Source organism: Gigantopelta aegis, chromosome 11, assembly GCF_016097555.1.
Source record: "Gigantopelta aegis isolate Gae_Host chromosome 11, Gae_host_genome, whole genome shotgun sequence".
Classification (NCBI taxonomy): Eukaryota; Metazoa; Mollusca; class Gastropoda; order Neomphalida; family Peltospiridae; genus Gigantopelta; species Gigantopelta aegis.
The window spans coordinates 14,891,052-14,956,987 of record NC_054709.1 but is presented as its reverse complement, the minus strand read 5'-3'; the positions used below and the strand labels follow the sequence as shown (position 1 = coordinate 14,956,987).

General features: G+C 37.3%; 1 protein-coding gene across 1 annotated transcript; it reads left to right on the top strand.

The window, feature by feature from the left end:
• The first annotated feature begins 11,751 nt into the window (after window positions 1–11,751).
• Window positions 11,752–63,468, top strand: LOC121384989 (cell death abnormality protein 1-like). The gene is made up of 9 exons (XM_041515501.1): window positions 11,752–11,803; window positions 30,938–31,048; window positions 33,479–33,589; window positions 48,563–48,670; window positions 52,090–52,233; window positions 55,949–56,080; window positions 57,670–57,804; window positions 58,486–58,617; window positions 61,951–63,468. The coding sequence occupies exons 1-9, from the start codon at window positions 11,761–11,763 to the stop codon at window positions 63,345–63,347; spliced, it is 2,313 nt and encodes a 770-aa protein (XP_041371435.1). The 5' UTR covers window positions 11,752–11,760; the 3' UTR covers window positions 63,348–63,468.
• Window positions 63,469–65,936: the final 2,468 nt, after the last annotated feature.

Genomic DNA, 65,936 nt, shown 5'->3' with positions numbered 1-65,936 from the left:
TCCTCTAAAAATAGACTAAAACTCGACTCCATAAGTGTTACTTCTCAGACGCACGTGTGTTTTTAAAAATATGAGAAATGCATTTTGTGATATTAAAAACACCAGGATGACCAATAATACTTCGAATGTACGGAACTGATAATCTAAACAATAAAATCTAAGTAAAGTATGATTTAAGTTATGAAAAACGGTTATAATAGTCATAAATATGCCTTAGTGTTTAAAAACTAGAGTATGTCCCTTTAAAATAGGCCTACTATTAATTAGCATTTAGCTCAATGTTACATTTTCACATTTATATCAAGTTTTCGCGTTTATGTCAATTTTTTACAGGTTTAAGTTCTAGATTAATGAAACATGATTTATAGTTGTATCTCTGTTCGTTTGAAGACTTGTCACAACCTCAGGATCAGTAGGAAATTTGGTTGTTGCTTTGGATTCTATTTTAATAAAAAGTGATCAATACACGTCATGTTGGGAAAAAAAGTAAAGTTTGTTTTATTTAACGACGCCACTAGAGCACATTGATTTTTTTTATCTTATCATCGGCTATTGGACGTCAAACATATGGTCATTCTGACACTGTTTGTTTTTTCTTTTTAGAGGAAACCCGCTGTCGCCACATATGCTACTCTTTTACAACATGCAGCAAATGATCTTTTATTTGCGCTTCCCACAGGCAGGATAGCACACACCATGGCCTTTGTTGAACCAGTTATGGATCACTGGTCGGTGCAAGTGGTTTACACCTACCCATTAAGCCTTGCTGAGCACTTACTCAGGGTTTGGAGTCGGTATCTAGATTAAAAACCACATGCCTCGACTGGGATCCGAACCCAGTACCTACCAGCCTGTAGACCGATGGCCTAACCACGATGCTATCGAGGCCGGTCCGCCATGTTGAAGGGAACACTTCCAAATCAGGATCACTTCTAAGCTATGTGGGAGCGATCTTCACTAAATTCTATAAATTATCCAGGCTGTTGGTAGAATGATGTCTGGTAGTAAAATGTGTGGCAACGGACTACCAGAAAGTGAACAGCCAAGTTGCTTTACTTTAAAGGAGGGTATGACAAAGTGATTGGAAAGTGGAATAATGAATTTTAATTCCCATATTAATTTTGTCATCAGTTATGTATGACATGGAACGAATTCCCCTGGGATGAAAATTAGCAGTCGCCCGGTCGCCCGTGGCGACCTTTATTGGCTAAGAGCGACTAAGACTTTTTATAAAGGTAGTCCGTTGGGCAACCATCCATTTTAGGGTCTGGCGAGTATGGTGCCAAATAAAAAAGAAATGCACAGAAACTGATTTGAATGTAACAAAACACATCGCGTATGCTGCATTAGTGTTATAATTGTTATGCTTAAGCACAAACCAATAGACCACAAATTATTAAAATATTACAATTTTAATATTATCACAAACTTGTAATTAAGAAAATGGCCACGGCAAACAAATGTCATACAAAAATAGGTTCCACGGCATTTTCTATGGCAGTTTTGCGGAAAATATGTAAGAAAGGAGTTTAATTTATCAGTATTATAAAACGAATTAATTAAGAAAGTGACATTAAAATTTTGAAAATCCCACAGCAAAATATATGTAAATGCCGCGGAAAATGAAAATACCACGGCATTGCCGATTGCCCTAATTAATTGTCAGGATTATCATAGTATTTATTATAATAAGAGAAAACCTATATTGAACAAAGAGGATTAAAAATAACATTAAAATGTGTTTAACGTAAAGACTTAGCATTATTGGAAACTGTCAATGATATAGAAAGAAAGAAAGAAATGTTTTATTTAACGACGCACTCAACACATTTTAATTACGGTTATATGGCGTCAGGCATATGGTTAAGGACCACATAAATATTAAGAGAGGAAACCCGCTGTCGCCACTTCATGGGCTACTCTTTCCGATTAGCAGCAAGGGATTTTTTATATGCACCATCCCACAGACAGGATAGCACATACCACGGCCTTTGATGTACCAGTCGTGGTGCACTGGCTGGAGCGAGAAATAGCCCTAGTAGTAATGGATCTTTTATTATTATGCTGGATGGGACGAGACACAGTCCAGTGGGGAGATTGATCCTAGACCGACCGCACATCAGGCGATCGCTTTACCACTGGACTACGTCTCGCCCCGTTCTATAGTAGCTGACGCTTTGCAATGTTGGGGGGTGGGGGGGGGGGGGGGGGGGGGGCGTAGCCCAGCGGTAAAACGCTCGCTTGAGGCGCGGTCGGTTTGGGATCGATCCACGTAGGCGGGCCCATCGGGCTATTTCTAGTCACAGATAGTGCACCACGACTGGTATATCAAAGGCCGTGATATGTTCTATCCTGTCTGTGGGATGGTGCATATACAAAAATTGTAGCGGGTTTCTTCTCTATGACTGTGTCAAAAATGACTATATGTTTAACATCTAATGGCCGATGATTAATAAATGTTACTTATGGGCCCACCGACGGGGATCGGTCCAAGACCGACCGCGCATCGAGCGAGCGCTTTACCACTGGGCTACGTCCCGCCCTGTCAATGATATAATGCATGCCAAATATAGGAGGGGCGGTGTTGTTATATGACGTCATATGGCCTGTAGGCAGTCTTTCTGCCAGAAAGAAATGTTTGGGTATGGCACTATGAATGCAACCACAGTCAACAGGGAGGCGGGGGGGGGGGGGGGGGGGGGGGTACTACCCCCAGAAAGAAAATGCACTGGCGTAGGAGGCGGGGCACTTTTCAGATATTTTGCTTTATATTTGCTTTATAATAGTGTAAAAGTGTGTAAATATAAAAGTGTGCCCCCCCCACTTTTTGGCACCTTCCTACGCTCGTGAAATGGGTTAAGTTTAGGGTTAGAGTTAAGAAAATCATTCAGTAATGATAAGAGTAATTAATTTTGTCAAAAGGTAAAGTTAAAAAAACCCCATAAAAATAAAATCTGCAAAAACATTTGGGTATGGCGCCATACCCATTTTACCCTCTGGCAAAAACCCTGGTAGGGGTGCTGTTGTGTTGGTCCTTTTGTCACATTTTATTCTATATGAAATAACCTAACTGCATGCAAATCTGCTATAACATGATTTTATAAATTTAATATTTAGGCCTATTGCTAAAAATATACCAGCTGCGCATAATATTTAATTTTTATCATATTTGAAAAATGGCCGCATATGATAGTACACAATATTTTTAAAATTACGTTTAATTTAAAAATGTTCCCTATAATATGTGCTATATGTAAGCTAAGTTTCATCTCAATTTTAAAATATCTAAACAGTGTTTCTGCCAGAAATAATTTTTTGGATGTGGCGCAAAAGAATTTAATGCAACCAGTCAACAGAGTGATACACCCATTTTACCCTCTGGCAGAAACCCTGCTAAAACAAAATTTTAGTTTGAAATGAATCATTATTCTGTTCATTATGTGAACAATCTATGGTCTACATGCCTGGAGTTTGAATACCTTGATATATTTGACAAAAGGTACTTTTTATTTCTTTCTTTTAAAATTTAAAATTGATATTTTGTCCAGAATTATGAAAAATAAAAACATACCGACCTGTAAACAGCGCTGTCTGCTTGTTATAGGATTATGACAGGGGTCAAGGTTAGTAGACCAGTTTTTATTTAAATGTGGCGAAGCATTGTAATATATAGCTAATTTTGAATGACGTTAGTATTCCTGTGACGTCATTTTGCAATGCCTTACAATAACCATAAACTGGGTACATGACGTTTCCGTTTTAAGAATGCTGTAAAAATTCCAATGTAACATAGTTATTAAAATGTTTTTTGTTTGAACATTACTAATGCACCTGAATGTTTGAAGAAAACTTTGTGATTAAAAAATTGCACCTTTTACGAAATAAGGATCTCAAGTGAAATTACGGTAAGATATTATACTATATTTATTGTGTATGACGCCAAAACAAGGGTGCGAAAAGTGACTGTCGTCGACCTTGGTAGTCCAAATTAACTGGTATATCAAATGCCGTGGTATGAGTTATCCTGTATGTGGGATGGTGCATATAACAGATCCCTTGCTACTAATGGTTTTCCACCCATAGTCTGCCGAGGTCCGTCCGTGGATGTGTAAAAAATATATTTGACATATTTCGAGACAAAGAAACATTTCAAATTTACTTTCCAGAATGCAGGAAAATGCATCTCCTGCAATCTAGATTAAAAAAAATTCCCCCCCCCCTCCCCCTTTTGGGCCGTCGATTACGCACCCCCCATATAAATTTCTGCGTACGGGCCTGCTTTAGTGATGTCGTTAAACAAAACAAATAAAATGTAGAAAAGGTTTTGACGCCTGTTGTGGCGCGTTATAAAGTGACAGTCCTCCTGCATACGGAGTTGGAACCATGTTAATCGTTGTGAAGCAGGGGCGGGAAATTATAAATTTTACGTGGACATCAATTTAGATCTACGTGGTGGGGTTGGGGGTTTTAGCGGGGGGGGGGGGGTCCGTGCAACTGGGAAACCCCTCATAATCCGCCCCTGTGAAGATCAACTTTCTTCTGTAGGCAAGCACCTGACAGTGAGTCATGACAGCTCAGTGCATACCTGGAGTCAGTTATAACTATCGTCTTGTACAGAGAAACGGGTGGGGTTGGGGGTACGTAGCCAGTGGTAAAGCGCTCGCCTGATGCGCGATTGGTCTAGGATCGATCCATGTCTGTGGGCCCATTGGACTATTTCTCGTTCCAGCCAGTGCAACACTAGTATATCAAAGGCCGTGGTATGTGTTATCCTGTCTGTGGGATGGTGCATATAAAATATCCCTTGTCACTAACGGAAAAATGTAACGTGCTTTCTCCCTAAGACTGTCGGAATTACCAACTGTTTGACATCCAATAGCCGATGACTAATCAATCAGTCAATCAATGTGCTCTAGTGGTGTCGTTATACAAAACAAACTTTGTGTAGCAATACGGTACTGAATATGCTAATGGAAGATACATACTCAGCATAGATACTGCTGATTCTGTTACACATTTTAAAGATTCGGATGAGGGGGAGATAACTAAGGGACCCGCCGCCCCCCTCCTAAATATAGTCAAGTGCCTCTTTTTTTTCTGATAAAAAAAAAAAAAAAAATGGATTGCCAGTTTCACGAGTTTGTCCATGTGTGCCTTTTTTCCTTTAGTGACCCCCTAAAAAAGACACAACCCCAACTCCCCCTCCCCCCAACAATTTCTGGATCCGTGCCTGTTTAAAAATTGTGTGCTGGTTTAGTGTCTTGCAGGTGTCAGAATAACGCAGGTTACCGTCTGTTTTCTCAGAGAAGTTTATAAAAGGATCGATCCATGTCTGTGGGCCCATTGGACTATTTCTCGAAGAAGAAAAGAAAAATCTTTCCTTTTGAAGACGAAGTACATTAATCAGGCGCCATATCGTTCAAGCGTGGAGGCTCAATAGAGAACAGGTAACGCCTGTTCGACTTTGACCTGCTCTAGATATGATCATGGCAGTTAAGTCTAGACGGTACGTCCCTTGTCCATTTCTATAGCAACAGCATTTACCAGCTGCAGAATAGCAGAATAAACACGGCTTGCAGGTTTGAACATTGTTTATGTAATATATATATATATATATATATATATATATATATATATATATATATATATATATATATATATATATATATATATATATAGATATATATATATATATGTATGTATGTTTATTTATCATTTAACTTAGTTTGCTACATAAACAATGTAGGTAGGTAGGTAGATACATGTAGGTAGGTAAATATATAGGTGGATGGATGGATATATGGATGGATGGATCGATGGATGGAGAGACAGATAGACAGACAGACGGGAAAATCATTTGAATTCACTTCATAAATATTTAATTTATTAAAAAAAAGAATCGCTCGATTTATAATTCTGTAATGCAGTGGCGTACCTAGGGTATGGCAGGTATGGCACGTGCTCTGGACGCCACTTGAAGAGGGCGCCACTGAGCAGTTTCTTTAAAGTTAGACGAGCTGATATTATGGTAAAGCTATCTAAACGATGGGAAGGAAGCAAGGAAATGTTTTATTTAACGACGCACTCAACACATTTTATTTACGGTTATATGGCGTCTGACATATGGTTAAAGACCACACAGATAGGCCTATTGAGGGAGGAAACCCGCTGTCGCCACTTCATGGGCTACTCATTTCGATTAGCAGCAAGGGATCTTTTATATGCACCATCCCATAGACAGGATAGCACATACTACGGCCTTTGATGTACCAGTCGTGGTGCACTAGCTGGAGCGAGATATAACCCAATAGGCCCACTGACTGGGGATCGATCCCAAACCGACCGTGCATCAAGCGAGCGCTTTATCACTGGGCTAGGTATCGCCCCTCTAAACAATAGGTGTAGATACGCCACTGCTGTAACGTCAAAGAAACTTCACACACTTTATAATTAAATAAATAAATATGTGTTTGTTTTTCAACGATTGTTTTGCTATCCTACTATAACTATTTACGATAAGGGAGACAAACCTGTATGGAAAATGTGTTTATTATCTACCATCAAGAATGGCTCCCCTTCAGTTATTTGCATGCCAGAACAAAAATAAAGTACATTTTACATATATATATATATATGTTTGTTTATTTATTTATCATTTAACTTATTTTACTACATAAACGATGTAGGTAGGTAGGTATATAGATGGATGGATGGATGGATGGATGGATGGATGGATGGATGGATGGATGGATGGATGGATGGATGGATGGATGGATGGATGGATGGATGGACGGACGGACGGACGGACGGACGGACGGACGGACGGACGGATGGATGGATAGATAAATAAATATTAATAAAATAAAAAGGAATGACAAAAAAACCTTTAAAAAACCCAAAAAATACACGCCCCCCAAAAAACCCAACAACAAACAAACAAACAAAAAACCAAAAAAACCAACACAAAACCACCCACAAAACAAACAAAAAAACCCAACAAAACAAAACAACAACAAAACACAGTCCCCATCCTCAAAAAAACCTGAAACAAACCCCCCCCCCCCCCCCCCCCCCCCCCCCCGAAACTACAACAACCAAAATCCCCAACAAAACAACAACAGCAACAAAACAAAAGAAAACAAACAATCTAACAACAACAACAAAACAGTACCCACTGAATCATTATACGTTGTATAATAATAGAAGTGGTTTTGAAAAGAATTAGTTAATAAGGTATAGTTCTACAATTACTTGTATTTTGTAAAACAATTGGTCTATTTTGACACACCCACATTTGTGGTTATGGAATTCCCGCAACACCTGGCAATGGAAATGCATAAACTGTGTCGGTTGACATGTATTTATATTCGGGCTGGTGTATTTCGTAAATGTAGGTCACCCGTACAATGCAGCAATTCAAATGATTCAATTCTTAGTTCTAAAAGTATGCTTAATTGCTGACACTGACCTGTTATAACCAGTCAAGACCAGTTTTATTTATCCCCCCTCTCTTACTTTGTCTCTCTCCTTGTCTCTCTGTGTGTGTGTGTGTGTGTGTATTTATATATATACAGAGAGAGAGAGAGAGAGAGAGAGAGAGAGAGAGAGAGAGAGAGAGAGAGAGAGAGAGAGAGAGAGAGAGAGAGACCCACACACGTGTTTGTCTATCCGACTGTCTGTCCGTCCATCCATCCAATTGTGAAAAAAACAACCAACCTAAAAACAACAACCCCTCAAAAACCTAACAAAATCAAACAAAACAAAACAAAACAAAAAACAAAAACAAACACTAAACAAAATATATATATATATATATATATATATATATATATATATATATATATATATATATATATATATATATATATATATATATATATATATATATATATATAGAACAAAAAAACCATGACGGGCAAATCATTTGGATTCATTTCATAAATATTTCATTATTTAAAAAAAATTATTAATTTTTTTTATTAAAAAATCGCTCGATTTATAATTCTGTAAGGCAGTGGCGTACCAAGGGTATGGCAGGTATGGCACGTGCTCTGGGCGCCACTTGACGAGGGCGCCACTGAGCAGTTTCTATTAAAGTCAGACGAGCTGATATTGTGGTAAAGTTATCTAAACGATGGGTGTCAGATGCTCGGACAGGGGCGCAATTTCAGTGCTTTCCATAGGCGCTATTTTCCGTAGATACGCCACTGCTGTAACGTCAAAGAAACTTCACACACTTTATAATTAAAATAAATAAATATGTGTTTGTTTTTTAACGATTGTCTTGCTATCCTACTAGGGGGCGGGACGTAACTCAGTGATACAGTCCTCGCTCGATGCGCGGTCGGTGTGGGATCGATCCCCGTCGGTGTGCCCATTGGGCTATTTCTCGTTCCAGCCAGTGCTCCACAACTGGTTTAACAAAGGCCGTGGTATGTACTACCATGTCTGTGGGATAGTGCATATAAAAGATCCCTTGCTGCTAATCGAAAATAGTAGCCACAGTGGCGACAGCGAGTTTCCTCTCTCAATTTCTGTGTGGTCCTTAACCATATGTCTAACGCCATATAACCGTAAATAAAATGTGATGAGTGCGTTCATTAAATAAAACATTTCTTTCCTACTATAACTATTTTCGACAAGAGAGACAAACCCGTATTGAAAATGTGTTTATTATCTACCATCAAGAATTGTTCCCCTTTAGTTATTTGCGTGGCAGAACAAAAAGAAAGAAAGAAAGAAAGAAATGGTTTATTTAACGACGCACTCAACACATTTTATTTACGGTTATATGGCGTCAGACATATGGTTAAGGACCACACAGATTTTGAGAGGAAACCCGCTGTCGCCACTGCATGGGCTACTCTTTCCGATTAGCAGCAAGGGATCTTTTATTTGCGCTTCCCACAGGCAGGATAGCACAAACTATGGCCTTTGTTGAACCAGTTATGGATCACTGGTCGGTGCAAGTGGTTTACACCTACCCATTGAGCCTCGAGGAGCACTCACTCAGGGTTTGGAGTCGGTATCTGGATTAAAAATCCCATGCCTCGACTGGGATCTGAACCCAGTACCTACCAGCCTGTAGACCGATGGCCTAACCACGACGCCACCGAGGACGGTGAACAAAAATAAAGTACATTTTATGATAACTATACGCACGTAATAATTAGTTCCCGTTTATTACACCATGACAACAACCCATATCAGCTCCTATCTTACTTGAAATTCAGTTCAGTCTAAAACAGAGAGAGAGAGAGAGAGAGAGAGAGAGAGAGAGAGAGAGAGAGAGAGAGAGAGAGAGAGAGAGAGAGAGAGAGAGAGAGAGAGAGAGAGAGAGAGAGAGAGAGAGGGAGAGAGAGAGAGAATAATGGTTTGCACGCTGTTTAGAAAAAACAATGCAGCGGGATTCTTTTGATGAAGGAAGGAAATGTTTTATTTAACGACACACTCAACACATTTTATTTACGGTTATATGGCGTCGGACATATGGTTATGGACCACACATATATTGAGAGAGGAAACCCGCTGTCGCCACTTCATGGGCTACTCTTTTCGATTAGCAGCAATGGATCTTTTATATGCATCATCCCACACACAAGATAATACATACCACGGCCTTTGATATACCAGTCGTGGTGCACTGGCTGGAGCGAAAAATAGCCCAATGAGCCCACCGATGGGGATCGATCAAAATCCTCTGATGACTACGTGTCAGAATTAACAAATTGACACTAAATACGGTCCTAACAGCTCAAAAGAACCAGTATTATATATGACGTAATTCTAGCGACCACTCCCCTCCCCTCCCCCCATTAAGTACTGTATTGAACCAGTATTAAATATGACGTAATTAACAGCATGTTGTTGGTAGCGACCACTGCCATACCTTCCCCGCCCGCACTAAGTACGGCCCTGAAATCTCAAGCCAGTATTAAAGATGATGTAATTCTAGCGACTACTCCCCTCCCTACCCCCACTAAATACGGCCCTGAAATACCATGGGAACCAGTAATATGTGATTCTAGGGACCACTCCCCTCCTCTCACCACTAAACACGGCCCTGAAATCACAAGATGACCAATATTAAAGATGATGTAATTGTTGGTACTGGACATTCTCTTCCCTACGGCTAAAAGCTCAAGATAATCAGTATTAAAGATGATGTAATTCTAGCGACCACTCCCTTCCCCTCCCTCACTGGCATAGCCACGATTTTATATTGGAGGGGCAACCATAATGGGGGTGGGGGTGAGGGCAGCAACCCACAGTGTGTGTCTGAGTGTGTGTGTGTGTGTGTGTGTGTGTGTGTATTGATGTATGAATATCTATATATTGTATGTATGTCGAGGTTGACTGTTACATACGTAGATATTAACGCACTGGCGCAGGGGATAATTAAGTCCTTTCTGGCCTCACAAATTGTTCCATGCCGTTGCTGGGACTCGAACCTATGGCACCGAATCGCCCGCAAATTGCAGACTAACCACGATGCGTTCTGACCTATCCAAACATCCATGTATGTATGTATGTATGTATGTATGATTTTATAAAATTTAATAGTTTTAAAAACAAGTTTTCATTTTTTTTTTTGGGGGGGGGGGCGTGCCTCCCCTCCCTACACCACTGTCCCGCACTAAATACGGCCCTGAAATCCCAAGAGAGCCAGTATTAAAGATGGTGTGATTAACGGCATGTTGTTGGTAGCAACCCTTCCCCTCCCCAATAAAGTTCGACCCAGAAATCTCAAGAGACCCAGTATTAAAGAAAAAAAAGAAATGTTTTATTTAAATACGCACTCAACACATTTTATTGACGGTTATATGGCGTCAGACATTATGGTTAAGGACCAAACAGATATTGAGAGAGGAAACCCGCTGTCGCCAGTTCATGGGCTACTCTTTTCGATTAGCAGCAAGGGATCTTACGTACCACGGCCTTTGATATATCAGTCGTGGTGCACTGACTGGAACGAGAAATAACATCCCGCCGCTATTAAAGATGATGTAATTAACGGTATGTTGTTGGTAGCAACCCCTCTCCTTTCCTCCCCCACTAATTACGGCCCTAGCATCCCAAGACAGCCAGTATTAAAGATGATGTAATTAACGGCATGTTTGTTGGTAGCGCCTCGACTCGGCACATTTACTTCTCGGTGCGCCCCTGAACGCGATAAAGCGTGTTTATCTCATCTTGTACTCCGCCATACCTACACTCTCTTGTTCTGGCCGGCCGTTTATTACGTCCTGAAAATCTGCCAACTTGCCAGGCTTTCACACTAGTCACCCACCGTTCAAATAGTGCATTATTGTTGTTGTTGTTCTTCTTCTGCAAAAGCCCGTCGTGTTACAAATAAGCCATGAAAAACAGTCCTAGTTTTTCAATAACATTGAACTGTTGTGTGTCATAGTTTTTCACAACATTATAACTTCTGTGTGTATGTGTCTACATGTATACTTAACCATGGCAGTTATGTGTGTATATTTTTATGTGCGTATTTATACTTACGTACCTACCATGATGTTGATATAAAGGACCTCAGTCAGTAATGCAGTGGTGCTGCTAATGAAAGCAATTACTGTTAAAAACAACAGCAACAGAATTCCACCTTGTTCCAGACGACAGAGAAGGGTTTCTTCTTTTGTAGACATACACACTCTTGTCAGGGTCAGACTTCAGAAGATTTTTCAAAACAAGATTCTTTGTTCTCTTGTGGAAATGTTGAGTGTTAAAAAGCTTGTTTCTGTTAACGGATGCATCATGTGTTTGTTTATTCTTGGAATTCTGTGGAATCTAGATGAAGGTGAGTAAAAAGAAAAAAAAAGAACAACAAGAAGTATATTTATTTTCTTCAAATGCATCCGACCCCATATAACCGTAAATAAAAATGTGTCGAGTGCGTCGTTAAATAAACCATTTCCTTCCTTCTTCAAATGCAAGTAATTATGTGAAAGGAACTGTCCTGTCATTATTAAAAGCTTAGACGATTCATGAACGGGATTTCGCTCACCTGATGTTCGTTGGTCCGTAGGATCGAAACTCCCCCAGTCCCAAATAGTTTCCCACGCGTGATATATCACATGGAAAAGTGTAGCGGATTTCCATTAAAGTTTGTTTTGTTTAACGACACCACTAGAGAACATTGATTTATTAATCATCGGCTATTGGATGTCAAAGATTTGGTAATTTTGACATATAGTCTTAGAGAGGAAACCCACTACATTTTTTTAATTAGTAGCAAGGGATCTTTTATATGCATCATTCCACAGACAGGTTAGTACATACTAGTCGTGGTGTGCACTGGCTAGAATGAGAAATAGCCATCGGCCCACCGACGGGGATCGATCCTAAACCGACCGCGCACCAAGCGAGCGCTTTACTACTGGATTACGTCCCGCCCGGTTTCCGTTGAAGACTACGTGTCAGAATTACCAAAAATGTCCGACATCCGGTAGCCGATGATTAATGAGGAAATGTACTCTAGTGGTTTCGTTAGTTAGTGGTTTTTGACGTTTAATGACTACATCTATATGTTTTATACACACACGCGCGCGCACGTACGTACGCATGCATGCACGGACGCTCATACGCACACACACTTTCTTGTTTAGAATTAAAGTTTGGCCTCCAAACTAGTGTACCACAATTTCACCACAAGGTCAGCTCGGCCATTGCCCCTCTCCTAAAGAAATTTCATTTCACCTCCGTACAATATCAAGTCGCCCCTGGAAATGTCCTGTCTAAAAATATCTAGAATGAATTAGCACGTTGGTGGTTCACGGCAAGGTGAAGGGCAGAAAGAAGAATATTTTATTGTACCAGTCGTGGTACACTGGCTGGAGCGAGAAATAGCCCAATGGGCCCACTGACGGGGATAGATCCCAAACCGACCGCGCATCAAGGGAGCGCTGTACCACTGGGCTACGCCCCGCCCCCATTTCAGTGGCTTCAACATGAAATATTTTGAGGTCATCATGAAACGATGATGTTTGTACTTAATTTCGGCGTGATTTCTTTGGGCATATGTATTTTGGGCACAGCGTATGTCGCTTCGACATTTATGCAATCTAAAGCCTTGTACTATGAAATGTATTGCATTGGTATTGTCTTATTCTTTTTACGTGCCCCTATACCACGCAGTCGGTCTGGGATCCATCCCCGTCGATTGGGCTATTTCTCGTTCCAGCCACGAATGGTATATCAAAGGCCGTGGTATGTGCTATCCTGTCTGTGGGATGGTGCAAATAAAAGATCCCTTGCTGCTAATCGAAAAGAGTAGCCCATGAAGTGGCGACAGCGGTTTTCCTCTCTCAATATATGTGTGGCCCTTAACCATGTGTCCGACGCCATATAACCGTAAATACAATGTGTTGAGTGCGTTACGAGCACGTCCCTCCAGGGTCACACCTCATTCAAGGCAAGTAATGTGGCTCTACACGTAAGAAATTGCATTGGCGTAGTCAAGATTTTAATTTATACTGAGGCCAACCACACAGTCTATGAATAGTGTTACAAATAGATGTGATTGACATGGCATGTCATCCATTCCCCCCTCTGGCTACGCTAGTGTATACAAGTAAAATGTTATCTAGCCATATTTTAAAACTAATTTAGTTTACTTATAGTTAATATTTTTGCTATATATTTGTTGTCAATGTTCAAGTGACGTTGTATTGTTTTTGTCAGGCGCATGCGTTCTGTCTCAGATTTAGGAGTCTTTCTAGTGCGTCAAAGGGACGGGAAGTAGCCCAGTGGTAAAGCGCTCGCTTGATGCGCGGTCGGTTTGAGATCGATCCCCATCGGTAAGCCCGTTAGGCTATGTTTCGTTCCAGCCAGTGCACCACAACTGGTATATCAAAGGCCATGGTATATGCTATCCTGTCTGTGGGATGGTGCATATAAAAGATCCATTGCTACTAACTGAAAAATGTAGCGGGTTTCCTCTCTAAGACTATATGTCAAAATTACCAAATGTTTGACATCTTAATAGCTGATGATTAATAAAGCAATGTGCTCTAGTTAAAGAAAACAAACTTTACTTTGTAGTGCGTCAAACGCTTCGAACACAGGCGCGGATCCAACAGAATGTTGGGGGTATGTCCTTTTAAATCGTCGCATCCTCTCGCTAATGCTGAAGGTGCCTTTAAAAAAACAAACAAAAAACAACAACCCCCCCCCCCCCCCCCCCCCAAAAAACAAAAAAAACAACCCCGCATCCAGCCCTGAAACATGATAATTAGAAGTAAGATTGGCGTCTTTCACCAATAATTATGTAAAGAGAAAACATTTGTGTGTTGTTGGTTTTTAGTGGGGCTTTTTTTCTGCGAATAACATCGCTTTTCGTTATTGTTCCTTGTTCTTTATTATTATCTACCGCGTTGGAATGTTACTTAATGTCTTAAACATTATGCGGGGCGGAAGGAAGAGGGGTGGGGGGGGGGGTGGGGGGGAGGTTGTCTAGACAATGGCGGGCGAATATTTTAGGAGAGATCCGGAAAGAAATTTCGCTTTGAGCAGAGGAGTGGAGGATTCGACCCCCTGCTCCCCTTGCATTATCTTGACGAACATACAAACCGCACACGTGATGCAGAAGAGAATTAAAGTTTGTTTTGATTAACGACACCACTAGAGCACATTTATTTATTAATCATAGGTTATTGGATGTCAAGCGTTTAGAGATTTTGAGTCTGAGAAACAGCCCGCTACTTGTTTCCATTAGTAGTAATGGAAGGAAGGAAATGTTTTATGTTTTATTTAACGACGCACTCAACACATTTTATTTACGGTTATATGGCGGCGGACATATGGTTAAGGACCACACAGATATCGAGGGAGAAAACCCGCTGTCGCCACTTCATGGGCTACTCTTTTCGATCAGCAGCAAGGGATCTTTTATATGCACCATCTCATAGACTGGATAGCACATACCACGGCCTTTGATGTACCAGTCGTGGTGCACTGGCTGGAGCGAGAAATAGCCCTAGTAGTAATGGATATTTTATTATTATGCTGGATGGAACGAGACGCAGCCCAGTGGGTCCACCGATGGAGATTGATCCTAGACCGACCGCACATCAAGCGATCGCTTTACCACTGGGCTACGTCTCGCCCCGTTCTTATAGTAGCTGACGCTTGCAATGTGTCGGGGGGGGGGGGGGGGGGCAGTGGTAAAACGCTCGCTTGAGGCGCGGTCGGTTTCGGATCGATCCCCGTCGGCGGGCCCATTGAGCTATTTCTCGTCACAGCCAGTGCACCACGACTGGTATATCAAAGGCCGTGGTATGTGCTATCCTGTCTGTGGGATGGTGCATATAAAAAAAATGTAGCGGGTTTCTTCTCTATGACTGTGTCAAAAATGACTATATGTTTAACATCCAATAGTCGATGTTTAATAAATGTTACTTACGGCGCGTTCTAGATTCGTGTGTAAGAAATTATGCGAACTGCTAAAACAACGATAGATATGGTTCAGTGGTCTTACTGACATGCATGTTGTTACCTCAGTCATTATAATGAACTGTTCCAGATTATTTGGAAACCGATTATTATTGTATAGATGTATAGATATCGCTTAACGCATAAAGTACGGTATGCAAATATGACAAATATCGAAATAATCCATATATTGAATATAGTGAATGTCTGTAAATAATTAAAAAAGTTAATAAGTTAACAGATACAGAAGCACAGGAACTAGAAGGAGAAATAACATATTCAGAAGCATTAACGTTCCTTAAAACTATGAAAAACGATAAAAGCCCAGGGTCTGATGGATTTTCTGCGGAGTTTTTAAAAATGTTTTGGAAGGTTCTCGGGCATTTTATTGTTAGATCCATTAATTACAGCTACAATATAAACGAAATGTCCAACACACAAAAATGAGGGATTATTACATGCATACCAAAACCTAATAAACCTAAACACTTTTTAAAAAACTGGCGACCAATTACACTATTAAATTGTATATACAAAATTGCCTCTGGCTGCATTGCTAACAGAATTTAAAAAGTGCTAGATAAAATAATTTCAAAAGATCAAACTGGGTTCATTAAAGTTCGATTTTTAGCTGAAAATATAAGACTAATATACGATATAATGCAATATACAGAAGTTAATAAAATTCCAGGCTTATTGTTCCTGGTAGATTTTGAAAAGGCTTTTGACTCTGTCTCTTGGTCATTCGTTTAACAAGCACTTGAGTTTTTCAATTTTAAAATGTCAATTAAATCATGGATTAAAACATTTTATAATAACTCAGAATCAAGGATTTTACAAAATGGATTTCTGTCTGAAAGTTTTAAACTAGAAAGAGGTTGTAGACAAGGCGATCCACTTTCCCCCTATATTTTCATAATTTGCGCCGAAATACTAGTTATATTAATAAGAAATTCAAAGGATATCAAAGGTATAACTGTAAACGGGCAAAAATATTTAATATCGCAGTACGCTGATGACACCTCCTTCATTTTAGATGGAACCCACAAATCCCTGGATAGCACTCTAAAAATATTAGACCTGTATGCCAACGTATCTGGATTAAACATAAACTACTCGAAATCAAAATCATCTGGATAGGCAGTAAAAAATATTCAAAAGATGTTTTTCATCATCCAAAATGGAAGTTAGAATGGGGAGCAGAAACCTTTTCCTTACTAGGAGTATATTTTTCAGTTAATATTGAAGAAATGATTCAAACTAACTTTGAACCGAAGTTAATGGAGATGAAAAGACTGTTAAAACAATGGTCCACTAGAAAATTAACTCCACTGGGTCGCGTCGTTGTTATCAAGACCTTAATAATTTCAAAAATAACACATTTATTAATTGCATTACCAAATGTACCAGATCAAGTAACAAAACAATAACTAAAATATTTTTTAATTTTATTTGGCAAAACAAACCAGAAAAAGTCAAAAGAGAAGTACTAATGCAAGACTATGTAAATGGAGGCATCAAAATGCTAAACATTAGAAAGTTTACAACTGCGTTAAAAGCTACTTGGTTAAGAAGACTTCCAATATCAAACTCGAAATGGACACATCTTTTCCAAGCTGTAACAGGTTTAACGACAGCAAATATGATTAAATATGGAGATTATTATATTCAGCTAAAAATAACAACAATTAAAAATAATTTTTGGAAAGATGTGTTACAAAGCTGGCTTACCATTCAACAGAAAGAAACGCCTGATAATAATGAAGATGTAATGAGCCAAAACATTTGGTACAATAGCTAAATTAAAAAACACCCCGGCAAACCTTTTATTTATATAAAGTATTTGCAAAAAGGCATAATATTTATTCAAGATCTAATAGACGAAAATGGGACATTAATGAATTACAATACTTTATTAACAAAATATCAAGTACAGTCCAATTTTTTAGAATATGCTTCTTTAATCAGAGCCATTAAATTATATATTTGTAAAACAACAAAATCAAACAACCAAAGTTTTAACACTGTTTGCAACCCGATTTTTCCGTTTAAAATAAAACTATTTTTAAAAGATACAAACCTAAGTAAGCAAATATACGCAATATTAAATCGCACTACAATAGTTCCTACGTCCCCAAAAAGATATTCAGTTTTGGGGTTTGACTTCACTTCACAAGTATGGGGAAAGTATTATGCTCTACCATTCAAAACTATTAAAGACCCATCTTTATTGTGGTTTCAGTATAAAATTTTACACAGGATAATAGCTAAAAATATATTTTTAAATAAAATAAAATATGTTGATTCTAATATTTGCGATTTTTGCCATCTTATGCCAGAAACACTGGAACACTTATTTTATGAGTGCTCTAAAGTTACTGTCCTATGGAAAGCAGTAGAAGAATGGGCATTAACAAAAGGTGAACAATTTCAGTTGGATAAAAACATGGTTTTATTTGGTATCATAACTAAAGAGCATTGTTTTATTAATTGGTTCATTATTAATATTAAGTATTATATATATAGAACGAAATTACAAAAGATCAGATTAAATAAAAACGCAATGCTAAGATTCATTATTGATAAAATACAGATTGAAAAATATATATTTTATAAAAATTGCCTGTATAAAGACTTTGATGATCAGTGGGAACCTTGGCAGCAGTTCCTCAAACAAATTGTATAAATTCATGTATAAACTTATTAATAACAAAATATACGAATAAGCTAATAAACATACTTTTATGCAAAATATCGCCAGTTCGGAAAACGTATCTCGACTTTCTATAATTTCTTTTTTTTAAAGATCGCATTGATCTTATTTATCTTTCAAGAAAATTTTTGTTTTCTTCTTCTTCTTCTTCTTCTTTTTCTCTCACTCTTTGTTTCTATTTCTAGTACTCTTCTTCCTAGTCTCCAGAATATTTCCTCTTCAGTTATGTAAGGTTTTTGCATTGCTAATATCCTGTTTTACAATATCATGTTAAGCCTATCTGTTTTATCTTAATATTGAATACTATGTATGTGTGCATACGGCTCGCGCCGTTTGTGTTCCCTTTCGTCTATCTTCGGCTTCATCCCTGTTACTCCACACGTCCATGTCTGTCTGTCTGTCTGCCCCCCCCCTCTCTCTCTCTCTCTCTCTCTCTCTCTCTCTCTCTCTCTCACACACACACACACACGCACATGCATATGTATACACATATTGTTTAATAAGTGCTTTATATACGAGTGTATAGCTTTAATTATGTATCGTTTATGTATATACAATAATACCATGTACAGCAATTATTCAAGGCCCCAACCTTGACCTTGCTTATGTTTCTGGGGACAACAGAAAAAAAGAGAGAAAAAAAAAGAGGCAGAAACTGTGTACGTCCCGTTGCAGCAATGTCGGACGAGTTATGGCGCAGTTTGGACTGACAGTAAATTAGTTCGGTATGGCGCGTGTCAACACACTTTTACTCCATCTTGTTTTACCACTTGTTGCTTTTCAATTACCAGCAGCACTAGAAGACATGTGGATGTGATTTAAAATTCCTCCCATACCCTCCTTCAGAGGAATTGACTTGGCCGAGAGACAAAAGCTGTGTTTACACTTACACAAGTTAAACTGGTTTAGCTAAAATACTTTTGTCAAAATCAGAATATGTATGTTCCACTTACGCCATTGCATAACGGCCTGAGTGTAATACAGTCTGTTCTGTTGGAAACGACGGGCGTTAACACGTGTATTAGCTATACCCATATAAGGCGGAAGTGTGGTTATTCGCACTTGCGCAATACATCAAAACAACAATGGACTACGAGTCTGGCCTCAGATCGCAGTTATCTTCCCATTTGTCCGCGCAAGTAGTCTGCTGTTTGACTGTAATTATTTCATGGCAGGCAGCTTTCAAGTGGCAACTATTAGACTGAAGTTGACAGGGGAGAGCATGTAGTTTGTAAACATGTGTAACTTGTTGACACTGAAGACTTGTTTGTGGTAATTCCGACTCATGCAAAAGTAGAGCTTTTTGTGTAAAATGGGTGTACTCCAGCCAGGTTTAGAGAGTGTGTTTGTTTAAACCAATATCCTGGGAGAAAGAGCTGGACAATAGGGGTTGTCCTTTTCAGGGTATGTTTCCCCCCAGGCAGGCAAAGGTACATACTAAAATCCACGGGCCTGCTGATATTAATTAAAATGTTATAGCCACTAAGGCTATATAGAAACATATAGCGAAATTAATTGTGGTCTGTGGCCTGATATGTATAAAATGGGTGTACTCCGGCCAGGTTTAGTTTGTGTGTTTGTTTAAACCAATATGCTGGGAGAAAGCTGTACAGGCAAAGGTACATACAAAAGTCCATGGGCCTGCTGATATTAATAAAAAAATGTTATAGCCACTAAGGCTATATAGAAACATATAGCGTAATTAATTATTGTTGTCTGTGGCTAGTCTGTTAAACCGTTGCTAACCTACTTCTTACTACTTATTCTGTCACTCACACCTAATAATAATTTTAACTGAAATAGTTTGCGTTCACACTTTCATTTTAAATTGTTTTAGTTATACCAGGTTAACTAAACCACATAGAGAGGTGTTCTAGCTGTGCCGGTATATAGTGAATAAATCACGTTCACACTTCCATTTTAAATTGTTTTAGTTATACCAGGTTAACTAAACCACATAGAGAGGTGTTTTAACTATACCGGTATATAGTGAATAAATCACGTTCACACTTCCATTTTAAATTGTTTTAGTTATACCAGGTTAACTAAACCACATAGAGAGGTGTTTTAACTATACCGGTATATAGTGAATAGATCACGTTCACACTTCCATTTTAAATTGTTTTAGTTATACCAGGTTAACTAAACCACATGGAGAGGTGTTTTAACTATACCGGTATATAGTGAATAGATCACGTTCACACTTCCATTTTAAATTGTTTTAGTTATACCAGGTTAACTAAACCACATAGAGAGGTGTTTTAACTATACCGGTATATAGTGAATATCACGTTCACACTTCCATTTTAAATTGTTTTAGTTATACCAGGTTAACTAAACAACATGGAGAGGTGTTTTAACTATACCGGTATATAGTGAATAGATCACGTTCACACTTCCATTTTAAATTGTTTTAGTTATACCAGGTTAACTAAACCACATGGAGAAGTGTTTTAACTATACCGGTATATAGTGAATAGATCACGTTCACACTTCCATTTTAAATTGTTTTAGTTATACCATGTCAACTAAACCACATAGAGAGGTGTTTTAACTATACCGGTATATAGTGAATATCACGTTCACACTTCCATTTTAAATTGTTTTAGTTATACCAGGTTAACTAAACAACATGGAGAGGTGTTTTAACTATACCGGTATATAGTGAATAGATCACGTTCACACATCCATTTTAAATTGTTTTAGTTATACCAGGTTAACTAAACCACATGGAGAAGTGTTTTAACTATACCGGTATATAGTGAATAGATCACGTTCACACTTCCATTTTAAATTGTTTTAGTTATGCCAGGTCAACTAAACCACATGGAGAAGTGTTTTAACTATACCGGTATATAGTGAATAGATCACGTTCACACTTCCATTTTAAATTGTTTTAGTTATACCAGGTCAACTAAACCACATGGAGAAGTGTTTTAACTATACCTGTATATCGTGAATAGATCGCGTTCACACATCCATTTTAAATTGTTTTAGTTATGCCAGGTCAACTAAACCACATGGAGAAGTGTTTTAACTATACCGGTATATAGTGAGTAGATCGCGTTCACACTTCCATTTTAAATTGTTTTAGTTATACCAGGTTAACTAAACCACATAGGTGTTCTAGCTATACCGGTATATAGTGAATAAATCGCGTTCACACTTCCATTTTCAACGGGTTTAGTTACACCAGTTTAATTAAACCAGTTTAATAAAGGAAGAGTAAACTAACTTTTGGCGAAGTGACATCAGCTCCTGACCAACCTTTAACTCTCCGATCTGCAAAGTGGCGAGATGTAACTCAGTGGTAGAGTGCTAGTCTGAGGTGCGATTGGTCGCAGGTTCAATCGGACGCGATGGACACACGTTTATTTCTCGTTCCAGCCAGTGCCCTATGACTGGTATATAAAAAGCCGTTCACCGTTGGCTCCTAGCCAAGTTATTTGCGCAAAGACAACAAACTTGTTGGCAACATCCGCCCGGCACAACGTTACAAAATGTATTTACTCCCCCAATCAACCCCCCCAAAAAAAAACAAAAAAAACAACAAAAAAACAAAAACAAACCCACACAAAAACCCACACAAAAAACCCCACACAAAAACCACACACAGACACACCACAAAATAAACAAGAAACCCAACAAAACAAACAACAAACACAACACAACAAACACACACACACACACACACACACACACACACACACACACACACAAAAAAAAAATAATAATAATAATAATAATAATAAAAAAATAAAAATAATAAAATAAATAAATAAATAAATAATAAAAATAAAAGTTCGAGGTCCACCGAACATATTTTTATAGGCCAGTTAAAATCGCAAGTCCAACCGTTATAAATGTTACAGTGTTTGTATACAATTTTATGTCATCTAGTACCACTGTGTCAAGTGGCCTTGTGCTTGAAACATGTATAGGGTACTGTAAAACTCAATTTTAAACGAAACTATTGGTGTTGTAAAAACAGCCGGTTATACCGACAATTAGCCATGATAGGTTTCACTTTCTTCAGTTAATATTTTGAGGTAGGGGTCCAATTGTAGTATTGATATTTATGGGTCATAGTTTGGTTGATATATTTTGCTTTTAACCACGTACATACAACCTACTTCTTTCATTCTTTCTATACGGTTTGTTTTGTTTTCTTCGTATTTATTTTTTCCTATTTCTCCGACGTATTAATAGATAATAAATGCGTTCTGCATGAACTGTAAACACTGGTAGCGCTAGCTGAACGAGGAATGGGCCGTGGAACCAGCTGTGAGTGTTCATTTCAATATAATCTTCCAGCGAGACAGATTTATATTCTTTGAGCAAACATCATCTCAAGAACGTCTTCGAGATAACGCATGCTATGAGCAGGGCCCGCGGATCGTATTTGAAAGTGCATGGGAGGGGGTAAAGGGTACTGTTAGTTCTATAGTCTGATATATTTCATTGCCCGATACCTGTTTTTTTTTTTTTTTTTTTTTTTTTGTTGTTTGTTTGTTTGGGTTTTTTTGTTTTGTTTGTTTGTTGTTGTTGTTGGGGGTGTTTTGGGTGGGGGGGGGGGGTTGTGTTTTTTTTTTGTGGGTTTTTTTTTGGGGGGGCAGGGGTTTGTCGAGTGCATACTCCTTGAAACGTTTGAATTTCAGGTGTTACAATACGAATACGAATGTATGCACATACATACATTACAAAGCATATACATTAAATACACATCTAATTAAATAACATTAATGTTAAAAGTGAATATAAAATTAAAATTGAAATCGCAAATGTCAAATTAAGTATGTATACTATTTTGTTTGACCTTTTGAGCCTTAATTATAAACTTACTTATACTTCGTCCAACAGGGAACAGTGGCGTAGGAAGGTGACATAAAGGGGGGGGGGGGGGGGGGAGCACACGTTTATATTTACACACTTTTACACTACTATAAAGCAAATACAAAGCAAACTATCTGAAAAATGGGGGGGGGGGGGGTGGGGGCATGCCCCCCTTGCCCCCCGCTTCCTACGCCAGTGGAGAACGCCTTTTTTCATGCTATGGAATTTATTACAGTTTATTTATTTCTGAACCGACTGCTGGACACAAACATATTATTGTGTTTTTGGTTATTTCTAACACACTTTTTACTTTTCTCTTACGTCAAACAAAATTGAAATTATTTACAAAACAAATTCTTGTAGGAGGATGGGACGGACTATAAGTTTAGCATTAATAAACATAATTTGTTGATGGTTATTTTTAATGATTAAGTCTTTTTAAATATAAGTTAATTTGTTACAATGTAGTTTGAAAGTGGATTTCTTTCTCAGTCATGTTTGGTCAAACGAGGGGCATAAACGTACGAGACAGGGGGCGAGGGAAGGGGGAAGGGGGTAAACAGCCACCCTAGTGTTGGAGCAAAAACCTCCAATACGGGTAAAGATGACACAAATATTAGTGCAAGATGTGCTAACCTGAGACCTTTTTACCATGTATTTTCATCATTCTACCCTAAAAAGTAGTTGTAATCCGCGTAACAAAGCGTGATGGAAGGAAGAAAAGGAAGAAAATGTTTTATTTAACGACGCACTCAACACATTTTATTTACGGTTATATGGCGTCAGACATATGGTTAAGGACCATAAAGATATTGAGGGAGGAAACCCGCTGTCGCCACTTCATTGGCTACTCTTTTCGGTTAGCAGCAAGGGATCTTTTATACGCACCATCCCATAGACATGTTAGCACATACCACGGCCTTTGATATACCAGTCGTGGTGCACTGGCTGGAGCGAGAAATAGCCCAATGGGCCAGCTGACGGGGATCGATCCCAAACCGACCACGCATTAAGCAAGCGCTTTACCACTGGGCTACGTCTCGCCCCTTAAAGCGTAATGATTTGTTTGCAGCCCTGTATAGCTATTTGATAGTAATACTAATATGAATACATGTTGTTATCCAGATTCAGACATTTTCTTTTAATTTGGGCAAAAGCTAGCCTGCTCCCTCCCCCCCCCCCTCCCCTTACAAAAATGGGAGCTCGTACGCCTATGACAAGGGGCGCAATATTTAGCAGCCCTCGGATTAAATTCAGGGGCTGTGGCGCCCCCTTCCAAACGAAAATCTTTATTGTATTTACAAGTACCTGTTGCGTTTTCCCAGGCAACAATAAGACCTCCAACGTAGGTGAATAAGTTGTCAAAACACACCAAGCTGAGCACGCGTGTTTGTAAAACTATCCTATATTTTACCTCTGTATGTATCTTCGCCGTATTCTCCAGCCTACTAACAACAAAAGGCAGACGGCCGTGAAGTATTTATGAAGTATTTCTTTTTCTCATTAACTGACTACCAGACATCGGCGGTGAACTGTTTAGAAATACCATCAGTTTGAATTTCCGGCTCTTATACAAACCAAGCATAGCACGCGGGAACATCATTAAAGGGGCATACCCTAGTTTTTAAACACTAAGACATATTTTTTACTATTAGAGCTGTTTTTTTATAAGTAAAATCGTACTTTACTTAAATTTTATTGTTTAGATTATCCATTTCCGTACAGTCGAAATGTTTTTGGTCATCCTGGTGTTTTTAATATCACAAAATGCATTTCTCATATTTTTTTAAAACGTACGTGCGTCTGAGAAGTAACATTTATGGAGTCGTACTTTATTCTATTTATAGAGTGTGTACGACCGTTTCAAAGTCACAAACTCATGTTTCACTCAATTGTAACGTTATCCAAATGTGTTACAGGTTTGTATATTAACTAAACTTAGAGTGCTTTTTCATGAACTGAAACTAGGCTCTGTCCCTTTAAGAACCACAAAATAATACATTGCTACTGAATAGCGTTGGGTATTGACAGTAATTTTCGTATTGCGATATGTCCATGTGTATTGCAATATATTGCGGAATATGTGAATGTTGGTACCCCCCACCCCACCCCAAGTTATATTAAAGATATATGATCATTTAATACACAATTAGTAAAGGTAAACTGGCCGACCTGAGCATTTTTTTCACATTATTATAATTATAATATTTATTATTATAATTGTTATTATTTTTTTTGCTTTCCCCTTCATTTCAACTTATTTTTCGTGCTTATATCCAATTAAGGTTCAAGTACATTGTCCTGGGCACACACACCTCAACTATCTGGGCAGAAAAGTAGGTTAGTTGTTAGTAGTTAGTGAGAGAGAAGATGGTGTAGTGGTGTTACACCTACCCATAGACACCTTAAGAACTCGCTCTGGGTTGGAGCCGGTACCGGGCTGCGAACCCTGTACATACACGCCTGTAGTCCGATGGCTTAACCACTGCGCCACAGAGGCCGGTTGTTTTGTTGTTGTTTTTTAAAAGAAAGTTTTAACAAATATTGAATTTCAGAAGGATCATTGGTTGATATACATGTGTATATTGTTTACCATTTCGTAGAACTGAGCGTCTGTAAAAACAAAATAATAACAACTGTATGATCAACAGAATGAAAAATATTGACAGAAATAATGTTTCATGGTGATTGATGGACCTTCCTGGAAATTGTCAAACTCGAGAATGACACCCCACGCACGTGTACGGTGCAACTGCGTGATGCATGTGCAAACTATGGAATGTGTTTTGGTGTGTTGATAAACAGACCTGAACGTTCTTTACTAGGATGTCTGTGGTCAAAACGTATAACATTAATATTTCAGCTTCCCTTTGAAGAGTATATATAAAAAATATAGCTTATTGTCTGTCCCATCCTCCTACAAAAATGTTTTTGTAAAAAAAATTCTGGTTGGTTTGACGTAAAAAGAAAGGTAAAAGTGTTTTGGATATAACATAAATATACTGTTTTTGTCTGCGGTTTAGAAAACATTCAGCTCAGAAATAAATAATTTGTAGTAAATTCTATAGCCTTAAAAAAAGGCTCTCCCTATGGGACAGGCTATAAGTCATATAGTTTTAAAAATGCATTGCTTTTAAAGTTCGCAACACCACAGCCTCTAAAATAAAAATTAAAAAACCCTATACAAAATCTTCACCACTCCAGATAAATTAACGCAATTACAATAATACACATTTTTTGCTCTTGTAAAATTCAAGCTTACCAAACAAAAATATTAAAAAAGTACATATAAAAAAATATTTTCCCACTGAAACCACCTTAAAATTTTAAATTACATAAAACTATTTAAAATATTCGACGTTTCATTAGTCTAAAAACCAACATCCTCAAGAGAATATAAAATATACGTTAAAGGGACATTCCTAAGTTTGCTGCATTGTAAGATGTTTCCGATTAATAAAATATTTCTACGATTAAACTTACATATTATTAAATATATTTTCTTGTTTAGAATATCAGTGTCTGTATATTCAATGTGTTTCAGGTCGTCTTAATATTTGTATGAAGCCCAAATTGGATTTTGTCTTCAAATATAACAACTTATTTTAGGAAATAAAATGAAAGTTAACCTAGTACAAATATTAGAACGATCAGAAACACGTTTAATATACAGCCACTAATATTTTATGCAGAAAAATATATTTGATATGTAATTACAATCGTTAAAAAGTATCTGTCAGTCGATAACATCTTAAACACTGCAGCAAACTCAGAAATGTCCCTTTAAATCTCACGGTTTGGAAAATCCATAGCTATTAAGGCAACCTCGATACTCCAACAAAAAACCCATAACACAACCCCTCCACCCTAAAAAAAACCCCCAAACAAACAAAACAACAAAAACAACAAAAAAACAAAACAAAACAAAAACAAACAAAAACACCAAAAAAACCCACCCTAGTTCTTACGGACTTGATATGGGGTGGCGTCTGCCTCAAGCCATTAAAATAGTTTTGAAGCAGGTACTCTCCACTCCATCTATAGCCCTCCCCCCCCCCCCCCCCCCCCCCCCCCACGTGTTTTTGTTTTTCGTTCCCCTGAAGTACACGAGTTCGTATATAAACCTGAGAAGCGTTATTTAGCCACTGGATACAGAAACAGCTGTGCTAGTCGTTAGACGCACAGCCAATCTGTCTACCTTAATAAACGTTGATAGAGGAGGTAAATGGGGATACACGTGAGGGAAACGTGCTGTAATAAATTATGACCAGCTACTTTTATCATCACTGGTTCTTGGGAGGCGGGCGTTGCTCAGTGGTTGAGCGGTCGCTAGAATATTCGAGGTGCGTTGCTCAGTGGTAGAGCACTCGATATAATGTTTGAGGTGCGTTGCTCAGTGGTAGAGTGTTCGATATAGGCTAATGTTTGAGGTGCGTTGGTCAGTGGTAGAGTGTTCGATATAATGTTTGAGGTGCGTTGGTCAGTGGTAGAGCACTCGATATAATGTTTGAGGTGCGTTGGTCAGTGGTAGCGTGTTCGATATAATGTTTGAGGTGCGTTGCTCAGTGGTAGAGTGTTCGATATAGGCTAATGTTTGAGGTGCGTTGGTCAGTGGTAGAGTGTTCGATATAATGTTTGAGGTGCGTTGCTCAGTGGTAGAGTGTTCGATATAATGTTTGAGGTGCGTTGCTCAGTGGTAGTGTTCGATATAATGTTTGAGGTGCGTTGGTCAGTGGTAGAGCACTCGATATAATGTTTGAGGTGCGTTGGTCAGTGGTAGCGTGTTCGATATAATGTTTGAGGTGCGTTGCTCAGTGGTAGAGTGTTCGATATAGGCTAATGTTTGAGGTGCGTTGGTCAGTGGTAGAGTGTTCGATATAATGTTTGAGGTGCGTTGCTCAGTGGTAGAGTGTTCGATATAATGTTTGAGGTGCGTTGCTCAGTGGTAGTGTTCGATATAATGTTTGAGGTGCGTTGGTCAGTGGTAGAGCACTCGATATAATGTTTGAGGTACGTTGGTCAGTGGTAGAGTGTTCGATATAATGTTTGAGTTTGTTTTGTTTAACGACACCACTGGTGCACATTGATTAATTAATCATCATCATTTATTGGATGTGTATACATTTGGTAATTCTGACTCGTAGTCATCAGAGAAACCCGCTACATTTTTCTTCCATGAAGTGGCGACATTGTGTTTCTCTCACTATGTCTGTGTGGTCCTTAACCATATGTCTGACGCCATATAACCGTAAATAAAATGTTTTGAGTGCGTCGTTAAATAAAACATTTCCTTCCTTCCTTCCTTCGTTAACCGAGCAGAGAAAGTACATTACCTATACTGAGAGAAAGAAAATAGGGACACACCTGATATCGTAGACCACATTTCAGTCACTATCAGCATTGTAATGTCTGCATAAAACAAAACTATGTAATTGAATGTTAGCAATGTGGACTTCACTGCCAGTAACACGGTTAACGTATTGACACTATGGGTGAGATTATTTTTTAAATATAAATAATCGTATTCATGTACTTACTTTTGACGTCCAATGTCCGATGTGTATTTCTGTACTGGGGTATCATAAAACATTAATTAAATAATTAATTAATTAATTAATTAATTTATTCATTCATTCATTCACTCATTCATTTTATGGATGAGGGCTTTGGAAAGAAAGAAGGAAATGTTTTATTTAACGACGCACTGAGCACATTTTATTTACGGCGATATGACGTCAGACATATGGTTAAGGACCACACAGGTATTGAGGGAGTGAAACCGCTGTCGTCACTTCATGGGCTACTCTTTTCGATTAGCAGCAAAGGATCTTTTATATGCACCATCCCACAGACAGGATAGTACATACCACGGCGTTTGTTACACCAGCTGTGGAGCACTGGCTGGAACGAGAAATAGCCACTATGGATGATATTATTTTTTAAATGTAAATAATCGTATTCATGTAGGCCCTACTTACCTTGGACGCCCAATGTCAGATGTGTATTTTTGTACTGAGGTATCATAAAACATTAATTAATTAATTAATTTATTTATTTATTCATTAATCCATTCATTCATTCATTCATTCATTCATTCATTCATTTTATGGATGAGGGTTTTGGATGCGTTCACTCTTTACTGTTTGATTTCTCGTTCCAGCCAGTGCACCACGACTGGTATATCAAAGGCCGTGGTATGTACTACCCTGTCTGTGGGATGGTGCATATCAAAGATCCTTTGCTGCTAATCGAAAAGAGTAGCCCATGACGTGGCGACAGCGGGTTTCTTCTCTCAATATATGTGTGGTCCTTAACCATATCTCCGACACCATATAACCGTAAATAAAATGTGTTGAGTGTGTCGTTAAATAAAACATTTCTTTCTTTCTTTACTGTTTGTATTGATGTGATCCCTTATTTTATTCGCATCAGTATACTGTATGACATGCACTAAACCAATTTTTAGGAGTGGCAGTATGTTTCAATAAAACACACAGAAACATGCTATTAATAAATGGCCTGGGGTTTAGCATTTAACAGGAACAGACCTATACATCTTTTTGAGGTTGGGTCGCAGCATGTTTATGTATGATGTTATTTTATGTTTGCTTGCTGATGAATGAAATGTTGCGTATATTTCCAGTCTGTGCTAGTGTACATTTAGACTATTACATTCCCGATCCAAGAAGCGCTTCGCCAATTAACACTGCATGAAAGCTCGTTTCACGAGAAATGCACTATTTAGAGCAGTGGCACTATATTCAGTAACGTTCCGAACTGATGCAGAGCAACTGAAACCCATTGATATGAATATATATTACACTACTAGTATGATAAGTTATGAATTCTTGCTTGTAACCGTTATTAGATGTCACAATATTTGCCAACATTACGTTAAAGGGACATTCCCGAGTTTGCTGCATTGTAAGATGTTTCCGACTAATAAAATATTTCTACGATTAAACTTGTTTTGTTTTGATGTTTAGAATATCAGTGTCTGTATATTCAATGTGTTTCTGGTCGTCTTAATATTTGTATGAAGCCCAAACTGGATTTTGTCTTCAAATAATTTCGTACGTACGAAAAAATATTGTTTAGGAAATATAATGAAATTTAACCTAGTACAAATATTAGAACGATCAGAAACACGTTTAATATATAGCCACCAATATTTTATGCAGAAGAATATATTTGATATTGAATTATAAACGTTAGAAAGTCTCTGTTAGTCGAAACATCTTAAAAATTGCAGCAAACTCAGGAATGTCCCTTTGAACATGTTATTTTAGATATGAGGTCAAAACTCATTTGAATGTGTGTTTTGTAGCACTTATGCAACTGTCTAATCGTAATTAATAGGTGAAAAATGATTATAATAATTGCCCTCGTGGTTTCTTGGTACTTAGGTTAAAAAAAAAGAGAAAAAAAAAAGAAGACGTAAAATGTATAGCATTTGAACAGTCAACTTCGCCGTAGTAATTGTGAGGTAGATAAGTAGTTTTACGACGAAAATATTTTGTGAGATTAAGATTTTTGAACGTTTTACTTTAAATTTTTATTTAAAAAGTATTTTTGACTTTATACCGTTAGTGGGTTATTAACTGACATATAAAAGGCTGTGGTATGTGATATTCTGCTGTTGGATGGTGTATATAAAAGATTCTTTGCTACTAATGTAAAAATGTAGCAAGTTTCCCCTCTAATACAATGTCAGAATTATTGACATATAGTCAAAGAGTGGAAACCCGCTACATTTTTTCATTAGTAGCAAGGAATCTTTTTATATGCACCATCCCAAACAGTATAACACATACCACGACCTTTGGAATACCAGTTGTTGTGCACTGGCTGTGACGAGAAACAACCGCGCATCAAGCGAGTACTTTACCACTGGACTACGTCCAGCCTTTTGTTGTTAAACAAAAACTGTTTAACTTTGTTTTGTTGTTGTTGCAGTGGTCGGCATGTGTGAAGTTGGCGAACTCCGCTGTCCCAATGGGACGTGTTTCCCGGCGTCCAGCGTGCAAGATGGCGTCGACGACTGTTTGGACGGCACCTACGACGAAAGTACGTTTACATTATATTTATTATGTTTAGCACAAACCTACTTTTTAACAGCGAATCGTCGATCGAGTCAGCAATAGTCTGAAAATATGCTTGAGGGACTGAACTGAACTGAACTGAACTTTATTTACGCTCTGGCCGTATAATTCAACGGCATATGAGGTACCTTGTGAAACATTAAGTAAATAAATAAATGACAAGATGGCACATTTATCATAATAATGATGTACATCTTGGCGTTACGGGATAAAACTGCTGATTATATTTAGACTAGACGCTCTTTATAACACGGGCAAAACTGAAGAAAAAAAACTTTTTTATTTTGTTTTGTTTAACGACACCACTAGAGCACATTGATTTATTAATCATCGGCTATTGGATGTCAAACATTTGGTAATTTTGACATTTAGTCTTAGAAAGGAAACCCGCACCATCCCACAGACAGGATAGCATATACAACGGCATTTGAAATACCAGTCGCCGTGCACTGGCTGGAACGAGAAATAGACCCTAGACCGACCGCGCATCAAGCGACAGCTTTACCACTGAGGTAAAAATAATCGCTCGCGTCGATCGCGGCCGGTTAGGATACAACTTAAACGGGGCAAACCTGAAGATTACTCTCAGCATACGTCGACCGACTAACGCCGACTAAAAGACGGTCGAGGCGGCAGTCGTCTGAAATGTACGCCAGCACAGACCAGCTGATACAACAGCCCGCCTATCGGCGTTACGCAAGTTCACAGATGGACGAACTTGTACAACCACCCACCTATCGAGGGATTAGTTAAGAGTCGGTGGATTTGTGCTCAACGCACAAGGGCGATCAGGGGCGAATCCAGAGAATCAGCTGCTGGTGGGGATGTGGGGAGAGAAGGGCTCTGAAAAGATCAAAATGAACCCTTTGAAAAATACACGTTTTACGACCCCATCCCAGAAAAAAACCCCCATCAACAACATAAAAAACTAACTAAAAAACCCAACAAAACAAAACCCCCAACAACCAAAAAACTAAACAAAAAACATGCAAATAAAATAACAACAACAACGGAGACAAACAAAAACAAAAGCCAAAACAAAACAACAAAAAACAGCAACAAAGAATGAAAGAAAAGCCCCCCCCCCCACCCCACCCTCCCCAAATTAAAACCCCCACAAAAGCAACTCCATTCTTGTAGCCTGACTAATTAGTAAGAAGTTTTATTAAAGGGAAATGCCCTAGTTTTTTAAACACTGACGCATAAGGTTTGACTATTATAACCGTTTTTGATAACTTAAATCATACTTTACTTAGATTTTATTGTTTAGATATCAATTTCCTGACATTCGAAGTGTTTTTGATCATCCTGGTGTTTTTAATATAAAAAAAATGCATTTCTCATATTTTAAAAAACGCACGTGCTTCTGAGAAGAAACAGTTATGGAGTCGAGTTTTATCTGTTTTTAGAGGGTATTTCACCATTTCAGTCACAGACTCATGTTTCACTCAATTGTATCTTTATCCAACTGTGTTACATGTTTGCAGATTAACTAAACTTAAAGGGACACACCCTAGTTACGGCTATTTGTTAACCATTACGGCGTTGGTTTTCGCTATTAAACCCCATTTTTCACAAATAAAATTGCACTTTACTTACATTTTATTATTTAGAATACACATTTCCATTCACCTGAAGTGCTTTTTGGTAATCCTGATGTTTGTAAAACCACGAAATGCATTTTTTGCATTTTTTCACAAGACGTGGTGTCGAGAAAAAACCGTTAAGCAAGCGAGGTCCAATCTATTTTTAGAGGGAATCTTCCTGTGTAAACGTCACATATGTTGGTATACCACGTGACCGTTATCATTTTGGTTCGGTTTGTTTTCTCGTGCATGGTTCGCGCAATCAACATCCGATTTGTTGTTGTTCATTTGTGAGATTTTTCTTCACAGTTCGTGAACATTTTCAGTAACAATAAAGTTCAGACAAGTAAGTGTCTCAATACAAAACGTTACAAACCCTTAAAACCAATAATTTTGCTAAGTCTAACGATATCTGGAGAGGGGATACAACCAGGACAGAACAGTTGGAACATGTCCAGGAGAGGTGAAAAAAACGCACCCCAAGTCTGTGCAAACTCTGTGAAATTTGTCGTGACGTAGGCATTGGTGTGCTTCGAGCGACATCTACCGGTTACATCAGAATACTAACTTTCAAAATTATTTCAAGCAATTGGGACATGGGGATTCCCAGGGTATTTATCGATATAAAACCTGCTTTTTCACTCCATTTGATAAAAACGTGATCTAAGTGTGTTACAGGTTTGTAGATTAACCACATTATAATTTATTTTCGCTGGATGGAACTAAGGTGTGCGGCTTTAAGTGTTAATTTTCACGGGTTGAAACTAGGGTCTGTCCCTTTAATAATGGTATATTATTTTATTTTTCAGCTGGACCATTCTGCAATCTCACCGATCAACTCCAGTGTGCGAACGGCATCTGTGTGTCTGGAGACAAGTTCAATAACTCCGTCAACGACTGCGGGGATAACTCTGATGAAGGTTAGTCCTAGGGTCCGTTGAAGCAAGACAATTCCCATTCCCATTTTCATCAAAACAAGTATAAGTAATTTTGTATTCGTATAAACAGTGTGGAATGATCAATAACATCAACTTTTGTACAGGAATTGTATCACTATTGGGTGTTTACTACCAAATCAAATTCCATAGACGACAATAGTAACGTGTGGCTAAAGCCCCTACCTGCAGCGTATCAATCGACATAAATACCACGTATATAAATACTACCACCCCTCACCATTAAAGTGAATCGGAAGAAAATTGGGGGTCAAGCTGCTCGTATCAGAGATAACAGGTAGCGTCTATGACTACCCTGGTTCCTCACAAAAAGTGATTACTTTTTTTAAAGGTACCCTATACACGTGCCAAGCACAAGACTACTTGACACAGTGGTACTAGATAAAATAAAATGGCATATATTGTTTTTGCCCAGTTGAAACTAAGTTTTGTTATAACCAGTTATGGATCACTGGTCGGTGCAAGTGGTTTACACCTACCCATTGAGCCTTGCGGAGCACTCACTCAGGGTTTGGAGTCGGTATCTGGATTAAAAATCCCATGCCTCGACTGGGATCCGAACCTAGTACCTACCAGCCTGTAGACCGATGGCCTACCACGACGCCACCGAGGCCGGTCGGGGCCACGATAAGGTCTTCTAACATAAAGACCAAAACGTCGTAATTCTGTGCACTGATTCGACGTCTAGGCATATTGACAGCAGTAACATTGGCTGAACTTGGCAAGAACCGATTGCGCAAATGCAACAGTCTGATATACCGGTTTTCCCCTCGAGTGGTAACCCTTGGGCGTCCTGAGCTGGGTGCATCCCCAGTTGTACCAGTTTGCATAAATCTTCTTCGTAAGGCATAAATAGTGGCTCTTGTAGGGTGTATACTACCAAATCAAATCCCATAGACGACAATAGTAATATATGTGGCTAAAACTCCTATCTGCAGCGTATCAATCGACATAAACGCCACGGATATAAATACTACCGCCCCTCACACTTAAAGTGAATCAGAAAAAATTGGGGGTCAAGCTGCTCGTTTTTGAGATAACGGTTAGCGTCTATGACTACCCTAGTTCCGCATAAAATTCAAGTACTTTTTTTTTACAGGTACCCCATACATGTTTCAAGCACAAGGCTACTTGACACATTGGTACTAGATGAAATAAAATTGCATTTTTTTTTTTACCCAGATGAAACAATTTTTTTTTTTACAACCAACACACTCACATTTATAACCAATCACAGGACTTGTGGTGTTCACTTCTCTATCAAAAGTTCGGTGCACCTCCAACTTTGAACCAGCCGGAAGTTATTTGCGTGCCACATCTTCAACGGTTCGATTGGATCGAAGCATGCCTATTGCGCGTTCGCGCTGAATTTGATTGAGCCTAGCCATTTATCAGTTCCCAATATGTTCCCAATTGGTCACGTGCATATTTCAAATTAACTGTGCACGTGCATTTTATGCATAACCGGTTTTCCGGATCTGGTCGTTTTACGCCTGATTGTTTGCAACTTTTGCAGGGTGGTCTGAGTGAAATATTGTTGTTGGAAACCATGTACAAAATTTGTGGAAATTGGTACACGTCTACAGGCTGGTAGATACTGGGTTCGGATCCCAGTCGAGGCATGGGATTTTTAATCCAGATACCGACTCGAAACCTTGAGTGCGTGCTCCGCAAGGCTCAATGGGTAGGTGTAAACCACTTGCACTGACCAGTGATCCATAACTGGTTCAACAAAGGCCATGGTTTGTGCTATCCTGCCTGTGGGAAGCGCAAATAAACGATCCCTTGCTGCCTGTCGTAAAAGAGTAGCCTAGGGTTCGAACTTTACGGTTGCCCGATCGCCCCTAGCGATTAAAAACGACGACGGGCGACTGAAAACCCACAGTAAGGTTGCCCGCCTGGCGACCGTTTTTTTTTTTTTTTTAAATCAATAATTAATAAATAAATAAAAGTACAGCTATGTAGCCTACTTTGCACCATGAAAAAGTGTAGGTCTGCTTTTACATATAAATATAAATATTATTCGGGCAAGTGAAAATAGAACCGGGCAAGTGAAAATAGAACCGGGCAAGTGAAAGTGCTGTCACCACTTGCCCGGATGGCAACTTAAAAAAACAGTTAAGCGCAGACACTGGTAGCCTATGTGGCGACAGCGGGTTTCCTCTTAAAAACAATGTCAGAATGACCATATGTTTGACGTCCAATAGCCGATGATCAGATGAAAAATCAATGTGCTCTAGTGGCGTCGTCATTTCAAAACTGTGGCATTTTATAAAATGTATAGTTTCTTTTGACGTTCAGTGTATAATCATGCATTTTAATTCAGATCAGTGATTCATAGAACATACGTAATTAGACATCATCTATATCTTATATCAGTGTTATATCAGACAAAATATTTTCATTGCATACGCAGGTCTCTGAAAACTGCGTGAACGAACATTTTTGTTCCACCATCGCCCGCAAATGTCTAGTTTTGCATGACCTACGTTTTGTTCGTGCATAAAAGACAGACAGACAAACATTAAATATAAGACATCATTTACATAGTCATAGCAGGTTACAAAACTAAGTTGAGTTCTTGCATGGTTTTGTTTTTGTGGGATTTGGGAGCGTTGGAGGTCAAAATGATAAAATAGAAATTTGCTTTTCAAGTATGAACTAAATTCTATGTTTCAAAATAAGATAACTGTAAACATGTGATGTTGGTATTCGTGTTTAAATGGAACAAATCTGGACGTGATCAATTACGGCATATTTTATTTTAAGGCTTATAACAGTATTTGGTTACAGGAATTAAATGTTAAAAAAGCACCACTATTTTTTTAAAATACGTATTACCAAGAACATAATCCCTTCAAAACTTCCAGATTTGTTGTAGAACAACAAGAATGGCCATTCTACATTTGCAAGTAGTTATTCTGATTTGAAATTTAGCATTCCTTTTATAATTGAACTGCAAACCTGTATTTTGTCATCTGTAAGTATTTAACTTTATGGTCGATTATCCCTCAGCATTAAAAGATGTTCATTCTATAACTCTGATATAATATACATTAAAGGTACTTTTTGTTTCTTTTACAATATTGTAAGAAGGTTTTGTGTATTACCTTTGTTTTCGTGCTTGAAATAGTACTTTTTCATATCTGTTCATGTGAAATTTATTTCTACAAATGAGTCTGGCCCTCTGGAACCCAAACGAGTGAAACCTCTCAAGACCGGACCCTCTGTAAACCGGAATTCCCTCAAAACCGGACATTTTTCGCAGCTCTTTTTAAAATATCTGTATAGAAGAGAAACTCTCTAAACCGGATACCTCTTAAAACCGGACTTTTTTCTTGGACCCAAGGGTGTCCGGTTTAGAGGAGTTTCACTGTATTATTCTTCGTATTATTATTCTTATTATTATTATTCTTATTATTATTTTAAATCACACTGTTCCCTTTTCTTTCTGTCTGTTGAATTCCTTCTTATTTCTTCCCACTTCTTTCACTGTCCAACTCCACATTTCAGTCTTTGTATTTCCAACTGTAACAAGTGCTTGTCTCTTGTGGCTATTCGTTTCACACACATGCTATTTCCCATCAGCTTTAGCAGTGGATTTAGTCTGACCACTTCCGAGTGCTTTCAGTGGTGACTTCTGACACTATTAACAGGTATTTGTAACCAGTTACGTATATACTATACTCTCATGACACATCCCTGCAACCGACTGTCGTTAGATAGTGCCATGGGTCAGACAAAATGTCACAACCACATCAGATATAGAGATATACATTTTTATTTCAGTGCATTTTTGTATTCGATTTTTGTTTTTAATACAAATGTATGTAGGTGAAAAGAGTATACACGTAACATATACATTTGGACACGTGTGTGCGAAGGTGGTTTAAATAAATAAATAAATAATAAATAAAAGAAGAAACAAAAAGACGAAAGAGCCAACCTACTCTACCTAAATAGACTCCCTGTAAAAGTAAATATCAAGCGTAGTTAAATAAATAAATAAATAAAAAGAAGAAACAAAAAATGAAAAACATGCCAACATAATTTACCTAATTATAGTTCGTCCCATCCTCCTTCAAAAAATAATTTCAGTTTCATTTGACGTAAGAAGAAAAGTAAAAGTGTTTTGGAAATAATATAAAATTACTAGTTTTTGTGTGCAATTATAAAAACAATCGGCTCACAAATAAATAACTTGTAGTAAATTCCATAGTATGAAAAAAGCGTTCCCCGTGGGACGGACTATAGACTTCTCGTAAAAGTATTTATCAAGAGTAGTTGTGAAGGTAGTTAAAATAAATAAATATATACATAAATACATAAATAAATAAATGAAAAGAAGAAACAAAAAAGAAAAAGCCTAAATAGACTCCTCGTAAAAGTAATTATCAAGAGTCGGGGTGAAGGTAGTTAAAATAAATAAATTAATTAAAAAAGACGAAAAAGAAAAGAAAAAACAAACTCAGAAAAAGCCAACCTAATCAGACTCCTCGTCAAAGTAATTACCAAGCGTTAAATGAAATTCTAGAATTATCCTCCCAAATCCAACTGACTTTATAACTTTTTAAAAATACTTTCTTCTTCCTCTTCTTCTTCTTCTTTTCTCTCAAATGAACGTATTATGAAATCAAATAGTCCTGTTTATCTCTGTTCTTTCAAGAGAAACATATAACAGACGCTGTTCTGTAATGTAGGCTATGTTTTGAGATACTGTGTTTTTTTACCACTGCCGTATGTAACATTAAAGCTCAATTCACATGTGTAGTCGCGAAGCATGAAAAGAAAACAAAGAAGGCGCGAATTCAGGCGGGGGCCAATGTGCTGTACCAACCCTCCACCTCCGTGTTTGGTCAAATACTTAATTTTGCGTTTGTATAAGATGAGGAGGTCTTGCTTATTTATTAACACCACCAAACTACATTGCACTAATGTCACATCCCTTGAAAACTGAGGCGCACCCAGGATATATTTTGCAGGGGTGGGGGAGGGGAGGGACAAATAGATAAAGGACACATATAATCCTTTATAATAAATAACTATAGCAATGATAAGGAAGGTGTTAATAAAGCAGAAGCTGATATGAAGGTAGTTCTTTCCACCATAAGCCTAAAGTCTATGGCATTTGTTAAATCTTCAAATAAACCAAAACGTAAGCGGAAATAGTTTCATCAGGCATGCAAAGAATACACATTTTCTGCACTTACTGCTTGTAAAAAACATGCATGAATATCCCAATAACAGAATATTTCTTGAAAGGTTTTACTCCGCAAAAAAAGCATATAAACGCCTATGTAAATATAAAGCTCGTCAATATAAACAAAATATAATATCACAAACTGAAAATCATATAAATGGTGATCAACAAAAATGTTGGTATCTAATAAAACAACTGCAATTATCAGATAATAATATAGACATTCTACCTGATCCAGGTAGTTGTTACGAACTTTTTAAGAAACTCACTTCAGATTATTCAAATGAAGGCCACATTAAAATGTCACCTAAATGGAACATTCGTAACGCGTTTCTAAATATGCCTATATCAGCTACAGAGATTATGGCAAGCACTAAATTATTAAAGAATGGCAAGTCCAGTGGAAAAGATTATATTGCCAATGAATTACTAAAATCAATTATGTGGCCTATGATAGACTACTTTGTTAAATTATTTAACTTGGTATTACAAAATTCTTCATTCCCAGAAAAGTGGAATGAATCAATGTTAAAAATGCTACATAAAAAGGTAACCAAAACAGACCCTAACAATTACAGAGGAATCGTAATAAGTTCATGTGTTGGAAAACTATTTACAAAAATATTGGCAAGAAGACTAAAACAATATTTGGAACAAAACAATATACTTAGTATAAATCAAAGTGGTTTTCCTGAAAACCAAAGAACTACTGACAATTTGTTCATTCTGCAATCCATAGTACAAAAATATGACTTTAAAAAAGTCAATAGAGAAAAATTATTAATGAAATTAGTGAAAAGTAGCATCACTGGTAACTTTGTAAAATTAATTCACTCTGTGTATATCAAATTAAAACGTCAGCAGGTACATCACCCATGTTCCATCCTAGTCGTGGTGTACGACAGGGTTGTAATATATCCCCTTTGCTTTTTAATATCTTTATAGATGACATTGTTAAGTATTTTGATACACGATGTGAACCTATTGATGTGAATAATTTGAAAATCAACCACCTCTTATTCGCAGTTGATTTGGTACTTCTGTCCACATAAGCGCGAGGGCTTCAAAGAATGCTGAATGCTGTCAACCAATATCCTATATGTAATGATCTTCCCATTAATGTTGAAAAATCTAACATTATTGTCTTCAATAAGCGTAAAATTAACACAGATCACCTTAACTTTACCATAGGGTCCTCCAAAATTAACATCTCTAATGGCTACACATATTTGGGTATCACTATAGACAGCCATGGTAAATTCAACATTGGAGTAAAATGTTTAAAAATAAAGGACTTAAATCTTTAAATCACTTATTAAAATCCATTCTCAAACACAATCCACCTATCAATATTTGCACTAAACTATTCAATACATTAATTAAACCAGTGCTGTTATATGGGAGTGAAATTTGGGGACCACAAGTTTGTAACACAAATTATTTTACTCTTGATGTTGAAAAAGTCCACATAAAATTCTGTAAATGGATTTTGGGGGTCAATAAATATCCCAGTAATGCTGTAGCATTAGCAGAATTAGAAAGACTGCCACTGGCGTATGATATAATTATTAATGCCTTTAAATATGTATTACATATCCAGACTTCAAACAACCCACTGTTAACTGCTGCGTTTATTGATAGTTCAAAGTCAGCTCAGAACAACAAACCGTCGTGGGTAGCTAAACTTATTAATGCTGCAAAGCTAATTGGAATTCCTACGCATCTATCTTCTTCAACTCCAGAGTTACCGACTGCTTGCACTTTAGGTGAAATCGTAATTAAATGCGATCAGTACTGTTTGCAGTATATTACGACACAGCTAACATCCAACAAAAAGTCTAACAAATATGGTAATAAAATGCGCACATATATGTCATTCAAACAACGTTCGAGTTCAGTTGAGACCTATTTATTACATACCAAAGACTATGACAGCAGAAAAGCTTTTAGTAGGCTTCGTTTGAGTGAACATTCACTTATGACTGAAAAGGGAAGACACAAGAAACCACCTGTCTCTGCGAATGAGAAATATTGTCCCAACTGTCCCCTAGAAGTTGAAGACGAATATCATTTCATTATCAAATGCCCTATATATAATGCTTTTAGAAATGATTTACATCATAAAATAATAAAACAAGAATAACATTTTTCTTTTCTGACTAATAATGGAAAAATTCTTATTTCTTACATGCAACAATATTCCGGAATTATGCCCTATAATTTGCAATTTTGTAAAGAGATGCTTTAAGTTGCGTGAAAGCATATGAGTTGGAAGTAATTTCAAATTGCTTGCATTTCTCATCTGTATAAACTAATGGAGAATGTACGAGGGTGTGTGGATTCGTTAAAAATAATTCACGCCAAAGCTTATAATTTTCCGCAATGTGTTAAAACTGATGGGATTTAGTGACGTCACGTAATCCTATGACGTTGTTTGACAACAGAGGAATGCTGAAATAAACAGTTGAAACAAATTCGAGACATTATAACCAGCAAGTGTCTGAATCATATTAACCCTTATCCTGCCGTTGACGTGTATACACGTCAAGCGTCATCACAATGACGTCACTTTGCATTGTTTTCATTTAAAAATCGTTTTCTAAATTAATTGTTGACATTTTTGTCAAAAACAAAGTAAGAAAAAAATATCAATAAATAGTCTTAGAATGACATATGCAAATATTTGCTAAATTGTTGTTGTACATCTTATGTTTAAAAAAAAAAAAAAAAATACCCGTCAAATGGCGCGTGCTATTGTTTGTTATGGTTTCTTGTTTTTTGGTAGCGGTTTCTTTTATCTCTACAAAGTTGTCATAATATACCATTATATATGAACTACATTATGACAGTTGTATTAAAATAGAACAAGTATCACTTTTAATGCCTAAAAAAAGGTACAAACACAATCAAATAGTTGTAATCCGACGGCATAAACAGTCATCGAAAAGCGCCATTTCCCTATTTCTATTTATAAACAACAGGTCATGTGACAGCACATTTCCCACCATACAATTTGACAGCAGTAGTATACATTGTTTGCATGTGCTGCTAACTGTTTTCATTAATAATTACAACGTGGTTATTTATACTACAGCAGACGATATTCTAACTAGCTACATGTATGTTTGCTTGAACAGTTACGTCGACTATATGATCGAATACGTACATGTGCTCGGTGTTCGTTGTTGTGTTGTTGTGTGTTGTTTTTCTGCCAGTTTTTCCTTTTTCCTTTTCATTCACATTGGTATTAATCACTACTGAGTGGATATATATTTGTTTTCATTTTTTTTAAATGAATTACAAACGATAGGTTAAGAATATCTTCTGAACTAGTCTGGGGAATACCTTGACCTACATTATTTTCAATAACCAATCACAAAACATTCTCGTTGCGTGTCACACACAATTATGTGGCGCCACCGGTTTTTTGTTTTATTATTGAAATAGATTAAAGCATGTACTATACTGTACCAGTCGCGGATCAAACGATTGTGTGTGTGTGTGTGGGGGGGGGGGGGGAGGCGCCGTACATGGCTTTTTTTTATGAATAAGTTAGCGTATACAAGCAGTGAATGTTTTGTAATTATGTTTGTATGGTGGATAACAATTTTTAAAAAATCAGGCATGTGTGCTGGGATTTTAGGTAGGGGCGTCTGGAGAGCGAAGTTTATAGGGGATATGTATTGAATTTGGTTTTGTTTTTTAATCTGCTCGAGCAGGAACCGGAAAGGGGGTGGGGGGTGGGGGGCAGGCGACCCATTCCCTGCACACATCTGCAAATGTTATAGAGATAAATTAATCATCATGAGGTAAACTGTAGTTGTGTTGGATCTATTGTATTTTGATAAATTTATTAGTACCAAAATCTAAATTTCGGGCGAATACGGCAGAGACATTCTGGCAAATTGAGCTGGCCTGAAACCTTTTCATCATGTACTAGTAGTTCCAACATTTCTCTCACAATACTAGTGTGCAGTGCTTCGTTTGAAACCCTATACTATTATTATATATAGCTGGTTGGCAGTAACGCTAAAACTAATAAATGTAGTTTTTTAGTTGGTGGTATTTTCGTTTAATTTGGGCACAAATTAGCCTGCCTTTCTCCCTCTCCCACCGCTACAAAACAAAACGGGATCTCGTACGCTTATGATTAGTACATCATGCCTGTACGGTACCAATTGGTGTGGATGCGTCGGGGGTATACACACCCTCGCCGCGAGGTCCAATTTTTTTCCCCTTGCAACAGTTATCGACCGTTTTTTAGAATAGCGACACGGTCCTTTTTTCGTGTTACGCAACACCCCAAAAAAATCGTGCGGTAACTATATGGACCTATATAAAATGTGAAAATTACAGTAGGATAATGGTTTGCAATAGATTCAGAGTAAGTAATCATGTTTTTTATTTTAAAAATATGGTGATAATTGTTTTTTGTTTTTTTAATTAATACTGTTGTGTAGGCCACGACCCGAAACATTGTTTTTGTCTCAAAAATAGTTAAACAAATTATTTAATGCAAATAAAATGTTGTATTCAGGATGTAATAATCACAAATCATAAAACGATCCTATATTGTTTGTAAAAATATCAAAGAAAAATCGCAAAAACATCGAAGTTTAGTTGACCTATATTATCGACGCTTGACCCAGATACAATACTTCGCGGGACCAACTGCCAGTGATTTCTTCTTCTTTCACTCCCTCAATAAACATGTCAGAAGAAGTTGCACAAATATAAATTCATGATTCCGATAATAATGTTTTCAAGATTTACTAGTACTTGTGTGACATCTCAAGTGACCTATTGCGGTAGGGAGCACATTTTCTACGTCCGCTCGGACTACTGTGCGTCACGCATAAACGTTTCATGTTTTTGACTTCTCAAAAAGTTCTTAATCAGTTCCAGCTACATTTTGTGCCACACCTAAACACATTCTAACCTCCCTCTCCAAGGGCCTAAGCGACAGGGCCCAAAATGAAAAAAAAAAAAGCGGCATCAGGGCCGTAGCTAGCGGGGGGGGGGGGGGGGGGGGGCGGGGCGCAAAAAAAAAAATCCGGAAAGCATTATAGAAAATTCTCTTCTTAACCGTTTAAGGAGTTTTAGACTATTAACTACTCAGTTGCCCCCCCTTCGCCCCCCCCCCCCCCAAAAAAAAAAAAAAAATCCTAGCTACGGCCCTGGGCATAGGCCTAAGCGTACGGGCTCTCATTTTTGTTGGGGTTGCAGGCAGATTTCTGCCAGAGTTGAACGAAAATCCCTGAATCTGGATAACACCAATTATTCATATTAGCTTTACTGCCAAACAGCAGGGCCTCAGCTAACGGCTAGAGGCAATGGTGTATGTGTTTTATTTTTTATTTAACGACACCACTAGAGCACACTGATTTATTAATCATCGGCTATTGGATGTCAAACATTTGGTAATTTTGACATACTAGTAGTCTTAGAGAGAAAACCCACTACATTTTTCCATTAGTAGCAAGGCATCTTTTATATACACCATCCCAAAGACAGGATAGTACATACCATGGCCTTTGATATACCAGTCATGGAGCACTGGCTGGAACGAGAAATAGCCCAGTGAGCCCACCAATGGGAATCAATCCCAAACCAACTGCGCTTTACCACTGGGCTGCGTCCCGCCCTGGCGTGGGAGGAATGCATTAGGGGGGGGGGGGGGTGTTGTTAAAATAATAGAAAAATAGTTTATTGATACTGATGTTTTAAGTATGTAACCTCCCAGAAATGACTGCAAAATGGTGTCTTGCACCTTCCATGCTCATTGGTTCATTATTTTAAATCCTAGTTACAGCCCTGAACAGCTATATATATATATAGGGTTGCAAATGAATCACTACATATTTTTACATGGATTACAACTAATATTGTGTCAGAGTAAAATGATGGAAATACATCGTGAAAAGGTTTTAGGCCAGCTCATTTGCCCGAAATGCTATACCTGGATAGTATTCAAATAATATATAAAGGCAAATAGATGACCAGTGTATATAACTTGTGAATGTCCCCTAGGTGTGGATGGAGTTCACAATAGTTATATAGAAATTGCATATCCGTGACCCATTTCCTTGTGAATTTGGTCATTCTACCCCTCTCCTAAGGGTGGGGCACAGATAGGGGGAAATTAAGCCAATTGTCGTGTCCAGAAATACCATAAAAATATACATTTTGCGAATTTCCTTAATGTTGTGTCCCCTGTCCCCCCTCCCCTCAGGTAGGAGACAAATTCATTAAACCATCTATCATATAGACAAATGCATTTAAACTATTATGTCTTCAGAAATACTAGACCATTTCCAAGCAAATTTATTTGGAAAACCCAAAACCATAAATTTGGTCATTTTAATCCCCCAAGGTAGTTGTGGTCAGCAATTTACTCAGGTGACCATTTAGATCTATTTTGTATCATGCATAAGTGTTCAACATTTGATACACATTATGTATACGGTACATATTTAATTAGGGCTCACATGTTGATGTTTGTTTCTTTGGGTTTAAAATATTTTTTAGGTGAATGGACATTTTACTCTTTTTTGTTTACAATTGTGACCGTGTGAAGCACTATTGCAAGTATCTTGTGTCACAATAAATTACTGAAATGCATAAAATACTTTTTACTATTTCTATTATTCTAATATCAGTGTTCAGGGTTTCTGCCAGAGGGTATGAAGGGTAAAATTATGTACCCTAAAATCTTGGGAATGAATGGATACGTTTTAATAATTTTTAGAACGATTATAGTAAGATAGCTGCTGCTTAAAGTTTGTACATGAAATGCAGTGTCCAATTTCAAAAGATTCCAAACCCCATAGCCACCTAGTAGCGGCAGTTATGATCTGGAGTTTTCAAGTACCCTCAAATTATTGATTACTGGTGTCCTTTACTTTTGACCTTATGACCCAAAAGTTGTATGCACACAGCAAATAGTTTCCAGTTTTATATACCTTACCATGGTAACATAGTTTGCATTGGTTACCATGGTAACAGTTTGGGTACCATGGTAACATATAGTTTGAACTGGTTACTATGGTAATAGAATTAATAAGCTTCATATATCTTTTCTACAGGCATAGTACAATTATGTCACTATACATTGTTGTTTTTTCTGTCCTTGAAAATTATATGTTTTTAGAAATTTGTTTTCTGTTATGCATTGGTTACCTTGGTAACATAATTCACAATTTTCACACTTCTCTTATAAACAGCTGGGAGCTTATTATTACATCATTATACAGTGATTTGTATTCAAATAAATTCATTTAAAACATTTCATATGGGAAATGGTTCCTCTTTTTGCATTGGTACCATGGTAACAGAATTAATAATGTTCATTTGAAAATGACAGGAAGTGAAAGGGCATATACCTTTTTTAAAATCTTGTGTCATTTGACAAAGCTATATAAAGTAATAGAGATAGTATACATATTTTTAGTGTCTATGTAATGTTGGACACAATTTCCACAAGTTACAAAAATGCGTTGATGGTAGTATGTGCATTTGACCCTATTATTCAAAAACAAAATTGGCTGTCTACTTAATTCTTTTTCTAAATCGAGTAGTATGGTTAATAGATCACACCACAGACTTAAATTAAAAGCAAAATATTAATTTTAAATTAACGTTTTTATAATTATTAATAAAATGGTATATTGAAAGTTGCAGCTGTTGCCATGGTAACATAAATAATATAACTGACTATAAAATGTTAGTGTTATGTAGGTGGATATTCTTAGTATATATGTGTATAATTTCATGCTGAAATGTCAACTGATTTAAATAATATTACCAGATATGTATAATAGTTAATGTTGAAAATTATGTTCATAATTTAAAAAAAATGCGTTGATAGCCGAATGCGCATCTGAGCCAGTTTTTCAGAAAAACGCGGTTGTCGACTTAATTTTTTCTTTACATCAAGCAGTATGGTTAATAAATCACAGCATAGACTTAAAAAAAAAAAAAAAAAGTTTTTAATTAAAGTTTTCATAATTATTAATGAAAATATGGCATATTGAAATTTGCAGGTGTTGCCATGGTAACATAAATAATATAACTGACTATAAAATGTTAGCGTTACGTAGGTGGATATTCTTAGTATATATATGTGTAATTTCATGCTGAAATGTCAACTGATTTTAATAATATTACCAGAAATGTATAATAGTTAATGTTGGAAATTATGTTCATAATTTACAAACATGTGTTCATAGCCGAATACGCATCTGACCCTATTTTTCAGAACAAACGCGGTTGTCAACTTAATTTTTTCTTTACATCAAGCAGTATGGTTAATAAATCACAGCATAGACTTAAATTAAAAGAAAAATATTAGTTTTTAATTAAAGTTTTCATAATTATTAATGAAAATATGGTATATTGAAATTTGCAGCTGTTGCCATGGTAACATAAATAATATAACTGACTATAAAATGTTAGCGTTACGTAGATGGATATTCTTAGTATATATGTGTGTAATTTCATGCTGAAATGTCAACTGATTTTAATAATATTACTAAAAATGTATAATAGTTAATGTTGGACATTATGTTCATAATTTACAAAAAAGCGTTGATGACAGTATGTGCATTGCACCCTATTATTCGGAAAAAATGGCAGTCTGCTTAACTTGTTCTTTAAATCAATCACTATGCTTAATAAATCACAGCATACACTTAAATTAAAAGAAAAATAGTAGTGTTTTATTCATGTTTTCTTAATTATTAATGAAAAAATTGTATATTGAAATTTGCAGCTGTTGCCATGGTAACATAAATAAAATAACCATCTACAGAATGCTATCATTACGTAGGTGGATCATTATAGTATATATGGGTGTAATTTCATGTTAAAATGCCCATGAATTTTAATGAAATTACTAGAAATGTAGAACAGGAGAAAATTCTTTAAATTTAGCAAAAAGAATGCGGCAGGATAAGGGTTAATAGCAAAATAAAACACAATATGTGATAAATCTGAACATACATTTATACTGAACAGTTACCAGAACAGAACAGAACAGAACAGAACTTTATTTACTCTCAGGCCGTAAACCACAGCATATGAGGTACATAATACAATTATACATATATTTTGACAAGATGGCAAACGTATAAGTATTTCATATAAATAAATAAATAAATAAACAAATATATATATGTATATATACATACATACATACATACATAAAATACATATCCATATAGGTATTTTAGCCGGGGGACTTAAAGGTATTCATAATAAATTTACAGAAAATTGACAGTTTACGAAGGACACCGATTACCTCGAAATGCATTTTTTTAATTTGTAAAATAAAATCCCGAGAGTGCCGATTCCAACTGCATTTTGATGTATCATATACGTTTCTAAATCTACGAGATATTCCATACACAATTTGACGATTACCAACCTTGTTTTTGTTGTATTTGCGAAATTAAACTCGGTATGACTAAAGATGTTATCTTTTTGCTGAAGGACAGCAAAGCGTTTTGTTACAAGTTTGTGCTTGTTTACATTAGAATTAGCAGTTGACGTTGCATTACGTTACCTACTCATTAATTGGATATAATTTTGTCTCATCTTTATTTTCATTGGTCAGGGCAATATCACTTTTGATGGACCGGTGAGACCGTCGCAGGGCAATATCACTATTTAGATAGGAAAATGCGTAAATTTTATGAATGTGGGGAAAGTGTGTTAACAATTAAATGTTTAAATTTCAGTTGACGCCCCGTGTAAGGTTGGGGCATTCAGCTGTACAAACGGCAAGTGTGTGAGCATCGCCTGGGTTCTGGATGGACAGGACGACTGCGGGGACGGGTCAGACGAAGGTAAGTTTACCCGTACAGTTACAAACAGGTTACCACAGTATAGTTACAAACAGGCTGCCACAGTATAGTTACAAACAGGCTGCCACAACACAGTTACAAACAGGCTACCACAACACAGTTACAAACAGGTTACCACAGTATAGTTACAAACAGGCTGCCACAATACAGTTACAAACCGGCTACCACAACACAGTTACAAACAGGCTACAACAATACAGTTACAAAAAGACTACCACAATAGAGTTAGAAACACATAAAACAGGCTACCACAATATAGTTACAAACAGGCTACCACAATACAGTTAAAAACACATAAACAGGCTACCACAATACAGTTACAGACAGGCTACCACAATACAGTTAGAAACACATAAAACAGGCTACCACAATACAGTTACAAACAGGCTACCACAAGACAGTCACAAACAGGCTACTACAATAAGTTACAAACAGGCTACCACAATACAGTTAGAAACATATAAACATGCTACCACGATACAGTTACAAACAGGTTAACACGCTACCACAATCGCTATAAACAGGTAAACATACTACCATAATACAGTTACAAACACGTGAACAGGCTACCGCAATATATTACAGTTGTAAATACATAATAGGCTACCATAATACAGATGCAAACACGTAAACCCGCTATGATATTAGTTACAAACGCATGAACAGGTTACCATAATATAGTTACTAACACATGACAGGCTAGAAACAGACAGTTACAAACACGTAAACAGTCTACCATAATACAGTTATAAACACGTAAACAGGCTACATATTACAGTTACAAACACGTACACTGGCTACCATAATACAGTTACAAACACGTAAACAGGCTACCATAATACAGTTACAAACACGTATACAATAATATAGTTAAAAGCACGTAATAGGCTACCATAATATAGTGACAAACACGGAAATACGCTATCACAATAGTTGGAAACACGTAAACAGCCTACCATAATACAGTTAAAAACACGTAAACCGGCTATCTCATTACAGTTGCAAACACGTCAATATGCTACCATAATACAGATACAAACTCGTAAGCATGCTACCATAATATAGTTACAAACACGTAAACCGACTACCATAATACAGTTACAAACAGGTAAACAGGCTACCATAATACAGTTACAAACACGTAAATAGGCTACGACAATACATTACAAACACACAAAACAAGCTACCATGATACCCATACAAACACGTATACCATAATATAGTTAAAACACGTAATAGTCTACCACAATATCATATTACAGTTGTAAATACATAACAGGCTACCATAATACAGATTTAAACACGCATTAATATTAGTTACAAACGTATGAACAGGTTACCATAATACAGTTACTAACACGTAATAAGCTAGAAAAAGAGTTACAAACATGTAAAGCGGCTACCATAAAACAGTTACAAACAGGTAAATATGCTATCATAATACAGATACAGATACAAACACGTAAATAGGCTACCACAATCATTACACACAGGGAAACAGGCTACCACCATAGTTACAAACACGTAAAACAAGCTACCATGATACAGATAGAAACACGTATACCATAATATAGTTAGGAACACGCAATAGGATGACATAATTCAGTTACAAACATGTAAACAGGCTACCATAATAGTTACAAATAAATAAGCAGGCTACCATAATACAGTTGCAAACACGAAAACAGGCTATCATAATAGAGTTACAAACATGTAGACAGACTACCATAATATAGTTATAAACACGTAAGTAGGTTACCATAATACAGTTACAAACACGTGAACAGGCTATCCTAATACAGTTAAAACATGAAAACAGACTACCATAATACTGTTATAAAGACGTGAACAGGCTACCATAATACAATTACAAACACGTGAACAGAGTAACATGATACAGTTACAAACAGGTAAACAGGCTACCATAATACAGTTACAAACACGTGAACAGAGTAACATGATACCGTTACAAACACGTAAACGGGCACCACAATACAGTTGATAACACTTAAATAGGCTATCATAATACAGTTACAAACACTTAACCCACCATAATACAGATTAAACACGTACACAGGCCACCATAATATGTATAAAGCCGTGATCAGGCTACCATAATACATTTACAAAAAACGTGAACAGGCTACCACAATAGTTACAAACACGTAAACAAGATACAATAATCCAATTACAAGCACGTAATAAGCTACCATAATACAATTACAAACATGTAAACTTGATACCATAATACAGATACAAACACATACACGGGGTATCATATTACATTTACAAACACGTAAATAGGCTATCATAATGAAACTACAAACACTTAAATAAGCTACCATAATATAGTTATACACATATAACAGGTTACCATAATACTGATGTAAACAGGCTACCATAATACAGTTACAAACACGTAAACAGGCTTTCATGATACAGTTACAAACACGTAAATGGGTTATAATACATTTACAATCACATAAACAGCACACTATAATAAAGTTACCAACACGAAAACAGGCTTCCATAATAGTTACAAACTCGTGAACAGGCTATCAAATTACAGCTACACACACGTGAAAAGACTACCATAATACAGTTACAAACACTTAAACAACCCACTATAATAACGTTTAGACACATAAGCTGTCTACCATAATAATTACAAACATGTAAAAAGGCTAGCAAAATACAGTTGCAAACATGTAAATAGGCTATCATAATACAGTTACAAAGACGTAAACAGACTATCATATTACAGTTACAAACACGTAAACAGGCTACACTATTACAGTTACAAACGTATGAACAGGCTACTATAATACAACTACAAACACGTAAGCAGGCTACCATAATACAGCTAAAAACAAGTGAACATGCTATCACATTAGAGTTGCAAACACGTCAACTGACTACCATAATACAAGTTGCTGCCACATTATAGTTACAAACACGTAAACAGGCTATCATATTACAGTTACAAACATGCAAACAGACTATCAGTTACAAACACGTAAACAGGCTATCTCTCTCTTTGTCCCTCGTTCTTGCAGTATCTGTCTCTGTGTCGCTCTCTCATTTTCTGCCTCTGTCAATCTGCATCATTATTTTGTTCTCCCCTCCCTATATCTCCTCTTCTATCTCCACAACTGGTATATCAAAGTCCGTGGTATGTGCTGTCCTGTCTGTGGGGGAAACTGGACACAAACGACCTCTTGCTGCTAATGGAAAACTGTAGCGAGTTTCCTCTAAGAGTATATGTTAAACAGCACCAAATGTTTGGCATCCGATAGCCAATGATTAATATATCAATGTGCTCGATTGGTGTCGTTAAACTAAACAAATTTAACTCTCTAAAATGTAAGATAATTTAGTATATATATATATATTTCGTTTAGCCAAAACCCTTGGATCTGCGTGCAGCATAGAAGATTTATGCTGCTACTGTAACCAGTATGTAGCAGATTCTGAATGCCGCCAGGGGTCATGCCAGTGTGTATCCGGAAGAGCCGGAAATGACGTTGGGACACAATGCTCTCGACGTAAGTCCAGTTAAATCACATAGAATGTTTCTGTAGATGTATGTTTCATCAAACGTATAATCTTGTACCACCATATTACAATATCGTTTACTAATGAAATATTACACAACTGCAGCTTTAATAAACTTTAAATATCACCTCACCACGTTATAATATAATTGACTCTTACAAAATACAAACACAACTACTGTTTAATAAACTCACGATGTTGTTTCGCCATGTTACAACATTAACATTATTACTAATGGAAGATACAAAAACTACAGGTTTAATAAACGTACAATCTAACCTCCCCATATTATAACATATCATTGACTCGTGTAAAATAGAAACACAACTAAAGTTGAATAAACTCACAATCTCGTTCCACCATATCATAACATCATTAACTCGCAAAATACAAACACAACTATACTACGGTTTTAATAAACTCACAATCTCACCTCGAAATATCATAACATCATTCAATGCAAACTACAAAGACCACTATAGTTTAAAGGGACAGACGCAAATTTTTAAACACTAAGGCATATTTTTCACTATTAGAACCGTTTATAATCACTGAAATCACACATTCATTTGAACCGCCTAACCCCCGTTTCGTACGCTATAAAATAATGTTCTCTGTGATGATACAACTAATGTACTCTACGCCGTCACGGTAATATTTTTAACTTTGCTGCCTCCAGCAGACATTGTGCTGGAGAAAAGGGACTGTAACGAGAATTAAGCGAATTATGATTACAGGGGTATCTGTTAGCTGTAATATTCCCTGCCTGATTGCAACAGACAGCTGAAACTACAGGACTGTTCTTGTTTGCTCTTAGTCAGGGTGAAAAAAGCTTTCTTGTTTTCCTTTAGGTTAGTACCTACATTAATAAACATATTTCCTAGAGGCGAAACTACGAAACGGTGGCTTTAAGCCAAACGATTGTTACTGAGCATGTCCGAGTAAATATATGATGGTACCAAGCTCAGTATATTTACACGTTACAGATATCCAGCATCACGTGTTTAAAAAAGTAAGCAGGCTATGTTGTCTGAACAAAAAGAGAGGGAACCAATTCACTGCCGGAGATACATTTATTCTTTTTGTGACATTAATTGTGTGTTTGTGTGAGACATTAGTAACATTACTATTGCCGTCCGCACAGTAGGTTTATTTTGTGTGATCAATAAACCAGTCATTGTATTCCAAATCGCATCTTTGTACATGATAGCGTCGAAGGGATATTCTGACAAGTTCGTGAGTGCAGAGCCACGGATGACTGTGATTGTGATGGTGACATTCTTACTAAATGTGAAGGAAAGAAAGAAAGAAATGTTTTATTTAACAACGCAATCAACGCATTTTATTTATGGTTATATGGCGTCAGACACATGGTTGAGGACCACGCGGATATTGAGAGAGGAAACCCGCTATCGCCACATCATGGTCTACTCTTTTCGATTAGCAGCAAGGAATCTTTTATATGCACCATCCCACAGACAGGGTTGTACATACCACGGCCTTTGATATACCAGTCGTGGTGCACTGGTTGGAACGAGAAATAGCCGAATGGGCCCACCTACGGGGATCGATCCCAGACCGACCGCGCATCGAGCGAACGCTTTACCACTGGGCTACGTCTCGCCCCATAAATGTGAAGGAGAATACAGTAACCGTACTCCAAATTACATCTCTGCACAATGCAGTGAAGTTCATGAGTGCTGTATCATGAATGTCTGTCAGATGCTTTGACTATAGGAGGACTGCCGTTTCCCAGTGACTGTGATATTCCAAATCACATCTCTGCACAATGCAGTGTCGAAGAGATGTCTTGATAAGTTCATGAGTGCTGTATCATGAACGTGTGTCAGATGCGTTGACTATTGGAGGACTGCCGTTTCCCAGTGACTGTGATATTCCAACTCGCATCTCTGCACAAGCCAGAGTCGAAGTCTGTGAGTGCTGTATCAAGAATGACAGTCAGGTTCCTTATCTATAGGACGACTGCCATTTCTAGTGACTACGATATTCATACTAAATGTGAAGGACAAAACAGTAACCGTATTGCAAATCGTATCTTTCTACAAGGCAGAGTTAAGTGGACGTTTTGACAAGTTAGTGAGTGATGCACAAGGTGCTTTGTTTATAGGAAGACTGACATTGCCAGTTACCACGATATTCCTACTAATTGTGAACGACAAAAAGTAACCGTATTCCGAATCGCATCTTTTTTTTTCCTTTTCTTTTTTGTCAAAAGACAAAATCGAGGAGAAGCTTAGACAAGTTTGCTACTACTACATCATGCGCTTTACCTACAAGAGGACTACCACTTCTCATAACGATTCGTCTTACTTTTTTTGTCGTAGAAGAGGACTTTTACTTCTAAACAAGATATTATGTAGACCACTGATGTGGCATGCAATCACGAATCACCGTTACAACTGTGATGGTATTAGCAAGTGTTTTGTGAAACACTAACAATCGACCTTTGAGAGTAAACATTGTTTTAATTCACGGAGTTTTGAGAAAAAGCAGCAATGGAATGGAAACAAACAAGAAAGCTATTAAAGAGGAAGGAAATGTTTTATTTAACGACGCACTCAACACATTTTATTTACAGTTATATGGCGTCAGACATATGGTTAAAGACCATACAGATAGGGAGAAGAAACCCGCTGTCGCCACTTCATGGGCTACTCTTTTCGATTAGCAGCAAGGGATCTTTTATATGCACCATCCCACAGGCAGGATAGTACATACCACGGCCTTTGTTACACCAGTTGTGGAGCACTGGTTGGAACGAGAAATAGCCCAATGGGGCCACCGACGGGGATCTATCCTAAACCGACCGCGCAACATCAAGCGAGCGCTTTAACACTGGGCTACGTCCCGTCCCGCTATTAAAGAGAAGTCACGGTTATGTGGTCATCGGCGATAAAGAAAGCTGATGTTTCTGAAGTTGTTTGTAACAACGGGGATTATACGCTGTGTTTGAAACTGTTATTGGACTTCGAATTAAAGATCCCCGCCCCCCCCCCCCCCCCCCCCAAAAAAAAGAAGAAAAAAAAAAAAAAAAGAAGTTATGTTAAATAACCATAATATCGTACTGTTATCGTTGTATTCGATTAAACTATTCCTAAACTCGAACCTTCCGTGTGACCGTAAAGGATTTAGTTTGTGAAAACTAAGCATGTTTGTTTTATATCTAGATTCAGGTTTTTGAAAATCAATTGTGGATCAATTAAAGGAGAAAAGTATGATTTAAAAAACAACAAGAAATCTCGAAATGTTTAATGTGAGAAATCTCGATATTGCGAACTAGAAAAACTATGTTTAGAGAAAACATATTTACTGACCGTGTTACTGAATTCAGATATACGAAAGCGTTTTCTTAAAACAGAGAAAATAAATAACAAAATCCGTTTATTTATTTATTTATTTATTTTTTATTAATTTGTTTTTATTGTGAAGAATAAAAAATATTCTAGAAAAACCCCTAATATTTTCAAAATGAACTTTAATGTATAAATGCTGATTGCTTTATTCATATGACCATTGCATAGTCCCTTTTTGGGTCCATTATTGATCTTAAAACTCGTTACTAACTTTTAAAAGTACTCGCTGTAAAATAAACTCTATAAAACCGCCACACATGCAGTATACTGAAATTGTCCTCATGACTGTCCCTAATGTACACGCTGCGTATATATAATAATAATATTACAGGTAAGTTTGGCGACAACTGCACGACTGACGTCGACTGTTCCCACGCCTACGACAACGGCATCTGCTCGACTGGTCGTTGTTCCTGTCGGGCGGGCTATTATAGATTTGACAATTTCACTGGATGCCAGTTACGTAAGTATTAATGGAAGTTTGTATTTTAAAGGATATAATATTATTAACTCTATTTTCATTCTCTCTTATGCCTTAAAACTGTCCTCTTAACCATTGTAAATATAATCATACAATGGTTGCAGTAAAGATTGTATTGTATTGTATTGCACATAGAGCATATTTCATGGTTTTTGTTTTTTTAAGTTTCTTTTATAATTTATTATTTTTAATTTCTTTTATAAAATGAAACATGATTTGTATCATATCGATTGAAGTCTTAAGTTTCAAGCACGATTTGTGTCATAGGAAATTGCAGACTTCACAAAACATTTGTTTGTTTTTGTTTTTTGTTGGGTTTTTTTGTGCTTTGTTTTTATCAACTATGATTTATATTTCATGTTAAGTCTGCAAATCCATTTGACACTAATGGCATATCAGTCACAGACACCCCCCCCCCCCAAAAAAAAAAAACCCCACAAAAAAACCCCAAAAAAACCCACAAAAAAAACAAACAAACAAACAAACAAACAAACAAACAAACAAAAAACCCCACCTCCCGACGACTTGAAACATTGTATTGCTTTAATTAGAATAATGGTAAATTGATGACAGCTATATAATAAACAGAAAACTTCATATTTCTATTTAGTGAAATATGATTTCTCTCTCATCTTGTAACATCCGCAATTTAATCTCACACTCTTCACACATGAATTGACTTGACGAGACGGGGGATAATAAAAATATATAATAATAAAGATCCTCAAAACAACATTCACAAAAAATAAATAATCATGAAATGTTCTTTATTTATTCTTCTGATTAGTTTGTACACTATTTGGTTTGGAAAACAATATAAATCAATTATCATATTAATAGTATAGTGCAATTCATGCTATGTATATTATTATTATTATTATTATTATTATTATGTTATTATTATTATTATTATTATTATTATTATTATTATTATTATTATTATTATTATGTTATTATTATTATTATTATTATTATTATTATTATTATTATTATTATTATTATTATTATTATAATATTATAGTATTATTATGTTGTTGTTGCTGCTGTTATCATTATTGTTGTTATTATTGGTAATAATAATATTATTATTACTACTACTATAATAATAACAATTAATATTATTATTGTTGTTGTTATTATTGTTAGTGTTAGTGTTATTGTAGTTGTTATTATAATATTGTTGTTATTTTATGATATAAACACGCCTTACGTTTGCAAGAGACCACGTTTGTATGTTTATATATTATGCTCATATCTTGGTTGTAATGAACGTTTTTTTTCAGCGGGGACAAGTGTGTTTAAACTAATAATTAGGCCTATGCAGTTAATAATGTACATAATATATTACCTCGCCGTCGAACCAAGTATTTGACTGCTGATTTTAACTACGATTAACTGGACATTAATCTTTATAGATATTCCAGTTAACCGTGTGGTTAACGTCATGGAACGTCACGTAATACCATGTGAATTGCTGCAGCTGGTTCGAATCCCGTTAATGTACACCTTGTGTTTTTAATATGTAATAAATTGTGGTACAAGCTATTATGTGTTATATTTGTTTATTCCAGGAAAGATCGGCGACAACACCTGCCAGACTGACGGGGACTGCAGCAGCGCCGTGCCCTTCAGCAGATGTGTGCAAGGTGTATGTCTGTGCAACGTCGGCCACTACGTCAACCCCGACAAGACGCAGTGTCTCAAACGTACGTGACTTTAATATTTATCAGCAGAGAAGAATCGTATGTAAGATATATGGATTTAATATCTATATCTATCTATCTATCTATCTATCTATCTATCTATATATATATATATATATCCCCTGAAGGAGGAGCTATTTTTCCTATTTAGATCACAATAATGGTCATGTACATTTGTGTAATGGTACTTAACAACAAATTTATGAAGTGTGTTAAATCACTGTGTTAAGACTTTATTATTCATATTTACCTACAAAAAGTGAACTTTTTCAATACCTACTTCACAAAAGGCGGACTAATTGTCTATCGCTATACATGGTTGGCGAAAACAAACCAATGAAATATCGCCTAACAACAGAAAACCTCGGCAAACCTCGTTACTGTTCGGTGCGGTAAGGGAGATAAGTCGAATGACTTCCGTGTTGATTAAAAGACGGAAATACCAGTAAAAAGCTTAAAAGTCGGACAAAACCGTTAAATTTATATTTTTATTTATTCGCGGAAAAAAATATAAAAATGCGGAATTTGGGTCATGAAAACGCGCAATTTCATGGCTTTGACTTTGGATATTTGGGAATTAAAATCGACATAGCCTGGTGGAGAACGATGCCGATTATCGGAGTCTAGAGACATAGGAGATAAAAATCTGGGCATCTAATTATTTGAGATGTGTTTGAATTGTAGGTAAAATTGGTGAATCCTGTCAGAACGACAGCGATTGTGTCGCCGTCATTACCAACAGCCACTGCCCCGCGAGAGTATGCGCATGTACATCCGGGTACTACGCGACGACTGACAACACAGAATGTAAACTACGTGAGTATTAACAAAACATGTATCACAAAACAAACAGTAAACAGTTCTGAGTCCGTACTTGTAAAACCTTTAGGGCCGATTTCTCGTGCCCGAGTTAGGTAACATCAGGTTATAATATAACCCGGGGTTAACCCTAGGCTACGTAACACGCTGAAAACCTTAGCCTACACACATGGGTCGGTGGTTTTTCTCATGCTTGGGTTAAGAGTCAAGACTCAATATTTAATGACGTCACAGGCATACGATTTGTATGGAAAAAGAAAGAAATGTTTTATTTAACGACGCACTCAACACATTTTATTTACGGTTATATGGCGTCAGACATATGGTTAAGGACCACACAGATTTTGAGAGGAAACCCGCTGTCGCCACTACATGGGCTACTCTTCCGATTAGCAGCAAGGGATCTTTTATTTGCGCTTCCCACAGGCAGGATAGCACAAACCATGGCCTTTGTTGAACCAGTTATGGATCACTGGTCGGTGCAAGTGGTTTACATCTACCCACTGAGCCTTGCGGAGCACTCACTCAGGGTTTGGAGTCGGTATCTGGATTAAAAATCCCATGCCTCGACTGGGATCCGAACCCAGTACCTACCAGCCTGTAGACCGTTGGCCTGCCACGACGCCACCGAGGCCGGTACGATTTATATGGCGTTCTCGTGACATAACAGTTTCAGACTATTAGAGTCTCCAGTCTAGACTAAACGTTTTATAAGCACCAGACTTGATATATATGTAAATGTATATGTCTATAATATGTATATGTACCTATGTATATGTTTGTTGTTTGTTTCTTTTTTCTTTCTTTTTTTCTTTTTTTGCGCGCGTGTGTATGTGTCTGTACGTGCGTGTGAGTTCGTGTGTGTGTGTGTGTGTGTGTGTGTGTGTGTAAGTTTGTCATACATTATAACGCCATGTAAAATACACACAGATATATATATATATATATATATATATAATATGCATATATATATATATATATATATATATATATTAAACTGCACATTACCCAAATATAATTGCAGCATGCTCAGATGTACTCAAAATGCAGGTGCGGATCCAGGGTGGTCAAAAAGGTTTGACCCTCTCCCCCTACCCGTTTACAATTTTTTATTTTTTTTTCCATTTATTTTTTAAATTCAGTCACTGCTAATATATAAAACTTTAATTTAAATTTGCTACATGTGGACCATCAATGCAAAACATCCTGGATCCGCAGCTCAAATGAAATCTGCTAACATAAAAAAAATGTAATGCTAGAAAAGACATGTTCGGTTATTCGCCTCTTCTTGACTAATATAAGCACCGTTCTGTTGTATATTCTGTAATGTTCGTATTTCGTTCACAGCACATGTTCTGTATTAAAGGGACATTCCTGAGTTGGCGCAATTTTTACGATGTTATCGACTAACAGAGACGTTTTAGCGATTGCAATTACATACCAAATATATTTTGCTGCATAAAATATTAGTGGCTGTATATTAAACGTGTTTCTGATCGTTCTAATATTTGTACTAGGTTAAATTTCATTTTATTTTCCCCAAATTGTTTTTCGTACGTACGAAATTATTTGAAAATAAAATCCAGTTTGGGCTTCTTACAAATATTAAGACGACCAGAAACACATTGAATATACAGACATTGACATAAGAAAATATATTTAATATGCAAGTTTAATCGTAGAAATATTTTATTAGTCGGAAACATCTTACAATGCAGTAAACTCAGGAATGTCTCTTTAATAGAAATAACCATTTAAAACACAGCATGCGCCTTTAATAGGCACGGTACTTCTCACGTCGCAGTGTATTGTTAATGATCATGAATGTCTTTGTGGCTTTTTATGTCCAGTACACTTTGTTAGAACCTCTTTTCTTTCTCAATAATCCTTAGGCTTAATACGCTCCCCCCAAAAAAACCCAACAAAAAACAACAACAAAGAACAAAAAACAAAAAAAAAAAAAAAAAAAAATCAACCCCCACCCCACCCACCCGCCCTCAAAAAAAAAAAGAACAAAAAAAAAGAAATAAAGAAAACTCACAAAAAACCACCCAACAAAACCCCCATATAAAACCATAAAAAAAAAAAAAAACTCCCACAAAAAAAAAAAAAAAAAACAAAAACCCACACCCCCCCCCCCCCCCCCCCCCCTACAACAACCAAACACAACACCACCCCAACAGTGTTTTTTTATAGGGACGTTTCCAAAACAAGTAGGCATTATGGTCAGCTTTAATAATTAAAAAAAAGTAAAACATTCATCCATACGGGTTCAGATCAAATCACATGCCATGTAGGCCCTATGCACACTTTTCACATAAAATGTATATCAAGTTTGAACAAAAATCGAAATCAAATAATTCGAAAACTTAGGATCGGCCTTTTTGTTATGCAATGTAGGCGCATCACACAAACATCTTAGGCCTTATTTGAGGTCTTAATACATCTCGTTATAAATTGAATTAATAAACAAACAGATGATTCATTGAGATTTTAATTTTTGTTCACTGCAGCCAACGCAACACAAGGCATAGTTATCGTAACTGACACATCGTATTTTCGTAACTTTATGTCTGAAGCGTACGAAGTATAACTTGTGAGCTCTTCTCTAGGGTATGGCTTTGTGCGATTATAACGTCACGGTTTGCGCGATTAAAACTTAACGGTTTGTGCGATTATGACGTAGCGCTTCGTGCGATTATGACGTATTTGGTTTGTGCGATTATGACATAATGGTTTGCGCGAGTATGACGTATGCAAGATGGACACTTACTAAGGTATACCTCCCCCCCCCCCCACACACACACCAAACCCCCAACACAAACAAATCCACTGATCTCTGTTGGTATAATATTAAACTTTGTTTTGTTTAACGACACCACTAGATGTCAAACATTTGGTAATTCTGACTCATAGTCAACAGAGAAAACCCGATACATATTTCCTAATGCAGCAAGGGATTTTTTATATGCACTTCCCACAGACAAGAACATACCACGGCCTTTGACGAGTTGTGGTGCACTGGTTGGAACGAGAAAAAACCAAATCAGTTGCACGGATCCACTGAGGTGGTTCGATCCTGCAACACCAGCACATCCGGCTATCGCTCAACCGACTGAACTAAATCCCGCCCCCTGGTAAGGTATTAACCAATCACCTATCATAGTGCCTTACAGTGGTTATTGCTTTTTGAAAAAAAGAAAACAAAACAAAACAAAGTTCCACATACATTGAACATTTTAAACATTTAATTGCAAATATGTTTAAAGACATTTTAATAAACACTAGTTTAAACAATAGTTATTGTTAAGAGATTTTTCATTTCAACAGGTGTCCTAGGTGACGGCATTCCATGCTTGATACATTCCGACTGCAACAATGCTATTGCCAATAGCAACTGCAAGGATCACATATGTACATGTAACTCTGGCTTCTACTCTAGCCGGAGAGATAACTCTAAATGTTTACTGAGAGAACTATATGATACATGCGTTTATTCCAGAGACTGCAGTGACGCCATTGCAAACAGTATATGCGCAGACAGTTACTGCGCATGCGTAACTGGTTTCACACCCAGTGATGACGGAGCGTCTTGTATGTTATTAAAAATAGATGATTTCTGTTCGGAGCATACAGAATGCTCAACCGCTGTTCCATTCAGTGAATGCAAAAACAGCAGGTGCGCTTGCAAGACGGGATACCAGTCGAATAATGGCGGCACTTCCTGTCGGAAACGGAAGCTTGGCGACGCGTGCGTCCGACACTCGCAGTGTTCTGCCGCTGTTAAGGGTTCCTACTGCCGGGGTCGAACCTGCAGCTGTAAGTCTGGCTCCGCGGAGACTGGTGACAAAAGTAGCTGCGTGAAGAGAGTCCTGGGAGACGCCTGCAAAGTCCACGCCGATTGTTACGACGCCGTCGACTTCAGCAACTGCACGCGAGAGACGTGTCGCTGCAACTCCGGCTATATGGCCAGCGAAGACGATCGCCAGTGCATCGTCCGGTCCGTCGGCAGCGACTGTCGGATACATACAGACTGTAGCCACGCCGTCATTGACAGCTACTGCGACAACACGACCTGCGCGTGTCCTCGAGGATTTCGGTTCGACTCGGACAACCTTGCGTGTACGATACGGATTGTAGGTGATGAGTGTCAGACAGATTCTGACTGCTCCAGGGTTGTGAATAACTCAAACTGTCTGAACTCAAAGTGTACGTGTAACACAGGATACAGAGTATCCGACAGTTCGTCCAAATGCATTCCTAGAAAGCTGTACGATAGGTGCAGCTACGACGACGATTGTTCTAGTGTCATCAATAGCAGTTTTTGTTTTGAGAACCGCTGTGAGTGTGTGAGTGGGTATGCAAGCTCTGACGACTTGCAGACGTGTAGCCCAAGAAGGCTTCAGCAGAATTGCAGTGTTCACGAGGACTGTTCTCATTCAGTTAGACACAGCACTTGTGTGCAGAAACTGTGTGTCTGTCAAGTCGGTTACGTGCAAGAGAATGCCACACTCTGCAGTCTGAGAACACTTGGTGATGCTTGCCTCTCTGACAAAGACTGTAGTGCAGCTGTTGTCCACAGCGGGTGCACTAACAACAGATGTTCTTGCTCGTCTGGATTTACAGATTCTGATAACAGGACTAAGTGTATCCCTGTTAAGATCGCTTCACCTTGCACGTTAGAACCTCGACTGCAGCAATGCAGTGGTGAACAGCAGTTGTGTTAACAATGTGTGCACCTGTTTGACGGGATTTCAGCAATCTGAAGACCTAACAGAATGCAACATCAGAAAAATCGGCGACTCCACATGCAGCGTGGACACAGACTGTAGCGCCGCTGTGGCAAATAGTCGCTGCACCCAAGGGATTTGCGTCTGCAACTCCGGTTACATGGAGACCAACAGTTACCAGACCTGTTCCATAAGGACTATAGGTGATAGCTGTTTTCTGGATTCTGACTGTTCGGACGCCGTGGATAACAGTTTGTGTGTAGATGATGTCTGCCAGTGCGATTCAGGGTGGCATTCTGTCAACAGTGTCAACTGTACCAAATACCAGATTGGAACAGGACTCTGCAGCTCCAATGTCGACTGTTCCACGGCGGTTGCTAACAGCAGCTGCTCAAACCACACATGCACGTGCAATCCGGGTTTCTATTCGACACGCGACAGACGTGCGTGTTTGATGAGACGTGTTGGAGACACGTGCGCCGCGCACATGGACTGCAGTTATGCCGTTTCGCATAGTAACTGCACGACCGGCGCATGTGTGTGCAATTCTGGGTACCATCCAAACACTGATAGGAACAAGTGTGTTATACGTAAGTGTAGCATGAGGCGTGTGTGCGGTTGACCTAAAATAATTGACCCATTGCGCATGATTGACAAATATTTTACTGACATGTCGCAAGGTATCTGCACGAACATGCATGCTTGTGGAATTCTGGATACAACCAAACACTGGCAAGTGTGTCCTATGTTAAGTGCAGCATGGAGTGTGTGCATGGCTGACCTAGATTGCTGACCCTTTGCAGTAAAACGTCTACACGGCCTGAACAATATTTGGCATGACTTTTAACACAACCAGAAAAAAAAGAACCCCCCCCCCCCCAAACAAAAACATACATCACACTATACTGTATGGTGCTAGAATACGATAAAAAAAGCATCTAAAGTTAAATTTGTTTAACGACACCACTAGAGCACATTGATTTATTAATCATCGGCTGTTCGATGTCAAATATTTGTAAATTATGACATATTGTTTTTGAGAAGAAAGCCGCTACATTTTGTTTCATTAGCAGCAAGGGATTTATATATGCATCATCTCACAGACAGGATATCGCGAGAAATAGCCCAATGGGCCACCGCCGAGTATCGATCCTAGACCAACCGCGCATCAGGCGAGTGCTTTACCACTGGACCACTGTACGTCTTGCGCCGATTTTAAAAATGTATGAAAATCCACCCTACAAAACAACTGTCGTACTATATTGCATAGTGTCGCCAAAACATTGCTTCAAATTGCCCTAGAATGCAACAAAAAGCATGTATTAAAAATATGGACGGAAAGCATTATCTCAAAATCTCACATCCTCCACGCATTGTGAAGCTAAAATAGACCTTGCCAATGATTTGTTCTTTCTACGGGTCTATGTAAAAAAAAAAAAAAAAAAAAAAAAAGGAGGGAAAAAAAAAAGGGGGGAAAAAAAAGAGGAAAAAATAAATAAAATGTGTTAATGTTTTACACATGGAGCTGAGCAACTTTTTGCCATCAGTCAAAGACCCATATCCCACAACTATTTTTTTTTACCTTAACGAAAACACACAGTATATTATAGCCATCAGCATGATAACCATTATTCAGTACGCCCAGTATATTATGGTGTTTGGTATAGCCCTTACTAAACCTATCCCTCGCTCGTAAACCCATCAACAGAATGACAGTTAAAGGTAATTTAATCTCACCGAATCGGGTTAGGACGTGGACGTTGTTTTCGTTTCATTTGAAAGATAAATGATCACACCTGTAGTATAGATACGCACTGTTCCGAAGAAGCCTTAGTTCAGGTATCCTACCAATATTGTTTTACCATAGGCGAGCATAAAGACATTACACTATGTAGAAATTAAAGGGACATTCCTGAGTTTGCTGCAATTTTTAAGATGTTATCGACTAATAGACTTTTTAACTACATATCAAATATTTTTTTTTTTTCGCATAAAATATTAGTGGCTGTATAGTAAATGTGTTTCTGATCGTTCTAATAGTTGTACTAGGTTAAATTTCATTTTATTTCCTGAAATATATGTTTTTGTACGTACGGAATTATTTGAAGACAAAATCCAGTTTGGGCTTCTTATAAATATTAAGACGACCAGAAACACATTGAATATACAGAAACTGTTATTCTAAACAAGAAAATATATTTAATATGTAAGTTTAATCGTAGAAATACTTTATTAGTCGGAAACATCTAACAATGCAACAAACTCAGGAATGTCACTTTAAACCGAAAAAACCCACAATAATGTTTATATTTCTACCATTAGATGAGCAGAGTAGTCCTTGTGATGCTATTCTGATAAAAATACTACCAAGTTCACCAACTGGAGTTTGAAATATTACCTGTCTTAATGGCGTAGCGAGCATGAGGCAGACAAGGCGTTTGCCTCGTCTGGAATTTCCCCAGATTTATTTTATTTTTTCCCATGACACTAATACTTATTTTACAGGTCTGGGTTTGCCTGGGCGTTTTTTCGTCTCTGGCTAGGCCTCAGATTCTTTTAGTTCGAAGGGTTCAAAAATCTCAATAG

What these genes read in the sequence shown, in the direction of transcription:
- LOC121384989 (XM_041515501.1), top strand. Translation starts at nt 11,761, where the DNA reads ATGTGTTTGTTTATTCTTGGAATTCTGTGGAATCTAGATGAAG. An exon ending in CGGGGATAACTCTGATGAAG is followed by an intron (nt 33,590 to 48,562) that starts GTTAGTCCTAGG and finishes TTTAAATTTCAG; the next exon opens with TTGACGCCCCGTGTAAGGTT. An exon ending in TGGGACACAATGCTCTCGAC is followed by an intron (nt 52,234 to 55,948) that starts GTAAGTCCAGTT and finishes ATAATATTACAG; the next exon opens with GTAAGTTTGGCGACAACTGC.